General features: G+C 40.0%; 1 protein-coding gene and 2 long non-coding RNA genes across 3 annotated transcripts; all 3 read right to left on the reverse strand.

Moving 5' to 3' along the window:
• Positions 1-10,193: 10,193 nt before the first annotated feature.
• On the reverse strand, positions 10,194-16,028 carry LOC122974027. The gene is made up of 4 exons (XR_006400203.1): positions 15,867-16,028; positions 13,916-13,984; positions 12,846-12,961; positions 10,194-10,445 (listed from the first exon to the last, which is right to left on the reverse strand). It is a non-coding gene; the product is annotated as an uncharacterized LOC122974027 (long non-coding RNA).
• Positions 16,029-25,334: 9,306 nt separating this feature from the next.
• On the reverse strand, positions 25,335-27,586 carry LOC122974010. The gene is made up of 3 exons (XM_044341844.1): positions 27,157-27,586; positions 26,756-26,782; positions 25,335-26,393 (listed from the first exon to the last, which is right to left on the reverse strand). The coding sequence occupies exons 1-3, from the start codon at positions 27,294-27,296 to the stop codon at positions 25,709-25,711; spliced, it is 852 nt and encodes a 283-aa protein (XP_044197779.1). The 5' UTR covers positions 27,297-27,586; the 3' UTR covers positions 25,335-25,708.
• A 14,840-nt stretch (positions 27,587-42,426) lies between these two features.
• Positions 42,427-48,291, reverse strand: LOC122974033. Its single transcript, XR_006400222.1, has 4 exons — positions 48,218-48,291; positions 46,266-46,334; positions 45,215-45,330; positions 42,427-42,769 (listed from the first exon to the last, which is right to left on the reverse strand). It is a non-coding gene; the product is annotated as an uncharacterized LOC122974033 (long non-coding RNA).
• Positions 48,292-72,089: the final 23,798 nt, after the last annotated feature.

Raw genomic sequence — 72,089 nt, forward strand, 5'->3', positions numbered from 1 at the left:
CACTCTCATTTTAGCTCTAATTTTGTCTTCATGAAGACGCATTGCATTCACCAAAGAAAGAAAAAACTGGAGGCCTCATCTTGTAATTATGAAAAGATCTGATAGTTATGAGAAAATATCCGGAGCTTGTAATTATGAGACAAAGTTAAGGTGGTTATGAATCATTGCTGTTTGAGAAGTCAGAGGCATTACAATAATTAACTCATGACACCAAGACTGACACAATTAACTCAATCCTAAACCCTGCTGCTACTGGCCCTGTGCCCTTTTTCATCAGTAAAATTAATAACATCTGATCTGTTATTTCACCTCCATCATTTTCTGTCAAAACTGGAAACCTCTCCTCCTCCTCTGCTCCCATCACCTGTGGAGAACCTCAAGGCTCCATTTTAGGGCCCATTTTATTCACCTTATACATGCTCCCTTTAGGCTTTATCTTCAAAATATACAATATTTTCTAACATTGCTATGCAGATGACACTCAGCTATACCCCCCATTAGATTCTGGCGATAACAATAATAACACAGTTAGGTCCCTCCTTGACTGCGTCCAGGATGTAAAAAATTGGATGGCACAAAACTGTCTTCAGTTAAATGATAGTAAGACAGAAGTGGTTTTATTTTGTCCCTCCAACTCTACTGGGGGTATAGCCAATCACTTAGGGCCCCTGTCATGTCATCTCTACTCCTTTTTTTGCTGCTACCTTGTTATGTTGTTTTAATTTACTTTTGTTATTTTATTGTACAGCACTTTGGTCAACTCTGCTTGTTTTTAAATGTGCTTTATAAATAAACTTGATTTGATGATTTGATTTGATGACACTATACTTGATTTTATTTACTTTTATTTTCCTCCTTGGTTGGAAAGAATGTGAGATATTAATGTTGCTGAATAATGTGGATGGTAGAATTAGTATGTCAACATTGCACAGGCATCTGAAGTCCTTGGGATCATTCAGATTGTGCAATGTGCTTCAGTAGTTCTCCACCAACTCCTGAGACTTTGTCTGTCTGCTGTTTTGATGCTGCAGGCAGGTAGTGAACAGTTGGTTTGTCAGAGCTTGTTTGCTGAAAACAGCTGCCTGCTGCTGCTTGAAAAGGTTTGAACCACACAGTAAATGTGGCTTAAAACTAAGACTATGAGCTATAAGGGGCTAAAAAACTCTGCAGAGTTGGTGATCATTCTGAAGATTTACATAAATACACAAAATAAGACAATAGGTGGTAATAATGTGAACACATTTTATTGTACTTAAATGTTTTTTTGCCTACTTGAATATATATGGTCAAAGTAACTTTATTTTTTTGACACTGTATGTTGTTTACTGCAGCTGACTTCTCAGAACTGATCTCAGAAAAGTCTTTCAAAGAACTTGTGCTGTTTGTTGAGGAAATGTTTTGTATTTCAGTAAAACCAAACTGCCTGTTCATCCTGACTTGCATATTGAACTTGGTGATATAGAAATACAGAAGGAAGTGCAGGTCAGTTTACTCCCTTCTACACTTCTGCTGTGAAATGGAGGGTCAATGGGGTAGAAAGAGCAGAGAGATGTAGTTCGAAGCAAAAACATTTTGTAGTTGTACAGAATTTCATTAATGGTGCAGGGGCATTGCATACACTTTGTTAAATGTGCAGACAGGTGACAAATTAAAGGAAAACTGGTACAGGTCTGAATACTTGACCCCTACAGTGAGGGGATCTGGTGACTCTGTTATGCTGTGGGGGGCATTTTGCTAGCATGGTTTTGGTCCACTTGTCCCCTTAGAGAGAAGGGTCACTGCAAATCAATACAAAGTTGTTGGGAGTGATCAGCTTTATCCTATGATGAAACATTTCTATCCTGATGGGAGTGGTCTCTACCAGGATGACAATGCCCTCATCCATAGGGCACGAAGGGTCACTGAATGGTTTGATGAGTATGAAAATGATGTGAATCATATGCTACGGCCTTCACAGTCACCAGATCTCAACCCAGTTGAACACCTATGGGACATTTTGGACTGACATGTTAGACAGCGTTCTCCACCACCATCATCAAAACACCAGATGAGAGAATATCTTTTTGAAGAATGGTGTTCATCAACCTTGGCATTGATTCTACAGTCTCTTGAACTCTTCTGGAGGGATGAACACCATATATGTACATAAACATATGTGAAATAACAATTATTTAGCTTTTTGCTTTTAATAACTGGATGATTTGTTTTACCTTGTGACAATTCATTTTCCATACCACAGTACAATCAAATCACAACACAGAAAATAAAGCACTGGAGGCAACATTGTGAGCTTTGGAAGAAAGTCAAAGAGGGGGCAGACCTTTCCCTGACTGCAATAGTAAACTCATCCAGCAGTTCCTAGGAGGGCTTAATGACGAGGAGGTGTATGCAAAGATTTCACCAATGAAGTCCAGGCTTTTAAGCTTCCGAGAGCTGCAAGCGGAGCTCAGAATCTAGCAAAAGAAACTAAGAAGTTCCAGTCACAACACAAGCCAAAGAAAGTATATGCCAGGGTGCATGTCACATCAGAGTGAGGTACAAATGTGAAGACAGAAAGGACAAAACATACTGCAGAGTGGTCAAAGTTGACAGAGATGGTCAAGAAATTGGCTATTAGCTAAGAGGAAATCACGGACAAGTTGTCTCACCTGAATCAAAAATTGCTGCTCCACCCCCTGTTCCCCCACCAAGAGTCCTGCCATACTACAAACCAGAGCTCAAGTGTTACATGCTACCAGTGTGGGAAGTAAGGACGTATAGCCCAGGTCTGCAGAGCAATGTTCCCAGATCCCAATCTGGCCTGGGCTCACCAACCCCAGACCCCACACATCACTCAGCTCAGCCTTTAAACGTCTAGAGCTCATGGTAACTGGGGCAACCATAGGCAAGCAGCAAGACCCACTGCAGGTGAACACAACTGGTGACAGAGGAGGGGACACCCCTTTAGTGGGTCCTAGGAATGAGAGGGAGGTGGAAGTCAACGGAATAAAGTGCAGAGCTCTCATTGATTCTGGCTCTCAGATAACCAGTATTACTCACTGATACTGGCACAACCACCATGTCCTTCAGAAACAAAAGCTACAGTCCTCTAAAATACCCATAGAGGCAGGTCAGAGTGTACCCTACTGTGTTATCTTGGACATTAACTTGAAAGTGCTGGGGAAAGAGTACTGACTGACTGATGTAACATCTGCCTCTAGCATGTTACATTAAATACATAATTTGAGCTTTAAATGGTCACTATGTCTAATAGCAAAATCTTGTAATATAGAATATAATTTTGTCAGTAATTTTACCCTTATTTAATAGTTGTAAGGTGTACATATTGTGTTATTTTCATATTTTTATGCTGTTATCTTATATCTTCTTATCTTATCTTATATTTCATATTTAATATTAGGCTACACAGTATCCAAGGTAACGATGCAGCTATAAAGCATCACCGGGGAACAAGTCAGACCGGGCTTGTATCCCTCAGGTGAGTGTGTGACTGTTAAATTGAAACCTGTAAATATTAATGTATAGCTGATCTGAGAGAGACTTTATTACTAATTATAACTATATTGACAATCAGAGTGATTATCTGTTTGAACTGAATCATCTCTTATCAACAGTGTCTTTGTGTAATTTGTGATACAGTAAGTCTTTGATCCTGGTCAAGGTTCGACCGTTGGCCTTGTAATTTGTTATTTAACGGTTATTAAGCTTCACCACAGAAATCATTCATTAGTACAGTAAGTTTCCTTTGATTATGATTTTATTTATATGAAATAGTTTTACTGAGACCGGGCTTGTATCCCCCAGATCCCGAAGTGTTTGTAAAGCAATAAACAGTCATCATTGAATCGACATCGGACCGTCTGTGTGTCTTCGTTGGAGTCAACTAACATTACTGTCAGCCGTTAGTCCACCACCATCATCATCATCACCACAACAGAACGCAGAGACTGTAGGCTGTCACTATTATCAGCAATATAAAGGAGATTAAACAAGGGCGTTATAAACTGTGAAGTTAATATAATCCCCATATAATCCACACTGACTCATTCATTCATTCATCACATGTTTATTTTAACTGTTCTAATTATCTGTGTTTAATGGGTGGTCTTTGTTTTATTTTGTTTGGTCTGATGGCTGGGATGCCGAATTAAAGAAGGGGTAGATGTAAGGCAGTAGCCTGAATAAGCCACAGGACACCGTAGTTCTAAAATTCATTCTGTGCAGGCAACTACTCTCAGCTAAGAAACAGTCCAGTGTGTAAGAGCCATTTTTGTTAATGTTTTGTTTGGTAAACCTCCCGCCACTTGTGAGAGAAGGGCCGCTGTCAATTAGGCAGAATATAATGAGGCAGTAGCCTGAATAAGCCACTGGGTGTCACTGTTGCCCTGTCTATTCCCCTGAGAATTTAGCAATTATCACTGTTTGTCCCTTACAGGACACTGTAGCTCAAAAATTTATTGTGTGTGGGATGCCATGTTTTTTTAGTGTTTACTTTCACTACTTCGTAAGGTAAGCAGTGTTAGTGGTGGCCTACATCATCCTAAAATATCTGAACTAAAAACACTCATCCAGTCAATCTGTTCAACTAATGTGTTAATTAAGATGTTAACTCACATTTTGGTGTGAGATTGAGAAGTGAGCGCTTGTGTCTTGTATGTAAATATTGGCTGTAATGTTGGCTAGCTTGCTGTGTATGAGTAGAGGACCCGTTCAGTGGAAATAGTGCAGGGTGAAAAATTAGCTCTTCAGTTATTGTCTGCCGTCCGTCTTGTTACCCATCCTACCTTGTTTGTCTAAGATTTCTCGACCCACCCTCCCTTTCCCTTCCCTTCATCCCTTCATCCTCCTACCTCATCCCTCCCTCTGCTCATCCCTACCCTCATCCCTTCATCTCCTAATCCCTTCATCCTCCTACCTCATCCCTCCCTCTGCTCATCCCTACCCTCATCTCTTCATCCCCTCATCCCTTCATCCTCCTACCTCATCCCCCCCTCTGCTCATCCCTACCCTCATCCCTTCATCCTCCTACCTCATCCCTCCCTCTGCTCATCCCTACCCTCATCTCTTCATCCCCTCATCCCTTCATCCTCCTACCTCATCCCTCCCTCTGTTCATCCCTACCGTCATCCCTTCATCCTCCTACCTCATCCCTCCCTCTGCTCATCCCTACCCTCATCCCTTCATCCTCCTACCTAATCCCTCCCTCTGCTCATCCCTACCCTCATCCCTTCATCCCCTCATCCCTTCATCCTCCTACCTCATCCCCCCCTCTGCTCATCCCTACCCTCATCCCTTCATCCCCTCATCCCTTCATCCTCCTACCTCATCCCTCCCTCTGCTCATCCCTACCCTCATCCCTTCATCCCCTCATCCCTTCATCCTCCTACCTCATCCCTCCCTCCGTTCATCCCTACCCTCATCCCTTCATCCCCTCATCCCTTCATCCTCCTACCTCATCCCTCCCTCTGCTCATCCCTACCCTCATCCCTCCCTCCGTTCATCCCTTCATCCCTTCATCCTTCTACCTCATCCCTCCCTCTGCTCATCCCTACCCTCATCCCTCCCTCCGTTCATCCCTTCCCTTCATCCCTTCATCCTTCTACCTCATCCCTCCCTCTGCTCATCCCTACCCTCATCCCTTCATCCCCTCATCCCTTCATCCTCCTACCTCATCCCTCCCTCTGCTCATCCCTACCCTCATCCCTTCATCCCCTCATCCCTTCATCCTCCTACCTCATCCCTCCCTCTGCTCATCCCTACCCTCATCCCTTCATCCCCTCATCCCTTCATCCTTCTACCTCATCCCTCCCTCTGCTCATCCCTACCCTCATCCCTCCCTCCGTTCATCCCTTCCCTTCATCCCTTCATCCTTCTACCTCATCCCTCCCTCTGCTCATCCCTACCCTCATCCCTTCATCCTTCTACCTCATCCCTCCCTCTGCTCATCCCTACCCTCATCCCTTCATCCTCCTACCTCATCCCTCCCTCTGCTCATCCCTACCCTCATCCCTTCATCCCCTCATCCCTTCATCCTCCTACCTCATCCCTCCCTCTGCTCATCCCTACCCTCATCCCTTCATCCTCCTACCTCATCCATCCCTCTGCTCATCCCTACCCTCATCTCTTCATCCCCTCATCCCTTCATCCTCCTACCTCATCCCCCCCTCTGCTCATCCCTACCCTCATCTCTTCATCTCCTAATCCCTTCATCCTCCTACCTCATCCCTCCCTCTGCTCATCCCTACCCTCATCTCTTCATCCCCTCATCCCTTCATCCTCCTACCTCATCCCCCCCTCTGCTCATCCCTACCCTCATCCCTTCATCCCCTCATCCCTTCATCCTCCTACCTCATCCCTCCCTCCGTTCATCCATACCCTCATCCCTTCATCCTTCTACCTCATCCCTCCCTCTGCTCATCCCTACCCTCATCCCTTCATCCCCTCATCCCTTCATCCTCCTACCTCATCCCTCCCTCTGCTCATCCCTACCCTCATCCCTTCATCCCCTCATCCCTTCATCCTCCTACCTCATCCCTCCCTCTGCTCATCCCTACCCTCATCCCTTCATCCCCTCATCCCTTCATCCTCCTACCTCATACCTCCCTCTGCTCATCCCTACCCTCATCCCTTCATCCCCTAATCCCTTCATCCTCCTACCTAATCCCTCCCTCTGATCATCCCTACCCTCATCCCTTCATCCCCTCATCCCTTCATCCTCCTACCTCATCCCTCCCCCTGCTCATCCCTAACTCTAACCCCTTTTTTTAATATATGTGTAAATTAATGAGTTAAGCTGGTTGTCCATTAATTATAAGGGTGTTATCAATCTGCTCATCTAACTTTTCTGGCCGAAAGCAAATAATCTAAGTCCCAAAATGTCAAATTATTCCCTAAGTAGAAAAGTCTTATGCTCTATTTTTTACTCCAATGCCACGGCTTGGCATAATAAACAAATTTCTTCCATCCTTTGCGCTTTTTGGTCTTTTTCTCGTCGCCAGAACCTTCACCCTGGAGGCTGTCACCGTTCTCTTCCCTTAACTCAGATGTGGCTGTGAGCTCTGGGTGAGCCGCTTTCTCATAGCAGGAGATTTTTTCCTTCCTCCAACTGTGTTGCAGCATTTCATTCTTTGACGTTTATTACAACTACAGCTATCTGGGCCTCCAGAGTCCTTCAGGTGTCAAAAGCTTCTGTAAATGAACATGAACATGACTCGATGAACATGAATAAACCTATCTGGAACAATTCTAAGGTAATTTTAAGTTATTTCACTGCCAGTGTGTGAAAATACAGGTCCCGGCATCGTGGGCTCTTTGCACACACAACATCACTGCTGCTGAAATAAATCCTAGGAGATTTGTTTGATAGGGGAAAACGCTGCGCTATATGTATAAAAACTGTGAACTGTTGACTTTTTAGAGAAAGTGGAACCCTGACCAAACCCTGTTTAATCTTCTGAGCTCCTCATCCTCATCGGTCCACTCCCTGCAGGCCACGTTCAGACCAACATTAGCTCTGCGTGAAAAAACGCAGCCTGCTTATTCATTCTGGTGAGAAGGTCGTTCAGCAAAAGAGTTGAATCATTCTCAACTACCCTGACTGGTAGATTACTTTATTATATTACTTTATTATAAGTATTTCTGCTATTAATCTCACGTCTGTTGCCATGAAACATAAAATTGTTCCCGCTGTTATAACTTTCCACAGTTGTAAAATCCTGTCTCTGAGTATTATAAACCCCTGATAAGCCTTCAGGTTCATAGATCTTATACTCAAACTGCACGTCCTGGATTTTATTTCATACCTGAAGCAACATGCTATGGAGGATATTTTTGGTCATAATTAAAATTAAAAGACCAAATCGAAAATTAAACGATACAAAAATCAAAAGATGATATTTTACTACACTACTAGGAAATAATCAGACCATAATTAAACTTAAGAAGAAAAAGCTAATTCAAAATGTAAAATTATAATTTGAAAACATAAAGAAATTTAACATGCAAAAGCTCAAATTTAAATGCTCAAACTGAAAGCTTAAATGGTAAAGATGAAATTGAAAATATTCTGTGTTCTGATGTATAAACAGCTGCAGATCTGTGTGTCAGGTGGTGAAGAGGTCGGGTGGTTAGTGATGTTGGACCCTTATGTGGGAGACTTCAAGATCTGATATGATAAACTTCTGTTGCTACAAACGTTTATTCAGGAAAAACCTATTTTAACATCTTTTTATTTATTCTTTTTATTCAAATACAAATACAAGTTATTTTTCTGCCTCAGAGAATTAAATGATTCTTCCAAAGGCAGAAGAATAAATGACTAACTCTACATAATCATAACTGAATTAATGTGATAATAATTAATAAAAACCTGTGGCTGTAAGTCAGCAGCCTAATGAGCCGTCATATCTTTGTAATTTCAGCAGCAGATGTGCCAAAGAAGAAGCAAATAACATAAAGCACAACAAACGTGTAGCTACTGTTACTGTACAGTCATGTAAAGTCTGTTCATCTTCCAGTATCTGTCTCAGCAGTGAGGCTAGCTCTGGCTTTGCCACTGCTAGCAGCCAATGTGGATGTTAGAGCACAGTGTGATTCCTCTTCTAGTTCTCACTGTGCTCTGCAGCAGTCAGCTCCACCTGCTGTCCATAAAGTGCTTCTGCACCCCGGCCGTTTCAAACCCTGCCCTCCAGCGTTTGGGCCACTCCTCCTCATTGACAGACAGCTTGAAAAGCCAAATGTTGAATGCCAAATGGAAAAGATGAAATTTAAAATGCCAAATGGTAAAGTGAAAATAGGCACCACTGTCACATTTCACTGCAGACAGATGCTGTTAATGAAGGGCAGGCTGTTAAATAATGAAATATAAAACAGAGTGAACTGTTGGCTCACAGATTCAACACTTTTTAACAGATAACAGTACTGTTGTTCAGGAGTTCCCAGATGATATAAATAAAGACAGACCAGAATGATGCTGAGCCAAGCTTTAATCAGAAATGCTTTACAGAATGATGGAGTACAATAACATGAGTACATGAAACCTCCTTTTTCCTTATTTCACTTTACTAAAGTAAATACAGAATGTTACTATAAACTGGTAACTGCATGAAAATGATCAATAATCTTCAGTGATAGTTTCCTATCAGCTCAAAGTGACGAGGGGTTCAATTCAATGACTCTCTCAATGGTAAGAGAAGGTACAAACACTGCCGGGGTCAGAGGTCACATCCTCTGTGAGTGCTTGGGTGAACTGTAATTTAGGATTCAAGACAAACATACCAAGATACAAATCTGTAGATTAAACAACCACATATCAAACCAGCCAAACATTTATTTATTCTTTTCACATTGTGGCTTTTTAATTAGAGTTGAGTCAACACATCTACTCACCCAGCACCAAATCTCTAATTTAATATTATTTATTTTTTAATTTAATGGAATAAATTATAATTGTAAAAATACATTAGTGATCTGTGTAACACCTATAAATAGAAAATTGGAAAACTGAGTTCAAATTTCCAAATGTTATTTTTCATCCATCAGATCAATGTATAATTAAGATTTAGGAACTGTTTTTGAATTTATTTTTTAAATTGATGGATTGTTGGATAGAAAAATGTAAATATGAAAATCTGATAATTTCTGAATAATTCAAACCAATGACAGGAAATTACCTCAAAACTGAGTCAGGTTTACCAGTAAAAATGAAAGTAATGAAAATGCTGAAGAGCAGCTTTGCATAGTGCAGATAATCTTGAGGGTGAGGGTGTTCAGGTTCTAACGAATCCATTTGATCTGAATCACTTTGGTCCCCAGAACTTTTCTACCCTCTGACACCTCTACCTCAACCCCTGCTGTGGCTGGGACAAGTTTATGCATCATATTTAATACATTCCCCTGTAACCTTTCCACCACTGGAGCAGCTAACACACCAAAAACCATATTTCGCTTTTGGGTAATAACAGCGAAATACATTCTGAAGACCCCCAATGGAGTTCCCAATATTCTTGAGGGCTTTTTCTGTTTTTCTGGGAATTGTTTTATCATATTTTCCACCAGGCAGGAATACTTTTTCAAACACAAATGCATAATTCGTCCATTTCTTCATGTTAATGATGTTTCTAATCTTGTCAAGGATATTGTATTTGCCCCCTTCCTTTGCACAATTTTGATCACATGGAGAGGCATAAGAGAAGATGACCAACAAATCACCACCATCAAATTGATTTTCTTTTTTTTTAAGTTCTTCCAAAACACGCCGCTCTGCATGTTGTCCATCATTTGGTATTGCAGCAACTAGTCTGTTATTACTGTACACTTGACCACCATTAATTTTGTTTATGTCGTCTGGGCAGGGCAGAAATGTTTCCTCTATTTTATATTTAGCATTTTTCTCCGTAGGAGTGTGGATGCTTACAGCCACACTGTACATTCCATGTATCTGGTTCCTGTCAAAAAAACAACACAACAGAAAATGTTAAGTAAGATTAAAAATAAGAAAATAAATAAATAATAAAAATACATTTGTGATCTGTGTAATCAATAGAAATTGAAGAATTGAATTCATGATTTGATTTAGGAACTGTTTTTTTAATTTATTTTTAAAATTGATGGATTGTTGGATAGAAAAATGTAAATATGAAAATCTGTTCATTTCTGAATAATTCAAACCAATTACAGGAAATTATCTCTAAACTGAGTCAGGTTTACCAGTAAAAATGAAAGTAATGAAAATGCTGAAGAGCAGCTTTGCATGGTGCAGATAATCTTGAGGGTGAGGGTGTTCAGGTTCTAACGAATCCATTTGATCTGAATCACTTTGGTCCCCAGAACTTTTCTACCCTCTGACACCTCTACCTCAACCCCTGCTGTGGCTGGGACAAGTTTATGCATCATATTTAACACAATCTTCTGTAACCTCTCCACCGCTGGAGCAGCTAAAACACTTAAAACCAGTGTTCGCTTTTGGGTCATAACAGCAAAATATGTTTGCAAGACCACCAATAGAATCTCCAATATTCTTGAGGGCTTTTTCTGTTTTTGTGGGAATTGTTTTATCATATTGTCCACCAGGCAGGAATACTTTTTCAAACACAAATGCATAATTTGTCCATTTGTTGGTTTTAATGATGTTGCCAATCTTGTCAAGGATACTATGATCACCCCCTAGCTTTGCACAGTTTCACATGGAGAGGCATAAGAGAAGATGACCAACAAATGACCACCCTCGAGTTGATTTTTTTCAAGTTCCTCCAAAATGACCCACTTTTGTTTTACATTTTGTTCATGTTTTATGGCGACCACTAGTCTCTTATTATTGTACATTTTACCATTATTAACATCATTTATTTGGGAAATTTGGGGTTGATACTCTTCCTTTATTTTATATGTGTCCTTGGGCGTGCTTACAGCCACACTGTACATAACGTTTATGCCTTCCCTGTCAAAGAAAAACAATACAACAACAGAAAATGTTGAGTAGAGGGTCATCCTGATGGCCTAACAGTTAAAACCTATTCCTCATAACTGCAACGTCCCTGGTTCGATTCAAGCCAGGGACCTTTGTTGTTTTAATAGTTGTGTGCAGAGCTAAATATGTTCTGATGCCCAAATAATAGAACAGCATCAAGGAACTTACATTTGCTGTTCATATCATGTTAACAAAGGTTTTAAGTCCAGATCACAGACACTTCAAATAGACACAATATCTATGGTGGAAAGTAACTAAGTACATTTATTCAAGTACTGTACTTAAGTACAATTATGAGGTACTTGTACTTTACTTGAGTATTTCCATTATTGTTATTGTACTTTTTGCTGGACCACATTTATCTTTACTTTTCAAATTATAATTATACATTAAAAACACACATGCTAAACTTTTAAAATACAACACATTGTTAAAGATGAAACCAGTGGTTTCCAACCTTTTTGTCTTTTGACGTCTTACAAAAAGCAGTGTGTAGTCGGGGTCACATTTCACATGTCTATGAGTTGTTAACAGCTCCACCAAATAGTGATTTTTCCCTCTAAACTTCTCACATGCTTTCATTTCAATAAATGTTCAAATGATCCAATATTTCAGCAAAAATCAAAGATTAGACAAAAAGTCCAAAAACTGAAAACAGATTTGTGTATCAGAACTTTGTTTTTTCTTCTTTCCTCTCCCATTAATCATCTCACCACCCCTCAGATTTATCTGCTGACCCTTTGGAGGGGCCCGACCCCTAGGTTGGGAACCACTGGACTAAACTAGCTAACTGTATATAAAGTAGTGTAAACTAGCTCCACCTCCAGCAGCTACAACAGTAACATGCTGCTCTAACACTGATGCTTCACTATTAATAATCTAATGATGTCATATATAATAATATATCAGTCAGAGGGACCAAACCACTACTTTTACTGCAATACTTTAACTACATCAAGCTCATAATACTTATGTACTTTTACTGCAATACTTTAACTACATCAAGCTCATAATACTTATGTACTTTTACTGCAATACTTCAACTACATTTTGTTGCTAATACTTATGTAGGATTTCTATGCAGGAAATATATATATATTGTAGTGCTGCTTACACATTGATGCAACAGTATAATGTTTTCATAATATTTAGTATATATATGTCATGGGGCAGATTTTCTGCTAAATAATTACTTTTACTTTTAATACTTTAAGTAAACTTAACGGATAATACTTCTGTACTTTTACTTAAGTTGTATTTTTTAACGTTGTGTATTAGTACTTGTACTCAAGTAATGGATCTGAGTTCTTCTTCCACGATTGCACGACATAATAATATCAGAAACATTTTTCTGAAACTTAAAAGGATGTTGACTCACCCGAGTGCCCTTATCTGTTGTATAAGAGGAGCCAGCTGGTTCTGGTTCACTGCAGCCAAACATCCAGCAGACAGAAAGAAGGTCAGTGTCACAGTGATCCACCACAGGTTGGCCATCTGCAAACAAACATTAATAATAGAGCACATTATCATTACTAAGATCCCATTTAGCCACTTCATGCATCTCAGGCTCACATGATAACAGCATCTAAAGTCACATTTAAATTCCCCTAAAATTAGCCCTTGTTCTCTCTTCTCTCTTTCAACAGGGAGAAAAACAGCTGCAGCATTTTCTAAACATACTGTCAAACAAGTTGGGAAGCAGTGGGGTGGGAAACCTGTCGTTGCCCTGTGTCACATCATGAAGTTTATAGACTTATAAACAAAGTTTGGGAACCAAAGACCACGCCTTGTACGCAACCTATTTCCGCACCACAGGGTATTTAAACACACCATATCCGCTCCTCTTCCCTTTGTCTCAGCTTGCAAGTCCCTCCCACCCGACCCCTCCGCTAACTTTCCTCTCTTCTCCGCTCGAACACAGGAACAGGGGGCCTCGTACAGATTCCGGATCATCGAGACAGCACCCCCACCATGAGTCTCAACCCCCTGTTCCCACTTACCTCCCCGACGTCGACGCCTCTCCTCCTTTCATCTATCACTCTCCTATCCACTCCCTCCTTCCCCTCTTTCCCGCCTGCTCTTCTTTCTCCCCATCCCTCGACCCTCATCCCCTCGACCCCTACCCCCTCATCCCGCATCCCATGACTTCGACCCTCACCCCTGCATCCTCACACCCCCGACCCTCTCCCTTCCCCCATCCATCCTTCCCTCTCCAACCATCCCTCTAACTATCCTTCCTCCTTTTCACCCTGCCTTCCATCACACTCCTGATAAACCATTAAATCCATATTCTAGAAGGAGTGGTCTTGGTTAATGAACTGCCCTTAAAACCAGAACACAAACATTTACATTCTCACCTTGCTTGCTACTGTTTCATGCTATAATACACACACATTCACATTTTTATACTAAAATCCAATCTGTTATCCTCCAGCGTTTGTCTTTTACCTTTGAGATTGATGTCTGACGGATGCTCTAAAGTCGTCCACTTCTTCTGTGTTTGAAGGTAAAGTGTTGCTGCAGTGAATACAGACAGAGAGAACAGACACTTTTAAAGAGAAGAGAAGGACTATGGTCAAACCCTTTAGAGTGGTACTATTCCATTATTTGAACATTCAAATTCTTGCTCTTGAATTTATTCAAAACTGAAGATTAAGAACAAGAGACGATAGGATGCTATCAGTGAAGGGAGCTTTGAAGTTAGACTGACATGATAACCCACAACACCCCTCTCTTTGTAGGTTTCTGGAGATGTAATGTGTATCCTCGGAGCCTGAGATCCTTAGAGGCTGTTTTTAATGCACTGCATGGGAACATACATCACCTTCTGTGCAGGATGACAGCCTCCAACCACTGGTGGGGCAAAAATGTAAAGTTTGGCCTGAGGGTGTTGACAGAGGAAAGGCCATAATCAGCTAATCTAATTGACTGCACTTAAAGGACATCTTCACAATTTTTCAAGTCTGTTTTAAAACAACAGTCAGGTGTCCATATGAACAGTGAAAGAGGTTTTCCTCGCTGTAATCATTCCTCCTGTTCATACTGGATATTAAAAGATCCTTCAAATGTGCTTTCAATGGAAGTGATGGAGGCCAAAATCCACAGTGTGTCCACACAGTCATTTAAAAGTTGATGTGAAGCTTATATGAGGCTTCAGCAGTGTGAGTTAGTCATATCAAGTGGATATCTGACACATTTACAGTCTTTTTAACATCAAATTCCCTCTTTGTGTTTCCTCGGACAGTGTTTCCCTGTTGAGCTGCAGGTGGAAGTATAGTAACAAAAAGAGGGACTTTGGCACTAAAAAGACTGTAACGTTGAAAGATATCTACTTGATTTGACTCATTTGGACACTGAAGCTTCATATTAGCTTCAGATAAATTTTTAAATACATTTTTGCACAGAAGGAGGACTGTGGATTTTGTCCTCCATCACTTACATTGTAAGTGCATTATGAAGGGATCTTCTAATGGTCAGTATGAACACGAGGAATGATTACAGCAAGAAAAACATGTTTCAATGTTCATTTGGGCTCCTGACTGTTGTTTTAAGACACACTTGAAAAACTGTGAACCCGTCCTTTAAAGATCAGCTGCACTTAATGCTCAGCTGAGGTTGTCACGTTATGGTATCAGCACATTAAAACGCTTACAGTTAACCTTTCAGCATGCTGCTTTCAGTGTATAATGTTTGACATGCTAACACGATAGAAGGGCTGTAATTATGCGTACTTCACGTAGTTGTAGGGCTGTTAAAGGTCAGCACCAATAGAAAGAGAGTGACGCCCGCACACTTACTCCAAAGCCAGTTATTATTAAAAATTTGAAAAATAAATTAAAAATGTTAACATGATAACGTGCTAAAGTAGATTTATCTGTCTTTGGAGTTTGTAGTTTGCTCCTTTGTGAAGGATGGCAGCTGTTGTCAGTTTGGATCACAACAATTACAATGACTTCAAACCCAGAGTCCAAAAATGTCAGAATGTGCCAATATATCCAAACCATATAAACATCTCAAACCATTCCCACAGCATAACCCATTTCTCTGCCATTAAATATAGTATGTTACCCACACTCATACTCTCATATACTGCTTCCTTGTCATGCTGTCGCCTCCTCATAGAGCCCTGTTGGGTACCCACAGTGTTTATGGATAACATCAAGATCTCCAGATGACAGGATTTTTAAAAATAATAGCAACCATGGCCAGTCTGGACTTCCATACCGTTTAATGTGACTTGATAAATTTTTCTTAAAAAATCATTTGAAATTTTTGCAAGGTGTCAGGAGACGTTAGACTCAATTAAAGTTGCATAATTTGAGTTCTAATTTGCACTTGAGCTTGTTGCTACCATCCACTTTGGAGTTAAGATAAATACAGTAAAGTGAAAATTTTTTACCTCCTTTGCTGGAGAAAGATGTCTGATGGAAGTTGTTCGCTCTGTTTTCTTCTCAGTGTTAGGAGGGACGGTGCTGCAGTGAACACAATAAAGAGGAAGGGGCTTTTTTATAGAGGAGAGGTTGACCGTGGCCAAACACTCAGAGTGGCACCATGCCCTTATTTGAACATATTTTTCAAATATTAGAAAGAAGGAAGAAGACAGAGAGACACCATGCCCTTATTTGAACATATTTTTCAAATATTAGAAAGAAGGAAGAAGACAGAGAGACATTCTGCAGTTTGATTTAGGAAGTTAAATGACAGAAAAACCTCAATACTCACAAACAGTTAACAGCTACCACCATGTCCTCTCCTCATTAAGTTGTAATGGCTAACGTTCTACATGCAAACAGTTACCTACTTATGCAACCAGCAGAAATGCAGCAACATTAGCATTCATTTGGAGTCCAATATTCACTCTCATTTTAGCTCTAATTTAGTCTCCATGAAGGCGCGTTGCATTCACCAAAGAAAGAAAAACCTGGAGGCCTCATCTTGTAATTATGAAAAGATCTGATAGTTACGAGAAAATATCCGGATCTCTAATTATGAGACAAAGTTAAGGTGGTTATCAATCATTGCTGTTTGAGAAGTAAGAGGCATGACAATAATTAACTCATGACACCAAGACTGACACAATTAACTCAATCTTAAACCCTGCTGCTACTGGCCCTGTGCCTTTTTTCATCAGTAAAATTAATAACATCCGATCTGTTATTTCACTTCCATCATTTTCTGTCAAAACTGGAAACCTCTCCTCCTCGTCTGCTCCCATCACCTGCGGAGTACCTCAAGGCTCCATTTTAGGGCCCATTTTAATCACCTTATACATGCTCCCTTTAGGCTTTATCTTCAATCTAACATTGCTATGCAGATGACACTCAGCTATGACAATAACAATAATAACACAGTAAGGTCCCTCCTTGACTGCATCCAGGATGTAAAAAATTGGATGGCACAAAACTGTCTTCAGTTAAATGATAGTATGACAGAAGTGGTTTTATTTGGTCCCTCCAACTCTACTGGGGGTATAGCCAATCACTTAGGGCCCCTGGTCCCTAACCTTCATACCCATGCCAGAAATCTCGGTGTCATTTTCAATCCAGCTGTAAAATTTGACAAACAAATCAACTCTGTTGTCAAAGGTTGTTTTTTCCGGCTAAGATACATCGCCAGACTTAAACAGTTCCTCTCATTTCATGACTTGAAGACTGTCACAAATGCTTTGATTTCCTCTTGACTGGATTGCTGCAATGCTCTTTATTTGGGTATTAGCCAGTCATCCTTGTCTCGCTTACAGCTGGTGCAGAATGCTGCTGCAAGGCTACTAACTGGTACCGGGAAGAGAGACAGCATCACAACTGTACTGGCGTCTCTGCATTGGCTACCAGTCAAGTATAGGACTGACTTTAAGGTCCTTTTATTTGTTTTTGAAGCTTTACACAGCCTGGTACCACAGTACATCTCTGAGCTCATCTGCCCCCTCTCCAACCCCAGATCTCTCAGATCCTCAGACCAGCTGCTACTGACTGTCCCTCGATCGAGACTAAGGAGTAACAGCGACCAGTTTACATTTTGAAATTAAGTGTTCCCCTTCTGTAGATACTTTTAAGGCTAAACTTAAGACCCACATGTTCTCTCGGGCCTTTGAGTGTCCTTAAAGCTTTATGTTTTAATATGATTTGTTTATTTTTGTATGCATATGGGATAGTAATTTTATGTCATCTCTACTCCTTTTTGTTGCTCCTACCTTGTTATGTTGTTTTCATTTACTTTTGTTATTTTATTGTACAGCACTTTGGTCAACTCTGGTTGTTTTTAAATGTGCTTTATAAATAAACTTGATTTGATGATTTGATTTGATGACACTATACTTGATTTAATTTACTTTTATTTTCCTCCTTGGTTGGAAACAATGTTAGATATTAATGTCGCTGAATAATGTGGATGGTAGAATTAGTATATCAACATTGCACATAGCATCTGAAGTCCTTGGGATCATTCAGGTTGTGCAATGTGCTTCCGTAGTTCTCCACCAACTCCTGAGACTTTGTCTGTCTGCTGTTTAGATGCTGCAGGCAGGTAGTGAACAGTTGGTTTGTCAGAGCTTGTTTGCTGAAAACAGCTGCCTGCTGCTGCTTGAAAAGGTTTGAACCACACAGTAAATGTGGCTTAAAACTAAGACTATGAGCTATAAGAGGCTAAAAAGCTCTGCAGAGTTGGTGATAATTCTGCAGGTTTACATAAATGCACAAAATAAGGTAATAGGTGGTAATAATGTGAAAACATTTTATTGTACTTAAATGTTTGTTTTTTGCCTACTTGTATATATATGGTCAAAGTAACTGTATTTTTGACACTTTATGTTGTTTACTGCAGCTGACTTCTCAGAAAAGTCTTTCGGAGAACTTGTGCTGTTTGTTGAGGAAATGTTTTGTATCTCAGTAAAACCAAACTGCCTGTTCATCTTGACTTGCAGATTGAACTTGATGATATAGAAATACAGAAGGAAGTGCAGGTCAGTTTACTCCCTTCTACACTTCTGCTGTGAAATGGAGGGTAAATGGGGTAGAAAGAGCAGAGAGATGTAGTTAAAAGCACAAACATTTTATAGTTTTACAGAATTTATGTCATTAATGGTGCAGGGAGATTGGATCTTATGAAAGTCAAATCAATCAGAGAATACAATACACTTTGTTTAATGTACAGACAGGTGACAAATTAAAGGAAAACAGGTCCAGGTCTGAATACTTGACCCCTACAGTGAGGGGATCTGGTGACTCTGTTATACTGTGGGGGGCATTTTGCTGGCATGGTTTTGGTCCACTTGTCCCCTTAGAGAGAAGGGCCCCAATTCACAGGTCACGAAGGGTCACTGAATGGTTTGATGAGTATGAAAATGATGTGAATCATATGCTACGACCTTCACAGTCACCAGATCTCAACCCAGTTGAACACCTATGGGACATTTTGGACTGATGTGTTAGACAGCGCTCTCCATCACCATCATCAAAGCATTGAATGAGGGAATATCTTTTTGAAGAATGGTGTTCATCAGCCTTGGCATTGATTCTACAGTCTCTGGAACTCTTCTGGAGGGATGAACACCATATATGTACATAAACATATGTGAAATAACTATTATTTAGCTTTTTGTTTTTAATAACTGGATGATTTGTTTTACCTTATGACAATTCATTTTCCATACCACAGTACAATGAAATCACATCACAGAAAATAAAGAGGAAAAAGCATTTTTTATTTCAGTGCTGTCCAGCGTAAATGGTTCAACATGAAAGGCTGTCCACCATGGCTGCCATCAGCTTGTGTCAGAGATGCTAAGCTCCACACATGTTTCTGCGCCCCAGGTTTTGATTGGACAGTTGATTGTTTTCATTTTGGCTTGGACAAAGGGCCTGTTTCAGATAGCAGGTTCAACAAACTCTGAGTCAAACTCTGAATTCTGAGTTGATGAACCCCAAGATGGGAAACTCAGAGTTTTCGGTTTCACAACAGCTGATCAGAGTCAGTTCAATCAACTCTGAGTATGTTCACTCTGAGTTACACTCGTGCGTGATGAATAAAACAAGCCATCATCAATGGAGCTCCGATACTATGAGTCACCATGGCAACAGGTAAATAAAAGGCAGAGCCTCCATTTTAATCCAGTGGACGTAGAGATATTAATGCATGTGTATGTGGACACTGCACATGTCTTTAAAAAAAAAGAGCTTGAGTCAGAGCAGGAAAAGTTAACACACTAAAGTTTTATTGAGTGTTGTCCATAAATCCATCATTTACCAGACTTACATTTCCTTAATGATGATAAAGTGGAATCTGACTGTGTATCAGGCTGCAGCTAAATACAGAATATTTTAAACTGTTAGACGTCTATTTGTATTTCAGCTCAACAGCATTCAGTGACTTTATTTCAGCTACTTCAACAAATGTAGTACATTTAAAAATTTTCACTGAAATGCTGTTAAAACACATTAAGATTATGCTCCCTATTTAAAAATCTCACTTTCAAACTACGTTATGCAGCTGCACCACAATCCCGCTCACTCAGCATATTAATATATAATCTCCAATATTATAGGAGTGATGGTCCACATCATGAGTGATAGAGATAATTATTCATTGATTCTATGTGTCTAAAGCTTCATACTGATTGTTTAAATTTAAACTGAGATTACACATGTGCATTAAATCTTTCAGTGCAGGAGCTGCTCTAACAAACTCAGTCACAGTGTTATAACAGAAGGACATGCAGAGGTTTTATTCTGAGCTGAGGCCGAATTCACGCTGTGTAATATGTGAATGTGAGAGCAAAAACCGCTGTTCAAATGACTGATGTGCACTGAAAACCCAGATTTTCCCTCATTTCAGGGTGAACCAAACTCAGAGTTTTTACCCTCCAGTGGTTCGCCTCCTACAGAGCAGATAAATAATTTTCTGTCAAAACTGGAAACCTCTCCTTCTCCTCTGCTCTCATCACCTGTGGAGTACTTCAAGGCTCCATTTTAGGGCCCATTTTATTCACCTTATACATGCTCCTTTTAGGCTTTATCTTCCAAATATACAATATTTTCTAACATTTCTACGCAGATGACACTCAGCTATGGCGATAACAATAATAACAGAGTTAGGTCCCTCCTTGACTGTGTCCAGGATGTAAAAAATTGGATGGCACAAAACTGTCTTCAGTTAAATGATAGTAAGACAGAAGTGGTTTCACTTTGTCCCTCCAACTCTACTGGGGGTAAAGCAAATCACTTAAGGCCCCTGTCATGTCATCTCTACTCCTTTTTTTGCTGCTACCTTGTTATGTTGTTTTAATTAACTTTCGTTATTTTATTGTACAGCACTTTGGTTAACTCTGGTTGTTTTTAAATGTGCTTTATAAATAAACTTGATGTGATTATTTGATTTGATGACACTATACTTGATTTAATTTATTTTTATTTTCCTCCTTGTTTTGAAACAATGTTAGATATTAATGTCACTGAATAACATGGATGGTAGTATTAGTATGTCAACATTGCACAGGCATCTGAAGTCCTTGGGATCATTCAGGTTGTGCAATGTGCTTCTGTAGTTCTCCACCAACTCCTGAGACTTTGTCTGTCTGCTGTTTAGATGCTGCAGGCAGGTAGTGAACAGTTGGTTTGTCAGAGCTTGTTTGCTGAAAACAGCTGCCTGCTGCTGCTTGAAAAGGTTTGAACCACACAGTAAATGTGGCTTAAAACTAAGACTATGAGGCTAAAAAAAACTCTGCAGAGTTTACGATAATTCTGCAGGTTTACATAAATGCACAAAATAAGGCAATAGGTGGTAATAATGTGAACACATTTTATTTTACTTAAATGTTTTTTTGCCTACTTGCATATATATGGTCAAAATAACTTCTTTTTTTTTGACGCTTTATGTTGTTTACTGCAGCTGACTTCTCAGAACTGATCTCAGAAAAGTCTTTCAAAGAACTTGTGCTGTTTGTTGAGGAAATGTTTTGTATCTCAGTAAAACCAAACTGCCTGTTCATCCTGACTTGCATATTGAACTTGATGATATAGAAATACAGAAGGAAGTGTAGGTCAGTTTACTCCCTTCTACACTTCTGCTGTGAAATGGAGGGTAAATGGGGTAGAAAGAGCAGAGAGATGTAGTTAAAAGCACAAACATTTTATAGATATACAGAATTTATGTCATTAATGGTGCAGGAGCATTGGATCATATAAAAGTCAAATCAATCAAAGAATACAATACACTTTGTTAAATGTACAGACAGGTGACAAATTAAAGGAAAACAGGTCCAGGTCTGAATACTTGACCCCTACAGTGAGGGGATCTGGTGACTCTGTTATACTGTGGGGGGCATTTTGCTGGCATGATTTGGGTCCACTTGTCCCCTTAGAGAGAAGGGTCACTGCAAATCAATGCAAAGGAGTGATCAGCTTTATCCTATGATGAAACATTTCTATCCTGATGGGAGTGGTCTCTTCCAGGATGACAATGCCCCAATTCACAGGTCACGAAGGGTCACTGAATGGTTTGATGAGTATGAAAATGATGTGAATCATATGCTATGGCCTTCACAGTCACCAGATCTCAACCCAGTTGAACACCTATGGGAGATTTAGGACTGACATGTTAGACAGCGTTCTCCACCACCATCATCAAAGCACTAAATGAGAGAATATCTTTTTGAAGAATGGTGTTCATCAGCCTTGGCATTGATTCTACAGTCTCTTGAACTCTTCTGGAGGGATGAACACCATATATGTACATAAACATATGTGAAATAACTATTATTTAGCTTTTTGTTTTTAATAACTGGATGATTTGTTTTACCTTATGACAATTCATTTTCCATACCACAGTACAATGAAATCACATCACAGAAAATAAAATGAAAAAGCATTTTTTATTTCAGTGCTGTCCAGCGTAAATGGTTCAACATAAAAGGCTGTCCACCATGGCTGCCATCAGCTTGTGTCAGATATGTTAAGCTCCACACATGTTTTTGCGCCCCAGGTTTTGATTGGACAGTTGATTATTTTCATTTTGGCTTGGACAAAGGGCCTGTTTCAGATAGCAGGTTCAACAAACTCTGAGTCAAACTCTGAATTCTGAGTTGATGAACCCCGAGATGGGAAACTCAGAGTTTTCGGTTTCACAACAGCTGATCAGAGTCAGTTCAATCAACTCTGAGTATGTTCACTCTGAGTTACGCTCATGTGTGATGAATGAAAAAAGCCATCATCAATGGAGCTCCGATACTATGAGTCACCATGGCAACAGGTAAATAAAAGGCAGAGCCTCATTTCAGGGTGAAACAAACTCAGAGTTTTTACCCTCCGGTGGTTCGCCTCCTACAGAGCAGATAGATAATTTTCTGTCAAAACTGGAAACCTCTCCTTCTCCTCTGCTCCCATCACCTGTGGTACTTCAAGGCTCCATTTTAGGGCCCATTTTATTTTACACAATATTTTCTAACATTTCTACACGGATGACACTCAGCTATGGCGATAACAATAATAACACAGTTAGGTCCCTCCTTGACTGTGTCCAGGATGTAAAAACTTTTAGCAATTTCTTGCTGCCTCTGTGAGAAAATGTTTTGTGTTTTAGGCAGAAAAAACAAGTCTTTCTGTTCATCATGACTTGCAGATTAAAGATGGAGATTTTTGGCCCAAATGCAGAAGAAATAGCAGCCTGCTGTCTGGGAGAAGAGGAAGACATTTTTAGAGCGTGGGAACAGAAGTAAATACACAAACACCTCCATGAAAAAATATATATATATATTGTAGGAACGGGTAAAAAGTAAAAATGGTGTTTTGGGAAACAGGTCCCTTATTTTTAAACTAATTTCCCAGAAATTTTCTGGGTAATTTGCAGCTATTTATTTGGATATTTTACAGAGACGATGGTGCAATTTCATACAAATTATCAGAAAAAAATGAAAAAGTCTTAAGTTGGTTTAATTAGTAAGTACCCACTCACTGTTTTTGTGTTCATACATTGATATTATTTTGCAAAAAAACTCAAAAAATTAGACTCTTAACAATTCACATATATATATGCATAATATATTAACATATTAGCGTACATGGAACGCCATAACCATGTGGCTGGCATAGTGCACAGGAACATCTGCACTGAATATGGGCTGGAAGTCCCAAGTTCAGAGTGGAAGACACCTCCTAAGGTGGTTGAGAATGACCAAGCTAAGATGCTAAGGGCTGAAAGAGGAGCTAGAAAAGATGTGGGGATTAAAGGCAACAGTGGTGCCAGTGGTAATGGGAGCACTGGGGGCTGTGACCCACAAACTGGGAGAGTGGCTCCAGCAGATTCCAGATACAACATCTGAGGTCTGTCCAGAAGAGCACAGTCCTAGGAACAGCTAAGATACTGCACAGAACCCTCAAACTCCCAGCAGGCCTCTGGTAGAGGACCCAAGCTTGAGGAAGACATACCACCACCACCACCACCATATATATATATATATATAGATATTAATCTTTTACTTAAAACTGAACTATCCACAGTTACTGATGTTGTTGTAAAGCATAATATACAGTGTTGTAGGATGTTACATTATCTTGGCCACACAGACACTGTTAATGACACTTCACCTGCTGAAGAAAAATAAAGACTCTGAGTTTAAACTTTGGCTCCCTGCAGTGGTTGCATTCAAAAAGATCCTCTGGCAGACAGACAGCAGTGTGAAATGATGATTATCATACTGAGATTTGAAAATTATTGACATACATACACACCAAAATGGATGCTGAGCCAAGCTTTACTGAGAACAAGACAGAACATAAAAAGCTTTAGTCATAATTGTACAGTAATTGTTGCACTCGTTGTCTCTTCTAACTCCACTATTAGTAATTAGCAGAAACACCCTCATGTACAGTAAATACAAAAAGACATTTATGCACAGTTACAGACTTTTGGCACATTTTCTTAAATAAAAAAACAGTGTACTGTTGTATTTTTGCTGGTATTGACCATTTTCAAACAATTCAATAAATCAGTAGAAACTGTAGAGATTAGATAATAATCACATGAAAAGAATATTTTGAGGGGGGAAATATTAGTATAATATTATTATGTCATAATGATTGAAATACCCAGTAAACTATTCTTTCTGTTTCTGCTTCTGTCACTTGTTTTCAGACTGGATTGTCCCCAGTCTGGTTTACAAAAAAGACCATTTTCTACCTGTTCAATATCAGTTTAACATACAGAAGCTAACTTCATATCAGAGAGACTGGAAACTCCCTTTTGGAAACCAAACAGTTCAAAATAATTTTCTAGTTGGACAAGTTTTTCACATTTAAAGGACAGGTCCACAATTTTTCAAGTGTGTCTTAAAACAACAGTCAGGAGCCCAAATGAACAGTGAAACATGTTTTTCTTGCTGTAATCATTCCTCCTGTTCGTACTGATCATTAGAAGATCCCTTCATAATGCACTTACAATGGAAGTGATGAGGGACAAAATCCACAGTCCTCCTTCTGTGCAAAAATGTATTTAAAAGTTTATCTGAAGCTAATATGAAGCTTCAGCGTCCAAATGAGTCAAATCAAGTAGATATCTTTCAATGTTACAGTCTTTTTAGTGCCAAAGTCCCTCTTTTTGTTACTATACTTCCACCGTAGCTCAACAGGGAAACACTGTCCGAGGAAACACAAAGAGGGAATTTGATGCTAAAAAGACTGTAAATGTGTCAGATATCCACTTGATATGACTAACTCAGACTGATGAAGCTGAATATAAGCTTCACATCAACTTTTAAACACATTTTTTAACTAAACGACTGTGTGGACACACAATTGTGAACCTATCCTTTACGGCCACTACCAACAAAGTTTTTCCCAACCTAATCAGTCTACAGATGTACTTTTGTTGTAAATGTACTAGTTGTCAAGCAAGTAGGCTAACCTAAATGGCAGGTTAGTATTAACTGACTCTCTGGTGGCCATGATCTTTGGAGAATACCTCAATGTTAGTATATTAGGGCACTGCAAGGATGAATTGTGCAACATTTTAAAACCAGAGTCAGACTCATGACAGCTGAGTTATGGCCATTTAAATGTATCATGTTGCACAAGGCCACTCTGTGAGGAGGAAACACCTGCATCTTTACTATTATTTTCCCTTTTTTAGCCTCTGCCATGCCCTCATCTGCCCTCGCCCCCTCGGCTGCCACTGTTTGCCTCGGTCACCCTGACCACTTCTGCCTTGTTGAGGCTGTATGAATGAAGTGGATGGCAAGTTGTGGCTGGGGCCAAGTTATGGATGATTTGAAAAACAAAACCGTGCAACTTCATTATTGCTGGAGCAGCTCCTGCACTGTTGTTTGTTACAACGGAATATATTATTCAGACCGACTGACCCTAAGTGACCCCTGTATCTCCCAAGTCGCTCAAGGGATCCACGTAGATCATCCTCAGGTATGAGTCCATCACGGGGTTTGAATACATCAGAAAACACAACAGCATAATTATTCCAATTCAGAATCTGATTTATGCTTTCAAGGATGTTAAAATGACTTGATTCACTTGTACATCTTTTATCACATGGGGAAGCAAGAACATAGAAAAGCAGCAAATCCTGCTTGTTATCTTTGCGGTTGACCAAGGTGTTAAAGCGCTGTAGAGTACGATACTCTGCATGATCAGCTCTTTTGTCCTTAACTGCCCCAGAGCACCAACTCTCAACATCAGCCCAGGTCTTAACTGTTCTCGGACACTTATCCAGAACATCAGGCCATTGCACACGTCCTCCAGGACACTGCCTCAAAACATTGGGCCATCTAAGAACTGTGGCTGCAACCATCCTCTCGCTGGTATACACCTCACAATCTACAATTGTCTTCCTCACTTGGTCACCATCGTCAGTGACTTTACTGATATCATACATTTTGGTGTCACTATTGTATGGGATGCTTACAGCCAGACTAAACATGGGGAAGTTTCTGTGAAAGGAAACAGACACACAAAATGTTAACCAGGTGTCCATTTAAAACTGCACATCAATAAAGTATAGAAAGTTAGATGGATGGAAGTATCGGTTTATCAATCAAACCAAACTCAAGTGTCATTATGTCATTTTGAACATCAAATGTAAGAAACTGAAATTTTGAAACATTGAATATCACAGTTAATCTTGTAGCTGGCATATGGAGAATCATAGTGGGCATATACTCTGTAATGTCAGTCTGTGTGCTTGTACATGTTATTATCTTCGTCTTATCTGTTAGTTTCTTCTTCTGTCTCTTTGCTATAAGGCATGTTGTAACTCTTGTTTTCAAAAAGTGCTATTTCATTATTTACTGACCTCCCATTCCCGTAGCTTGGTGTGAACCTGCCAAAGGAAACAGATAGAAAATGTTACTGAGTATGTTTGATCATTTGATACAGAACAAAAGTTCAGAAAGTTTGATAGATGGAAGGATGCACTGATCATTGAATTTGTCAGAAACAGGTAAAATATTAAAATGAAATGATCAACACTTTACAGCCCAGTGCAATATAAAAAGTTATACTACTATCCCAATTCAGTTTTCTCAGGATAAAAAATGTTGTATCTGCCAACTCATTTTATTCAAAGTTTCTTATTTTTAAAAATTCTTTATCCAAAGGTGTTGCAAAAAAGGACGGTCATCATATTCTCAGGATCATCCTGTGTTCAAGCCTACAAAGTCGTCCCTCTATATATTCTACAGAAAGTCGATTCACCTGTTCAGGATCTCATTTACAATTCTTCGAAGTTGGTTCTGGTCCACAGCAGCCAAACTGTTTCCAGCAGACAGCAACACGGCCAGTGTTACAGCCATCCAGTGCACGCCAGCCATCTGAGTGTATTTAACAAACAGCATCAGTACAGAAGATTAAAATAATAAAAATGACAAGACTAAGTACATTACAATCTCAAAATGTATTTAATGTGCATCAGGTTGTCTGTACTGATCTTTTATGTCATTAAACACAGGATTCACCACCATATGTCACCTGCCAACTATAGTTCTTAAGTAGACCTAAAGACATTTGTGACATTTGCGGTCTTAGTTTTCTTTAAGTCTTAAACCTGCCATCAAGCCTGGAAAAGCTGCACTGAATATATTATATCAAACATGGAACATTTTCACTGTTACCTCAGTCCCCCAGTTTTTTTTGATTACTGTGGCCAAATTTGCTTGATTTTGCAGCAGCTTATTGAAAAAATTGCAATACAATTTGTAATGATTTTTGTGCTTTTTTAGCAGTAAAATGGTGAAAATTGGAAAAAAAATGCAAGCAAATGACAATAAATTTTTACTATTACTACCAATGAAGAGTCACATGTAATCACTGACTTCCATAAAGGCATGGTGTATATCACAGAAACAACTATATTTCAGTGCTTATTTTTAAATTTATTCTCGGAACATGAGAACCATGGGCTCAGAGTTATATAAAAGAAAATACTGTACTTGAGTTGCCTTTATTGTGCATTCATCACACTGTGATGACATAAGTTACCACGACACAATTGGTCTAAATCAAACAGTCTGCTGATTTGGCCATTTCATGTGGAAAAGTTGCGATAATTTAGCAAAATGGCAAGCTTTCTTGACTCTGCATTAATTATTGTGAACACAAAATCACAATTTCCTGGAGGGACTGATTACCACTCAGACATAAATTAATTGTAAACTTAGATGTTTTTCATTGTTGCCAAGTCATCTGACTCTGTGACCATAATGTCTTAGACAGTTGGATGAAGAGAAAGTCCCGTTGGGGACATAAACAATTGTTTGAAAAAGGTAAATTAAGTCTTCAAAGCATTTCCACGTACTCAGATCCTTTACTTAAGTAAAAGTACTGATACAGCAATGTAAAAATATTCCATTACAATTAAAATTCCTGCATGAAAAATCCTACTTAAGTATTATGAGCTTGATGTAGTTAAAGTGTTGCAGTAAAAGTACATAAGTATTATGAGCTTGATGTAGTTAAAGTATTGCAGTAAAAGTAGTGGTTTGGTCCCTCTGACTGATATATTATTATATATGACATCATTAGATTATTAACAGTGAAGCATCAGTGTTAGAGCAGCATGTTGCTGTTGTAGCTATTGGAGGTGGAGCTAGTTTCAACTACATTCATCAAATTTCTTGTACTTAAAGGACTAGTGTGTAGGATTTAGTGGCAGTGAGGTGAGGTTGCAGATTGCAACAACTGAATACCCCCTTACGGTGGCCGCAAAACTCGCAAAAACCACGAAAGTCCCTCTTTGGAGCCAATGTTCGGTTTGTCTGTAGAAACATGGCAGTGCAACATGGCGGCCTCCGTGGAAGAGGATCCGCTCCCTATGTAGATATAAAGGGCTCATTCTAAGGTGACGAAAACACAACGGTTCTTATTTTCAGGTGATTATACACTAATTACAAAGTACTTATGAATATTATATTCAATTTCTACCAATATTTGGATCCCCCTAAATCTTACCGACTGGTCCTTTAGGGCCTATGAAAAGAATGTGGATATCCTCCCTTGTAAACAGTAGAAAATACATTAGAGTTATCTGAAGACTGTGTACCATAGATTGTTTGTCTCCACCCAGTGGTTAAAATACACTGGTACTGACCCGGACCACCAGCAGCACTTGACAGGACCTGATAGTATCTGACAGTAAATGATAAGAAAAGCCTTAACAACAGAAATTAAAGCGCAAATATTTTTGTTGAAAATTTTGTGGGAGGAAACTGGAGAACCCCAGAGAAAACCACGCAAGTACGGGGAGAACATTTAGGGGCGAATTCACAAAGAATGGATGGAGGCAGCTGATAGCACTGTGAATTGTGCATCTTTGCAGCCGCTATCTACCCCGCCTCGAGGTTCGATTCACAAAGATATTGCACTACTGATATGATGACACAAACATGCCCATAAAGATTATTTAGTTTATTATTTCTTTTGTTTAGTGGCCGCAAAAGCTGCGCAATCCTTTTATGAATTCGCCCCTTAGTGTCCACTCAGAAAGAAACTGCAATCTTCTTGCTGTGAATCCACAGTGCTAACCTGTGCCTTTCGTTTGACATGATGGGAAACACACTTATTTGCTGCTGGACTATTTCTTGGCTGGGAGCAGTCACTTAGGTCTCCTCTGGCAACTACTCTCAGATCATTCCAGCATGTAAGAGCCATTTTTGTTCATGTTTTGTTTGATAAACCTCCCGCCACTTGTGAGAGAAGGGCCGCTGTCAAATAGGCAGAGTATAATAAGGCAGTAGCCTAAATGAGCCACTGGGTGTCACTGTTGCGCTGTCTATTCCCCTGAGAATTTAGCAATTATCACTGTTTGTCCCTTACAGGACACTGTAGTTCTAAAATTCATTTCGTTTGGGATGCCATGTTTTTTTAAAGTTTACTTTCACTACTTCGGAAGGTAAGTAGTGTTAATGGCGGCCTACAGCATCCTAAAATATATGAACTGTTCAACTAATGTGTTAATTAAGATGTTAACTTACACTCTGGCGTGAGTTTGAGAAGTGAGCGCTTGTGTTTTGTATGTAAATATTGGCTGTAATGTTGGTTAGCTTGCTGTGTATGAGTAGAGGACCCATTTAGTGGAAATAGTGCAGGGTGAAAAATTAGTTTTTCAGTTAATGTCTGCTAATTGTCTTATGTCATTTAATTTATTTTCACACTAAATCATATGTTAAGAGTGCCTTATTTAATTTAAATATGCAGTAATTTGTTATTGTCAGAGTTAGATTATTCCTTTTGCACTGTTTATTTTGGCATTAGGACATATTTTCTAAAAAAAAGTTAACTTTCACTACTCCGTACTGTTACGGAACCAGCAGCCAGTGTTGTGAACCAGCAACAGAGATGAAAGCTGTCGTTGTGAGTTAATAAAGTGCTGCCAGGTCTCAACCACAATCCAGAACTCCTGTGTCGCGTGCTTCCTTCTCTCCACTCATCACCCCATCACACACTAAGATACACAACACAGAGTCCCAGGGTGTATAGAGAGGCTACAGCACGCTTGGGTTACATCTTTGGTGCTGTGACCCGGATTGTGGTACTCTGAGACCGAAGAGATAAGAGAGACTGACAGCAGCATCCCCAACTATACTGCTGTATTGACCTGTATTACCATCTGTGAGTGGACGGTGTGTTGGACTGAGCTACTATCAGCTGCAAAGCTGTGGCGGCAGGATACTCACCTTCTCCAACATATCCTTTGAAGACTGTTGTGAAACTTGTGTTTTCATTTGAGGACTTTTCATGGTATCCTATAAACCGAACTGCTACTCGAATGGTAAATGAGTATAATCTGTGTGAGACCCTTCTATATGAAAACTCTGAGACCAATATTAAGCGAGTCTTGCTCATTTATTTCATTCCTATTCTCAGTTAGGCATAGAGCTGTGTACTGACAGTCTGGATTTAATTAATGTTTAATGTAAATTTTAGTTTTGAGTTGATAGTTGTTTTACACATTTCATTACAATAGATACTAGAAATAACAGTCCTACATGCTCACAAACAAACATATAACATCAAGACACACAATCATCTATTTTGCTGCTTTAGTCTTTACCATCAGTTACCATATATTTAAAAGTCAAATCAAAATGTTGAGTGACTATGCATATTCTCCATTAAGGCGGGAGGGTCCCTCTGCGGTGGCACCAGGCATCCAACCCTGCCCCAGGCCTGCAGCAATCCACAACTATGACTCTCTAAAAAGGACACAAATCCACCTTTTGAGTGAGGGGGCCATGGCCGACATCCACACAGTGAACCAGCAGCAACCAGTGAGGCTGAAGCTTACCAACCAGTTCACTACGCTCATGATCCTCAACTGCAGCACCACACTCAAGACCACCAAACCTGCTGTCAGCCCACAGACACAGGACTAAGCTCACAGCTTACCCCACAATCCTCAATGCTGTCACCTTATACTGATCACCATATCATTCCAGCTCATGCATGTACATTACCAGGCTCTGGAGTGCAGGCATCCTTGCTGTTTTGATAGTAGCCCAACTATGAGACCAAGCCACCGAACAAACAGATCAGATAACAGCCTGCCAAGTGCAACCTTTCTAGTGCCACAGCCGGCTGTGCAGACAACAATGGCCTCTGCCCTCCCACCCCACGCCAGCGTGCACGGGCCCACAGCAACCCTGTCATTTCAAAGCCTCCCAGAAATGTAAACTGTAGTGTAGCCCACCATGAACCAGGTTCCTGTGCCCCAGGTTCCCATGCCAAGTTTTCAAACACTACAGACAATGAACATTACGAATAACCCCCTTCTGCTGGGCAGACCCTCCAAGCTTCAGAGTATGGACCAACCCCCCAGTTGCACACGTTGTAAGCTGCTGCCCACTGCTCTCAGGACTTGGCCCGTGGTGAAGTAGCCCCCAAGGTCCCATCTGTTACCGGTGCATGGGGCCCCAACACAACTGCGCCCACCCCTCTGAATGTGACCTATGCAGCTTTTATCACACAGTGCCCGCACATGCCCCTGCCCCAGTACATTTACTGACACCTGTTTCCAACCCTCAAGTCAGCATGTACCCCAATGCACTCCCACAACCTACACTTCTACCTCCATCCTCCACCCCACACCTGTCCGAGTCACCATTAAAGACTCCTGTCAGAGCCATAACCAACCCAGTCCTTCCATTGGCTGCCGATGGTGGTTTCATGCAGACTCATCAGATGAAGAAGGTCCAAGTCTTCACTGGTAATTCCGATAGCAAGATACCTGTAGAGGACTGGATTCATGACATGCAGTATCTTCTGGAGGCAATAGAGCTCCCAACGCACCTCCACTTTTCCACTGTTGTGCGACACCTTAGTGGTGAGGCCAGGAAGCTGCTTCTGAATCTACCTCCCCATGACCAAACCCATGAGAGGGCATTTGAGGAACTGAGGGCAGAGAACAGTGACACACAAGGCACCCTAGATCCATAGCCAGAGGTCAGGAAACTCATCCAGCAGTTCCTAAGAGGGCTTAATGACGAGGAGGTGTATGCAAAGATTTCACCAATGAAGTCCAGGCTTTTGAGCTTCCGAGAGCTGCAAGTGGAGCTCAGAAATCTAGCAAAAGAAACTAAGAAGTTCCAGTCACAACACAAGCCAAAGAAAACATATGCCAGGGTGCATGTCACATCAGGGTGTGATACAAATGTGAAGACAGAAAGGACAAAACATACTGCAGAGTGGTCAAAGTTGACAGAGATGGTCAAGAAATTGGCTCTTAGCTAAGAGGAAATCACGGCCAAGTTGTCTCACCTGAATCGAAAATTGCTGCTCCACCCCCTGTTCCCCCACCAAGAGTCCTGCCATCTCCTGGAACTACAAACCAGAGCTCAAGTGTTACATGCTACCAGTGTGGGAAGTAAGGACGTATAGCCCAGGTCTGCAGAGCAATGTTCCCAGATCCCAATCTGGCCTGGGCTCACCAACCCCAGAGCCCACACATCACTCAGCTCAGCCTTTAAACGTCTAGAGCTCATGGTAACTGGGGCAACCATAGGCAAGCAGCAAGACCCACTGCAGGTGAACACAACTGGTGACAGAGGAGGGGACACCCCTTTAGTGTGGCCCAGAAATGAGGGGGAGGTGGAAGTCAACGGAATAAAGTGCAGAGCTCTCATTGATTCTGGCTCTCAGATAACCAGTATTACTCACTGATACTGGCACAACCACCATGTCCTTCAGAAACAAAAGCTACAGTCCTCTAAAATACCCATAGAGGCAGGTCAGAGTGTGCCCTACTATGGTATCCTGGACATTAACTTGAAAGTGCTGGGGAAAGAGTACTGACTGACTGATGTAACATCTGCCTCTAGCATGTTACATTAAATACATCATTTGAGCTTTAAATGGTCACTATGTCTAATAGCAAAATCTTGTAATATAGAATATAATTTTGTCAGTAATTTTACCCTTATTTAATAGTTGTAAGGTGTACATATTGTGTTATTTTCATATTTTTATGCTGTTATCTTATATCTTCTTATCTTATCTTATATTTCATATTTAATATTAGGCTACACAGTATCCAAGGTAACGATGCAGCTATAAAGCATCACCGGGGAACAAGTCAGACCGGACTTGTATCCCTCAGGTGAGTGTGTGACTGTTAAATTGAAACCTGTAAATATTAATGTATAGCTGATCTGAGAGAGACTTTATTACTAATTATAACTATATTGACAATCAGAGTGATTATCTGTTTGAACTGAATCATCTCTTATCAACAGTGTCTTTGTGTAATTTGTGATACAGTTGGTCTTTGATCCTGGTCAAGGTTCGACTGTTGGCCTTGTAATTTGTTATTTAACGGTTAGTAAGCTTCACCACAGAAATCATTCATTTGTACAGTAAGTTTCCTTTGATTATGATTTTATTTATATGAAATAGTTTTACTGAGACCGGGCTTGTATCCCCCAGATCCCGAAGTGTTTGTAAAGCAATAAACAGTCATCATTGAATCGACATCGGACCGTCTGTGTGTCTTCGTTGGAGTCAACTAACATTACTGTCAACCGTTAGTCCACCACCATCATCATCATCACAACACAACGCAGAGACTGTAGGCTGTCACTATTATCAGCAATATAAAGGAGATTAAACGAGGGCGTTATAAACTGTGAAGTTAATATAATCCCCATATAATCCACACTGACTCATTCATTCATTCATCACTTGTTTATTTTAACTGTTCTAATTATCTGTGTTTAATGGGTGGTCTTTGTTTTATTTTGTTTGGTCTGATGGCTGGGATGCCGAATTAAAGAAGGGGTAGATGTAAGGCAGTAGCCTGAATAAGCGACAGGACACCGTAGTTCTGAAATTCATTCTGTGCAGGCAACTACTCTCAGCTAAGAAACAGTCCAGTGTGTAAGAGCCATTTTTGTTAATGTTTTGTTTGGTAAACCTCCCGCCACTTGTGAGAGAAGGGCCGCTGTCAATTAGGCAGAATATAATGAGGCAGTAGCCTAAATGAGCCACTGGGTGTCACTGTTGCCCTGTCTATTCCCCTGAGAATTTAGCAATTATCACTGTTTGTCCCTTACAGGACACTGTAGCTCAAAAATTTATTGTGTGTGGGATGCCATGTTTTTTTAGTGTTTACTTTCACTACTTCATAAGGTAAGCAGTGTTAGTGGTGGCCTACATCATCCTAAAATATCTGAACTAAAAACACTCATCCAGTCAATCTGTTCAACTAATGTGTTAATTAAGATGTTAACTCACATTTTGGTGTGAGATTGAGAAGTGAGCGCTTGTGTCTTGTATGTAAATATTGGCTGTAATGTTGGCTAGCTTGCTGTGTATGAGTAGAGGACCCGTTCAGTGGAAATAGTGCAGGGTGAAAAATTAGCTCTTCAGTTATTGTCTACTGTCCGTCTTGTTACCCATCCTACCTTGTTTGTCTGAGATTTCTCGACCCACCCTCCCTTTCCCATCCCTTCATCCCTTCATCCTCCTACCTCATCCCTCCCTCTGCTCATCCCTACCCTCATCCCTTCATCCCCTCATCCCTTCATCCTCCTACCTCATCCCTCCCTCTGCTCATCCCTACCCTCATCCCTTCCTACCCTCATCCCTTCATCCTCCTACCTAATCCCTCCCTCTGCTCATCCCTACCCTCATCCCTTCATCCTCCTACCTAATCCCTCCCTCTGCTCATCCCTACCCTCATCCCTTCATCCTCCTACCTCATCCCTCCCTCCGTTCATCCATACCCTCATCCCTTCATCCTCCTACCTCATCCCTCCCTCCGTTCATCCATACCCTCATCCTTCATCCCCTCATCCCTTCATCCTCCTACCTAATCCCTCCCTCTGCTCATCCCTACCCTCATCCCTTCATCCTCCTACCTCATCCCTCCCTCTGTTCATCCATACCCTCATCCCTTCATCCCCTCATCCCTTCATCCTCCTACCTCATCCCTCCCTCTGCTCATCCCTACCCTCATCCCTTCATCCCCTCATCCCTTCATCCTCCTACCTCATCCCTCCCTCTGCTCATCCCTACCCTCATCCCTTCATCCTCCTACCTAATCCCTCCCTCTGCTCATCCCTACCCTCATCCCTTCATCCTCCTACCTAATCCCTCCCTCTGCTCATCCCTACCCTCATCCCTTCATCCCCTCATCCCTTCATCCTCCTACCTAATCCCTCCCTCTGCTCATCCCTACCCTCATCCCTTCATCCCCTCATCCCTTCATCCCCTCATCCCTTCATCCCCCTACCTCATCCCTCCCTCTGCTCATCCCTACCCTCATCCCTCCCTCCGTTCATCCCTTCCCCTCATCCCTTCATCCCCCTACCTAATCCCTCCCTCTGCTCATCCCTACCCTCATCCCTCCCTCCGTTCATCCCTTCCCTTCATCCCTTCATCCTCCTACCTCATCCCTCCCTCTGCTCATCCCTACCCTCATCCCTTCATCCTCCTACCTAATCCCTCCCTATGCTCATCCCTACCCTCATCCCTTCATCCCCTAATCCCTTCATCCTCCTACCTAATCCCTCCCTCTGCTCATCCCTACCCTCATCCCTTCATCCCCTAATCCCTTCATCCCCCTACCTCATCCCTCCCCCTGCTCATCCCTAACCCTAACCCTTTTTTTTGATAGGCAAAGTGGTCACTACACGGCACATACAGTTCAGATTAAGCAAATAATATATGTGTAAATTAATGAGTTAAGCTGGTTGTCCATTAATTATAAGGGTGTTATCAATCTGCTCATCTAATTTTTTCGGCCGAAAGCAAATAAGTCTAAGTCCCAAAATGTAAAATTATTCCCTAAGTAGAAAAGTCTTATGCTCTATTTTTTACCCCAATGCCACGGCTTGGCATAATAAACAAATTTCTTCCATCCTTTACGCTTTTTGGTCTTTTTCTCGTCCCCAGAACCTTCACCCTGGAGGCTGTCACCATTCTCTTCCCTTAACTCGGATGTGGCTGTGAGCTCTGGGTGAGCTGCTTTCTCATAGCAGGAGATTTTTTCCTTCAACTCCTCCAGTTTCAGGGAAAACACGTTCTCCCTCTCAGAGGCCTTCAGTTTCTCCTGGGTGCATAAATCCTGCTGCTTAATGGCCTCTTTATGGTCTTTTTCTGCCTTTAACTTCTCAAGCATTTCATTGAATCTCAAGGTTTTTCCTTCGTAACATAATTTTAAGTCTGCTATCTCTTGAGTGTAAGCCTTTCTCTCCTTCTCCCAGGCTTGGAGTTTACTGTCATCCTCACGCTCTTTTTGGAGCGTCTCTCGCAGGTTATCTATTTCTTGGCAGAGGACTTTCTCCCTCTCAGAGGCTCTCTGCTGCTGTGTACAAAAATCCATTTCTCTTTGGAGCTTGGTGTTAAGCTCCTGAATATTAATTTGGAGGGCCTCTTTTTCAGTCTTCTCTGCCATGTACTTTTCAGTCATATGTTCAAAACTCATTTTATGCTGCTCTACCTCATTGCTCAAGACCTTGTTATGACTCTCCAAAGCCTTGAGTTTTGACTCAAGCATACCCACATACTCTGAACCCTCGGACTGGAGCTTATCTTCCAAGTCACATGTATCTTTGTTGGGAACGTTGTCCCCCTCAGAGAGCTCCTCCTGGCTGCAGACATAATGTTCTTTTTCTACCAATGAATCAGGCTCCTGAGCGCCGTCCTCATGCTGCGTCACAACAACTTCTCCTTTTCAGACAAATCTTTTAAAGTCAAATTCATATCTTTGCAGCTCATTTTAAGATGTTCTACCTGACTTACCAAGGCTGCGTTTTCCCTCTCTAAGGCTTTGAGTTTTGGCACAAATGAATCTGCACACCCATTGTGCTCTGTGCGGATCTGCTCTTTGAGTTCACAGATTTGTTTGCGGAGGGCCTTTTCCCTCTCAGAGTCCCTCTGCTGCCTCTCAACATGCAGATCCTTTTCCTCATGAAGCTGCAATTTAAGGTGTTCAAGTTGTTTTTGCAGATCATCCATTTGCTCTCTGATGGACTCTTTTTCTGCCTTCTCAGCATTGTACTTATCCTTGATATGAATGAAGGCCGAATCTCTCCTTTTAAGGTGCTCTACCTCTGTAAGCAAAATGTCCCTTTCCCTCTCCAGGGCCTTGTACTTAATGGTCTCCTGGTTGGTTATTGTTTCTCTCATCTTCTCCATCTCTGCACGAAGCACCTTCTCCCTCTCAGTGGCCTTCAGCTGCTCCATGGCTCGTAAGTCTTTTTCAGTTTGGAGCAGTTTGGAGAGCTCGCTAATTGTTTTATGCATGTTGCACTCGGTTGCCATCTCTATCCTGAACTTTGGTTCTCTAACTTGCTGTACGTGTCTCACAGAGTAGTGATCTTCTCTCGTCCCTCTTAGCGTTTGGTTAGTTTAATTCTGTGTGTGTGTGGTCGATCCTGACACAAATGTGTTTCTGAGAAGCTGACATGAAGCAACAAGTTAATGTTCCATATGAATGTTTGTGTGATGTCATGTTCTATGATCCTTTTATCTGACAGTGATGATGTCACATCCTGTCCTTTGTGACATCATCAATAGAATGTTGTATGATTGGTGGTTTTTTTCTTTTTTTCCTTTTTTTTAATAAATCTTTATTAGTGCTATACAACTGTTCATAATAAAATACATACAATACAACAATATAATTAAGTAATTAAATAATAAACATTATAATTAATCTGCAGGGGGTATCTGGCACAGTCTATATAAATTGACTGTTCTTTTATAATGCCTTTTTAGTCTTCTGACAACTCAAAGTGCTTTTACAGTACTAGTCATTCACACACATTCATATAATTTGGGGTTCAGTATCTTGCCCAAGGACACTTTGACACACAGACTGGAGGAGCCGTGAATCGAACCACCGATCTTCTGATTAGTGGACGACCCGCTCTACCTCCTGAGCCACAGCCAGTGTGGAAGATGTTCACAGCTCTGGGAATAGAGGGAAGGGAGAGGAAGACAGCTGCTTTCAGGTTGGGAAAAGAGCCCCTTGTTGGCTCTGGAACAGGCAGGAAGAGTTGAGCTGGAAGCCAGGAGAAGATGGGCAGTGACTGCCGACTCATCAACTGGAGGATGTTGTGGTTCAGAGTCGAAACACCTGAGGAAAGTTGGATGCCACCTGACAACATCTCCTGACTGAAAGATACAGTCATAAGGAAGTGACTGAAGGTGTTAGCAGCTAGATGTATTTAACAGTGTCTCCGTTACTAGTGGAGTCAGATCCGAATCTAAACAGAACAAATCCAGTTGGCTTGTTGAGTCCCGTTTTCTGACACAAGGTGCCACACAAACAGGCTTTTGTTTTACATAATTTTATACATATAATAACAATATTTTAATGTCCAACTGGAAATAAATTGAACGTTTGATTTGACAAAAAAAAAAAGTTTTAAAGCTGATGAGTAAAGCTCAGTAATCAGTGCAGTCGTCTATGATCTGGGAGACTCCAGCTCAAGACCCAATGTGGGGACCTCCTTTGTAAGGTAGTTTATTCATGAACTTATTGTACTTATGTACATGTACTTATTGTAACACTTTAATTTTCTAAAATTAAAAGTGTCTCAAAAACAAAAACAGGATTTTTAAGCCTCTTTCCACTTGAAGCACGATAAACCTCTGGAGCTGTTCTGTAAGACTGACCAGACATGTGTCTGCATACTCTGCTCTGTTTTAAACCACAAGACACATGAGTTTGTTCCTCTGAAAGAAGAATATGAAGGAAAGAAGGCAGAGCTGGGGAGGACAGAAGCTGAAATTCAGATACAAATAATTTTGCTGCCTCAACAAATACAGATACAAATACTGGGATCTCTGCACATCCCTAATAACTAATCCTGTAGGATTACTTCAGTATTACTTCTTGCTTATGTCTGATTGTACTGTGAAAAACTACAACCAGTATTGTTGTTTTTTTTAATAAATATTGTAAGGTCCAAAATGATGTGAAAATATAGTTTTCAGTCAAATAACATCAAATGTTCTTGGGGAGGACCCCCAAACCCTCCAACTGTGATTAGAAATTTCATTCTTTGACGTTTATTACAACTACAGCTATCTGGGCCTCCAGAGTCCTTCAGGTGTCAAAAGCTTCTGTAAATGAACATGAAAATGACTCGATGAACATGAATAAACCTATCTGGAACAATTCTAAGGTAATTTTAAGTTATTTCACTGCCAGTGAGTGAAAATACAGGTCCCGGCATCGTGGGCTCTGTGCATACACAACATCACTGCTGCTGAAATAAATCCTAGAAGATTTGTTTGATAGGGGGAAACGCTGCGCTATATGTATAAAAACTGTGAACTGTTGACTTTTTAGAGAAAGTGGAACCCTGACCAAACCCTGTTTAATCTTCTGAGCTCCTCATCCCCATCGGTCCACTCCCTGCAGGCCACGTTCAGACCAACATTAGCTCTGCGTGAAAAAACGCAGCCTGCTTATTCATTCTGGTGAGAAGGTCATTCAGCAAAAGAGTTGAATCATTCTCAACTACCGTGACTGGTAGATTACTTTATTATATTACTTTATTATAAGTATTTCTGCTATTAATCTCACGTCTGTTGCCATGAAACATAAAATTGTTCCCGCTGTTATAACTTTCCAGAGTTGTAAAATCCTGTCTCTGAGTATTATAAACCCCTGATAAGCCTTCAAGTTCATAGATCTTATACTCAAACTGCACGTCCTGGATTTTATTTCATACCTGAAGCAACATGCTATGGAGGATATTTTTGGTCATAATTAAAATTAAAAGACCAAATAGAAAATTAAACGATACAAAAATCAAAAGATGATATTTTACTACACTACTAGGAATAATCAGGCCATAATTAAACTTAAGAAGAAAAAGCTAATTCAAAATGTAAAATTATAATTTGAAAAGAAATTTAACATGCAAAAGCTCAAATTTAAATGCTCAAACTGAAAGCTTAAATGGTAAAGATGAAATTGAAAATATTCTGTGTTCTGATGTACAAACAGCTGCAGATCTGTGTGTCAGGTGGTGAAGAGGTCGGGTGGTTAGTGATGTTGGACCCTTATGTGGGAGACTTCAAGATCTGATATGATAAACTTCTGTTGCTACAAACGTTTATTCAGGAAAAACCTATTTTAACATCTTTTTATTCAAATACAAATACAAGTTATTTTGCTGCCTCAGAGAATTAAACGATTCTTCCAAAGACAGCAGAATAAATGACTAACTCTACATAATCATAACTGAATTAATGTGATAATAATTAATAAAAACCTGTGGCTGTAAGTCAGCAGCCTGATGAGCCGTTATATCTTTGTAATTTCAGCAGCAGATCTGCCAAAGAAGAAGCAAATAACATAAAGCACAACAAATGTGTAGCTACTGTTACTGTACAGTCATGTAAAGTCTGTTCATCTTCCAGCATCTGTCTCAGCAGTGAGGCTAGCTCTGGCTTTGCCACTGCTAGCAGCCAATGTGGATGTTAGAGCACAGTGTGCTTCTTCTTCTATCCTCACTGTGCTCTGCAGCAGTCAGCTCCACCTGCTGTCCATAAAGAGCTTCTGCACCCCGGCTGTTTCAAACCCTGCCCTCCAGCCTTTGGGCCACTCCTCCTCATTGACATACAGCTTGAAAAGCCAAATGTTGAATGCCAAATGGAAAAGATGAAATTTAAAATGCCAAATGGTAAAGTGAAAATAGGCACCACTGTCACATTTCACTGCAGACAGATGCTGTTAATGAAGGGCAGGCTGTTAAATAATGAAATATAAAACAGAGTGAACTGTTGGCTCACAGATTCAACACTTTTTAACAGATAACAGTACTGTTGTTCAGGAGTTCCCAGATGATATAAAAAAAGACAGACCAGAATGATGCTGAGCCAAGCTTTAATCAGAAATGCTTCACAGAATGATGGAGTACAATGACATGAGTACATGAAACCTCCTTTTTCCTTATTTCACTTTACTAAAGTAAATACAGAATGTTACTATAAACTACATGAAAATGATCAATAACCTTCAGTGATAGTTTCCTATCAGCTCAAAGTGACATGAGGGGTTCAATTCAATGACTCTCTCAATGGTAAGAGAAGGTACAAACACTGCCGGGGTCAGAGGTCACATCCTCTGTGAGTGGTTGGGTGAACTGTAATTTAGGATTCAAGACAAACATACCAAGATACAAATCTGTAGATTAAACAACCACATATCAAACCAGCCAAACATTTATTTATTCTTTTCAGTCTGGCTTTTTAATTAGAGTTGAGTCAACACATCTACTCACCCAGCACCAAATCTCTAATTTAATATTATTTATTTTTTAATTTAATGGAATAAATTATAATTGTAAAAATACATTAGTGATCTGTGTAACACCTATAAATAGAAAATTGGAAAACTGAGTTCAAATTTCCAAATGTTATTTTTCATCCATCAGATCAATGTATAATTAAGATTTAGGAACTGTTTTTGAATTTATTTTTTAAATTGATGGATTGTTGGATAGAAAAATGTAAATATGAAAATCTGATAATTTCTGAATAATTCAAACCAATTACAGGAAATTATCTCTAAACTGAGTCAGGTTTACCAGTAAAAATGAAAGTAATGAAAATGCTGAAGAGCAGCTTTGCATAGTGCAGATAATCTTGAGGGCGAGGGTGTTCAGGTTCTAATGAATCCATTTGATCTGAATCACTTTGGTCCCCAGAACTTTTCTACCCTCTGACACCTCTACCTCAACCCCTGCTGTGGCTGGGACAAGTTTATGCATTGTAATCAACGCATTTCTTGTTAACCTTTTTTTTGTTGATGCACCTAATACACTTAAAACCAGCGCTCGCTTTTGGGTCATAACAGCGAAATACGTTCCAAAGACCCCCAATAGAGTCCCCAATTTTCTTGAGGGCTTCTTTTAATTTACTTTCATCAATCTTGTTCGACTCTACTTTTTTTTTACCAGGCCAGAATACATTTTCAAACACAAATGCATAATTCTTCCATTTGTTCTTTTCCTTGATGTCGTCAATCTTTTTAAGGATATTATAGCCCTTATCTTGGTTTACACAATGTTCATCACATGGAGAGGCAGAAGAGAAGATGACCAACAAATCACCACCATAAAATTGATTTTTGTTAAGTTTTTTTTTAAGTTCTTCCAAAACACGCTGCTCTGCATGTTGTCCACCATGTGGTATTGCAGCAACTAGTCTGTTATTACTGTACACTTGACCACCATTAATTTTGTTTATGTCGTCTGGGCTGGGCAGAAATGTTTCCTCTATTTTATATTCAGCATTTTCCTCCTTAGTAGTGTGGATGCTTACAGCCACACTGTAGATTCTGCCTTCGTGTATCCTGTCAAAAAAAAACAACACAACAGAAAATGTTAAGTAAGATTAAAAATAAGAAAATAAATAAATAATAAAAATACATTTGTGATCTGTGTAATCAATAGAAATTGAAGAATTGAATTCAGTTTTCTAAAATGTTATTTTTCATCCATCAGATCAATGTATAATTAAGATTTAGGAACTGTTTTTGAATTTATTTTTAAAATTGATGGATTGTTGGATAGAAAAATGTAAATATGAAAATCTGATAATTTCTGAATAATTCAAACCAATTACAGGAAATTATCTCTAAACTGAGTCAGGTTTACCAGTAAAAATGAAAGTAATGAAAATGCTGAAGAGCAGCTTTGCATAGTGCAGATAATCTTGAGGGTGAGGGTGTTCAGGTTCTAATGAATCCATTTGATCTGAATCACTTTGGTCCCCAGAACTTTTCTACCCTCTGACACCTCTACCTCAACCCCTGCTGTGGCTGGGACAAGTTTATGCATCATATTTAACACAATCTTCTGTAACCTCTCCACCGCTGGAGCAGCTAAAACACTTAAAACCAGTGTTCGCTTTTGGGTCATAACAGCAAAATATGTTTGCAAGACCACCAATAGAATCTCCAATATTCTTGAGGGCTTTTTCTGTTTTTGTGGGAATTGTTTCATCATATTTTCCACCAGGCAGGAATACTTTTTCAAACACAAATGCATAATTTGTCCATTTGTTCGTTTTAATGATGTTGTCAATCTTGTCAAGGATACTATGATCACCCCCTAGCTTTGCACAATTTTGATCACATGGAGAGGCATAAGAGAAGATGACCAACAAATGACCACCCTCGAGTTGATTTTTTTCAAGTTCCTCCAAAAGAAGCCACTTTTGTTTTACATTTTGTTCATGTTTATGGCGACAACTAGTCTCTTATTGTTGTACATTTTACCATTATTAATATCATTTATTTGGGAAATTTGGGGTTGATACTCTTCCTTTATTTTATATGTGTCCTTGGGCGTGCTTACAGCCACACTGTACATAACGTTTATGCCTTCCCTGTCAAAAAAAACCAACACAACAACAGAAAATGTTGAGTAGAGGGGCATCCTGATGGCCTAACAGTTAAAACCTATTCCTCATAACTGCAACGTCCCTGGTTCGATTCAAGCCAGGGACCTTTGTTGTTTTAATACTTGTGTGCAGAGCTAAATATGTTCTGATGCCCAAATAATAGAACAGCATCAAGGAACTTACATTTGCTGTTCATATCATGTTAACAAAGGTTTTAAGTCCAGATCACAGACACTTCAAATAGACACAATATCTATGGTGGAAAGTAACTAAGTACATTTATTCAAGTACTGTGCTTAAGTACAATTATGAGGTACTTGTACTTTACTTGAGTATTTCCATTATTGTTATTGTACTTTTTGCTGGACCACATTTATCTTTACTTTTCAAATTATAATTATACATTAAAAACACACATGCTAAACTTTTAAAATACAACACATTGTTAAAGATGAAACTAGTGGTTTCCAACCTTTTTGGCTTTTGACGTCTTACAAAAAGCAGTGTGTAGTCGGGGTCACATTTCACATGTCTATGAGTTGTTAACAGCTTCACCAAATAGTGATTTTTCCCTCTAAACTTCTCACATGCTTTCATTTCAATAAATGTTCAAATGATCCAATATTTCAGCAAAAATCAAAGATTAGAGAAAAAGTCCAAAAACTGAAAACAGATTTGTGTATCAGAACTTTGTTTTTTCTTCTTTCCTCTCCCATTAATCATCTCACCACCCCTCAGATTTATCTGCTGACCCTTTGGAGGGGCCCGACCCCTAGGTAGGGAACCACTGGACTAAACTAGCTAACTGTATATAAAGTAGTGTAAACTAGCTCCACCTCCAGCAGCTACAACAGTAACATGCTGCTCTAACACTGATGCTTCACTATTAATAATCTAATGATGTCATATATAATAATATATCAGTCAGAGGGACCAAACCACTACTTTTACTGCAATACTTTAACTACATCAAGCTCATAATACTTATGTACTTTTACTGCAATACTTTAACTACATCAAGCTCATAATACTTATGTACTTTTACTGCAATACTTCAACTACATTTTGTTGCTAATAGTTTTGTAGGATTTCTATGCAGGAAATATATATATATTATAGTGCTGCTTACACATTGATGCAACAGTATAATGTTTTCATAATATTTAGTATATATATGTCATGGGGCAGATTTTCTGCTAAATAATTACTTTTACTTTTAATACTTTAAGTAAACTTAACTGATAATACTTCTGTACTTTTACTTAAGTTGTATTTTTTAACATTGTGTATTAATACTTGTACTCAAATAATGGATCTGAGTTCTTCTTCCACGATTGCACGACATAATAATATCAGAAACATTTTTATGAAGCTTAAAAGGATGTTGACTCACTTGAGTGCCCTTATCTTGTCTATAAGAGTAGCCAGCTTAGTGTTGTTCACCTCAGCCAAACATCCAGCAGACAGAAAGAAGGTCAGTGTCACAGTGATCCACCACAGGTTGGCCATCTGCAAACAAACATTAATAATAGAGCACATTATCATTACTAAGATCCCATTTAGCCACTTCATGCATCTCAGGCTCACATGATAACAGCATCTAAAGTCACATTTAAATTCCCCTAAAATTAGCCCTTGTTCTCTCTTCTCTCTTTCAACAGGGAGAAAAACAGCTGCAGCATTTTCTAAACATACTGTCATACAAGTTGGGAAGCAGTGGGGTGGGAAACCTGTCGTTGCCCTGTGTCACATCATGAAGTTTATAGACTTATAAACAAAGTTCAGGAACCAAAGACCACGCCTTGTACACAACCCATTTCTGCACCACAGGGTATTTAAACACACCATATCCGCTCCTCCTTTGTCTCAGCTTGCAAGTCCCTCCCACCCGACCCCTCCGCTAACTTTCCTCTCTTCTCCGCTCGAACACAGGAACAGGGGGCCTCGTACAGATGCCGGATCATCGAGACAGCACCCCCACCATGAGTCTCAACCCCCTGTTCCCACTTACCTCCCCGACGTCGACGCCTCTCCTCCTTTCATCTATCACTCTCCTATCCACTCCCTCCTTCCCCTCTTTCCCACCTGCTCTTCTTTCTCCCCATCCCTCGACCCTCATCCCCTCGACCCCTACCCCCTCATCCCGCATCCCACGACTTCGACCCTCACCCCCGCATCCTCACACCCCCGACCCTCTCCCTTCCCCCATCCAACCATCCCTCTAACTATCCTTCCTCCTTTTCACCCTGCCTTCCATCACACTCCCGATAAACCATTAAATCCATATTCTAGAAGGAGTGGTCTTGGTTAATGAACTGCCCTTAAAACCAGAACACAAACATTTACATTCTCACCTTGCTTACTACTGTTTCATGCTATATACACACACATTGTCATTTTTATACTAAAATCCAATCTGTTATCCTCCAGCGTTTGTCTTTTACCTTTGAGATTGATGTCTGACGGATGCTCTAAAGTCGTCCACTTCTTCTGTGTTTGAAGGTAAAGTGTTGCTGCAGTGAATACAGACAGAGAGAACAGACACTTTTAAAGAGAAGAGAAGGACTATGGTCAAACCCTTTAGAGTGGTACTATTCCATTATTTGAACATTCAAATTCTTGCTCTTGAATTTATTCAAAACTGAAGATTAAGAACAAGAGACGATAGGATGCTATCAGTGAAGGGAGTTTTGAAGTTAGACTGACATGATAACCCACAACACCCCTCTCTTTGTAGGTTTCTGGAGATGTAATGTGTATCCTCGGAGCCTGAGATCCTTAGAGGCTGTTTTTAATGCACTGCATGGGAACATACATCACCTTCTGTGCAGGATGACAGCCTCCAACCACTGGTGGGGCAAAAATGTAAAGTTTGGCCTGAGGGTGTTGACAGAGGAAAGGCCATAATCAGCTAATCTAATTGACTGCACTTAAAGGACATCTTCACAATTTTTCAAGTCTGTTTTAAAACAGCAGTCAGGTGTCCATATGAACAGTGAAAGAGGTTTTCCTCGCTGTAATCATTCCTCCTGTTCATACTGGATATTAAAAGATCCTTCAAATGTGCTTTCAATGGAAGTGATGGAGGCCAAAATCCACAGTGTGTCCACACAGTCATTTAAAAGTTGATGTGAAGCTTATATGAGGCTTCAGCAGTCTGAGTTAGTCATATCAAGTGGATATCTGACACATTTACAGTCTTTTTAACATCAAATTCCCTCTTTGTGTTTCCTCGGACAGTGTTTCCCTGTTGAGCTGCAGGTGGAAGTATAGTAACAAAAAGAGGGACTTTGGCACTAAAAAGACTGTAACGTTGAAAGATATCTACTTGATTTGACTCATTTGGACACTGAAGCTTCATATTAGCTTCAGATAAATTTTTGAATACATTTTTGCACAGAAGGAGGACTGTGGATTTTGTCCTCCATCACTTACATTGTAAGTGCATTATGAAGGGATCTTCTAATGGTCAGTATGAACAGGAAGAATGATTACAGCAAGAAAAACAGGTTTAATGTTCATTTTGGCTCCAGACTGTTTTTCTTTAAGACACACTTGAAAAACTGTGAACCCGTCCTTTAAAGATCAGCTGCACTTAATGCTCAGCTGAGGTTGTCACATTATGGTATCAGCACATTAAAACGCTTACAGTTAACCTTTCAGCATGCTGCTTTCAGTGTATAATGTTTGACATGCTAACACGATAGAAGGGCTGTAATTATGCGTACTTCACGTAGTTGTAGGGCTGTTAAAGGTCAGCACCAATAGAAAGAGAGTGACGCCCGCACACTTACTCCAAAGCCAGTTATTATTAAAAATTTGAAAAATAAATTAAAAATGTTAACATGATAAGGTGCTAAAGTAGATTTATCTGTCTTTGGAGTTTGTAGTTTGCTCCTTTGTGAAGGATGGCAGCTGTTGTCAGTTTGGATCACAACAATTACAATGACTTCAAACCCAGAGTCCAAAAATGTCAGAATGTGCCAATATATCCAAACCATATAAACATCTCAAACCATTCCCACAGCATAACCCATTTCTCCGCCATTAAATATAGTATGTTACACACACTCATACTCTCATTGACTGCTTCCTTGTCATGCTGTCACCTCCTCATAGAGCCCTGTTGGGTACCCACGGTGTTTATGGATAACATCAAGATCTCCAGATGACAGGATTTTTAAAAATAATAGCAACCATGGCCAGTCTGGACTTCCATACCGTTTAATGTGACTTGATACATTTTTCTTAAAAAATCATTTGAAATTTTTGCAAGGTGTCAGGAGACGTTAGACTCAATTAAAGTTGCATAATTTGAGTTCTAATTTGCACTTGAGCTTGTTGCTACCATCCACTTTGGAGTTAAGATAAATACAGTAAAGTGAAAATTTTTTACCTCCTTTGCTGGAGAAAGATGTCTGATGGAAGCTGTTCGCTCTGTTTTCTTCTCAGTGTTAGGAGGGACGGTGCTGCAGTGAACACAATAAAGAGGAAGGGGCTTTTTTATACAGGAGAGGTTGACCGTGGCCAAACACTCAGAGTGGCACCATGCCCTTATTTGAACATATTTTTCAAATATTAGAAAGAAGGAAGAAGACAGAGAGACACCATGCCCTTATTTGAACATATTTTTCAAATATTAGAAAGAAGGAAGAAGACAAGAGAGACATTCCGCAGTTTGATTTAGGAAGTTAAATGACAGAAAAACCTCAATACTCACTAACAGTAAACAGCTACCACCATGTCCTCTCCTCATTAAGTTGTAATGGCTAACGTTCTACATGGAAACAGTTACCTACTTATGCAACCAGCAGAAATGCAGCAACATTAGCATTCATTTGGAGTCCAATATTCACTCTCATTTTAGCTCTAATTTAGTCTCCATGAAGGCGCGTTGCATTCACCAAAGAAAGAAAAAATTGGAGGCCAATTTTAAATTATGAAAAGATCTGATAGTTATGAGAAAATATCCGTATCTTGTAATTATGAGACAAGGTTAAGGTGGTTATCAATCATTGCTGTTTGAGAAGTCAGAGGCATGACAATAACTAACTCATGACACCAAGACTGACACAATTAACTCAATCCTAAACCCTGCTGCTACTGGCCCTGTGCCCTTTTTCATCAGTAAAATTAATAACATCCGATCTGTTATTTCACTTCCATCATTTTCTGTCAAAACTGGAAACCTCTCCTACTCCTCTGCTCCCATCACCTGTGGACAACCTCAAGGCTCCATTTTGGGCCCATTTTATTCACCTTATACATGCTCCCTTTAGGCTTTATCTTCAATCTAACATTGCTATGCAGATGACACTCAGCTATACCCCCCATTAGATTCTGGCAATAACAATAATAACACAGTAAGGTCCCTCCTTGACTGCGTCCAGGATGTAAAAAATTGGATGGCACAAAACTGTCTTCAGTTAAATGATAGTAAGGCAGAAGTGGTTTTATTTGGTCCCTCCAACTCTACTGGGGGTATAGCCAATCACTTAGGGCCCTTGGTCCTTAACCTTCAAACTCAAGCCAGAAATCTTGGTGTCATTTTCAATCCAGCTGTAAAATTTGACAAACAAATCAACTCTGTTGTCAAAGGTTGTTTTTTCCGGCTAAGATACATCACCAAACTTAAACCATTCCTCTCATTTCATGACTTGAAGACTGTCACAAATTCTTTGATTTCCTCTTGACTGGATTGCTGCAATGCTCTTTATTTGGGTACTAGCCAATCATCCTTGTCTGGCTTACAGCTGGTGCAGAATGCTGCTGCAAGGCTACTAACTGGTACTGTGAAGAGAGACAGCATCACATCTGTACTGGTGTCTCTGCATTGGCTACCAGTCAAGTATAGGACTGAGTTTAAGGTCCTTTTATTTGTTTTTGAAGCTTTACATGGCCTGGTGCCACAGTACTTCTCTGAGCTCATCTGCCCCCTCTCCAACCCCAGATCTCTCAGATCCTCAGACGGGCTGCTCCTGGCTGTCCCTCGATCGAGACTAAGGGGTAATGGCGACCAGTTTACCTTTTGAAATTAAGTGTTCCCCTTCTGTAGAGACTTTTAAGGCTAAACTTAAAGCCCACATGTTCTCTCGGGCCTTTGAGTGTCCTTAAAGCTTTATGTTTTAATATGATTTGTTTATTTTTGTATGTATATGGGATAGTAATTTTATGTCATCTCTACTCCTTTTTGTTGCTGCTACCTTGTTATGTTGTTTTCATTTACTTTTGTTATTTTATTGTGCAGCACTTTGGTCAACTCTGGTTGTTTTTAAATGTGCTTTATAAATAAACTTGATTTAAAGATTTGATTTGATGACACTATACTTGATTTTATTTACTTTTATTTTCCTCCTTGGTTGGAAACAATGTGAGATATTAATGTCACTGAATAATGTGGATGGTAGAATTAGTATGTCAACATTGCACAGGCATCTGAAGTCCTTGGGATCATTCAGGTTGTGCAATGTGCTTCTGTAGTTCTCCACCAACTCCTGAGACTTTGTCTGACTGCTGTTTTGATGCTGCAGGCAGGTAGTGAACAGTTGGTTTGTTTGAGCTTGTTTGCTGAAAACAGCTGCCTGCTGCTGCTTGAAAAGGTTTGAACCACACAGTAAATGTGGCTTAAAACTAAGACTATGAGCTATAAGGGGCTAAAAAGCTCTGCAGAGTTGGTGATAATTCTGCAGGTTTACATAAATGCACAAAATAAGGTAATAGGTGGTAATAATGTGAACACATTTTATTGTACTTAAATGTTTGTTTTTTGCCTACTTGTATATATATGGTCAAAGTAACTGTATTTTTGATGCTTCATGTTGTTTACTGCAGCTGACTTCTCAGAAAAGTCTTTCAAAGAACTTGTGCTGTTTGTTGAGGAAATGTTTTGTATCTCAGTAAAACCAAACTGCCTGTTCATCCTGACTTGCAGATTGAACTTGATGATATAGAAATACAGAAGGAAGTGCAGGTCAGTTTACTCCCTTCTACACTTCTGCTGTGAAATGGAGGGTAAATGGGGTAGAAAGAGCAGAGAGATGTAGTTAAAAGCACAAACATTTTATAGTTTTACAGAATTTATGTCATTAATGGTGCAGGGAGATTGGATCTTATGAAAGTCAAATCAATCAGAGAATACAATACACTTTGTTTAATGTACAGACAGGTGACAAATTAAAGGAAAACGGGACCAGGTCTGAATACTTGACCCCTACAGTGAGGGGATCTGGTGACTCTGTTATACTGTGGGGGGCATTTTGCTGGCATGGTTTTGGTCCACTTGTCCCCTTAGAGAGAAGGGCCCCAATTCACAGGTCACGAAGGGTCACTGAATGGTTTGATGAGTATGAAAATGATATGAATCATATGCTACGGCCTTCACAGTCACCAGATCTCAACCCAGTTGAACACCTATGGGACATTTTGGACTGATGTGTTAGACAGCGCTCTCCATCACCATCATCAAAGCACTGAATGAGGGAATATCTTTTTGAAGAATGGTGTTCATCAGTCTTGGCATTGATTCTACAGTCTCTGGAACTCTTCTGGAGGGATGAACATAAACATAAACATATGTGAAATAACTATTATTTAGCTTTTTGTTTTTAATAACTGGATGATTTGTTTTACCTTATGACAATTCATTTTCCATACCACAGTACAATCAAATCACATCACAGAAAATAAAATGAAAAAGCATTTTTTATTTCAGTGCTGTCCAGCGTAAATGGTTCAACATGAAAGGCTGTCCACCATGGCTGCCATCAGAGATGCTAAGCTCCACACATGTTTCTGCGCCCCAGGTTTTGATTGGACAGTTGATTGTTTTCATTTTGGCTTGGACAAAGGGCCTGTTTCAGATAGCAGGTTCAACAAACTCTGAGTCAAACTCTGAATTCTGAGTTGATGAACCCCGAGATGGGAAACTCAGAGTTTTTGGGCTCACAACAGCTGATCAGAGTCAGTTCAATCAACTCTGAGTATGTTCACTCTGAGTTACGCTCGTGCGTGATGAATAAAACAAGCCATCATCAATGGAGCTCCGATACTATGAGTCACCATGGCAACAGGTAAATGAAAGGCAGAGCCTCCATTTTAATCCAGTGGACGTAGAGATATTAATGCACGTGTATGCGGACACTGCACATGTCTTTAAAAAAAAAAGAGCTTGAGTCAGAGCAGGAAAAGTTAACACACTAAAGTTTTATTGAGTGTTGTCCATAAATCCATCATTTACCAGACTTACATTTCCTTAATGATGATAAAGTGGAATCTGACTGTGTATCAGGCTGCAGCTAAATACAGAATATTTTAAACTGTTAGACGTCTATTTGTATTTCAGCTCAACAGCATTCAGTGACTTTATTTCAGCTACTTCAACAAATGTAGTACATTTAAAAATTTTCACTGAAATGCTGTTAAAACACATTAAGATTATGCTCCCTATTTAAAAATCTCACTTTCAAACTACGTTATGCAGCTGCACCACAATCCCGCTCACTCAGCATATTAAGATATAATCTCCAATATTATAGGAGTGATGGTCCACATCATGAGTGATAGAGATAATTATTCATTGATTCTATGTGTCTAAAGCTTCATACTGATTGTTTAAATTTAAACTGAGATTACACATTATGTGCATTAAATCTTTCAGTGCAGGAGCTGCTCTAACAAACTCAGTCACAGTGTTATAACAGAAGGACATGCAGAGGTTTTATTCTGAGCTGAGGCCGAATTCACGCTGTGTAATATGTGAATGTGAGAGCAAAAACCGCTGTTCAAATGACTGATGTGCACTGAAAACCCAGATTTTCCCTCATTTCAGGGTGAACCAAACTCAGAGTTTTTACCCTCCAGTGGTTCGCCTCCTACAGAGCAGATAAATAATTTTCTGTCAAAACTGGAAACCTCTCCTTCTCCTCTGCTCTCATCACCTGTGGAGTACTTCAAGGCTCCATTTTAGGGCCCATTTTATTCACCTTATACATGCTCCTTTTAGGCTTTATCTTCCAAATATACAATATTTTCTAACATTTCTACGCAGATGACACTCAGCTATGGCGATAACAATAATAACAGAGTTAGGTCCCTCCTTGACTGTGTCCAGGATGTAAAAAATTGGATGGCACAAAACTGTCTTCAGTTAAATGATAGTAAGACAGAAGTGGTTTCACTTTGTCCCTCCAACTCTACTGGGGGTAAAGCAAATCACTTAAGGCCCCTGTCATGTCATCTCTACTCCTTTTTTTGCTGCTACCTTGTTATGTTGTTTTAATTAACTTTTGTTATTTTATTGTACAGCACTTTGGTTAACTCTGGTTGTTTTTAAATGTGCTTTATAAATAAACTTGATGTGATTATTTGATTTGATGACACTATACTTGATTTAATTTATTTTTATTTTCCTCCTTGTTTTGAAACAATGTTAGATATTAATGTCACTGAATAACATGGATGGTAGTATTAGTATGTCAACATTTCACAGGCATCTGAAGTCCTTGGGATCATTCAGGTTGTGCAATGTGCTTCCGTAGTTCTCCACCAACTCCTGAGACTTTGTCTGTCTGCTGTTTAGATGCTGCAGGCAGGTAGTGAACAGTTGGTTTGTTTGAGCTTGTTTGCTGAAAACAGCTGCCTGCTGCTGCTTGAAAAGGTTTGAACCACACAGTAAATGTGGCTTAAAACTAAGACTATGAGGCTAAAAAACTCTGCAGAGTTTACGATAATTCTGCAGGTTTACATAAATGCACAAAATAAGGCAATAGGTGGTAATAATGTGAACACATTTTATTTTACTTAAATGTTTTTTTGCCTACTTGCATATATATGGTCAAAATAACTTCTTTTTTTTTGACGCTTTATGTTGTTTACTGCAGCTGACTTCTCAGAACTGATCTCAGAAAAGTCTTTCAAAGAACTTGTGCTGTTTGTTGAGGAAATGTTTTGTATCTCAGTAAAACCAAACTGCCTGTTCATCCTGACTTGCATATTGAACTTGATGATATAGAAATACAGAAGGAAGTGTAGGTCAGTTTACTCCCTTCTACACTTCTGCTGTGAAATGGAGGGTAAATGGGGTAGAAAGAGCAGAGAGATGTAGTTAAAAGCACAAACATTTTATAGATATACAGAATTTATGTCATTAATGGTGCAGGAGCATTGGATCATATAAAAGTCAAATCAATCAAAGAATACAATACACTTTGTTAAATGTACAGACAGGTGACAAATTAAAGGAAAACAGGTCCAGGTCTGAATACTTGACCCCTACAGTGAGGGGATCTGGTGACTCTGTTATACTGTGGGGGGCATTTTGCTGGCATGATTTGGGTCCACTTGTCCCCTTAGAGAGAAGGGTCACTGCAAATCAATGCAAAGTTGTTGTGAGTGATCAGCTTTATCCTATGATGAAACATTTCTATCCTGATGGGAGTGGTCTCTTCCAGGATGACAATGCCCCAATTCACAGGTCACGAAGGGTCACTGAATGGTTTGATGAGTATGAAAATGATGTGAATCATATGCTATGGCCTTCACAGTCACCAGATCTCAACCCAGTTGAACACCTATGGGAGATTTAGGACTGACATGTTAGACAGCGTTCTCCACCACCATCATCAAAGCACTAAATGAGAGAATATCTTTTTGAAGAATGGTGTTCATCAGCCTTGGCATTGATTCTACAGTCTCTGGAACTCTTCTGGAGGGATGAACACCATATATGTACATAAACATATGTGAAATAACTATTATTTAGCTTTTTGTTTTTAATAACTGGATGATTTGTTTTACCTTATGACAATTCATTTTCCATACCACAGTACAATCAAATCACATCACAGAAAATAAAATGAAAAAGCATTTTTTATTTCAGTGCTGTCCAGCGTAAATGGTTCAACATGAAAGGCTGTCCACCATGGCTGCCATCAGCTTGTGTCAGATATGTTAAGCTCCACACATGTTTTTGCGCCCCAGGTTTTGATTGGACAGTTGATTATTTTCATTTTGGCTTGGACAAAGGGCCTGTTTCAGATAGCAGGTTCAACAAACTCTGAGTCAAACTCTGAATTCTGAGTTGATGAACCCCGAGATGGGAAACTCAGAGTTTTCGGTTTCACAACAGCTGATCAGAGTCAGTTCAATCAACTCTGAGTATGTTCACTCTGAGTTACGCTCATGTGTGATGAATGAAAAAAGCCATCATCAATGGAGCTCCGATACTATGAGTCACCATGGCAACAGGTAAATAAAAGGCAGAGCCTCATTTCAGGGTGAAACAAACTCTGGTTCGCCTCCTACAGAGCAGATAGATAATTTTCTGTCAAAACTGGAAACCTCTCCTTCTCCTCTGCTCCCATCACCTGTGGTACTTCAAGGCTCCATTTTAGGGCCCATTTTATTCACCTTATATATGCTCCCTTTAGGCTTTATCTTCAAAATACACAATATTTTCTAACATTTCTACACGGATGACACTCAGCTATGGCGATAACAATAATAACACAGTTAGGTCCCTCCTTGACTGTGTCCAGGATGTAAAAACTTTTAGCAATTTCTTGCTACCTCTGTGAGAAAATGTTTTGTGTTTTAGGCAGAAAAAACAAGTCTTTCTGTTCATCATGACTTGCAGATTAAAGATGGAGATTTTTGGCCCAAATGCAGAAGAAATAGCAGCCTGCTGTCTGGGAGAAGAGGAAGACATTTTTAGAGCGTGGGAACAGAAGTAAATACACAAACACCTCCATGAAAAAAAATATATATATATTGTAGGAACGGGTAAAAAGTAAAAATGGTGTTTTGGGAAACAGGTCCCTTATTTTTAAACTAATTTCCCAGAAATTTTCTGGGTAATTTGCAGCTATTTATTTGGATATTTTACAGAGACGATGGTGCAATTTCATACAAATTATCAGAAAAAAATGAAAAGTCTTAAGTTGGTTTAATTAGTAAGTACCCACTCACTGTTTTTGTGTTCATACATTGATATTATTTTGCAAAAAAACTCAAAAAATTAGACTCTTAACAATTCACATATATATATGCATAATATATTAACATATTAGCGTACATGGAACGCCATAACCAAGTGGCTGGCATAGTGCACAGGAACATCTGCACTGAGTATGGGCTGGAAGTCCCAAGTTCAGAGTGGAAGACACCTCCTAAGGTGGTTGAGAATGACCAAGCTAAGATGCTAAGGGCTGAAAGAGGAGCTAGAAAAGATGTGGGGATTTAAGGCAACAGTGGTGCCAGTGGTAATGGGAGCACTGGGGGCTGTGACCCACAAACTGGGAGAGTGGCTCCAGCAGATTCCAGATACAACATCTGAGGTCTGTCCAGAAGAGCACAGTCCTAGGAACAGCTAAGATACTGCACAGAACCCTCAAACTCCCAGCAGGCCTCTGGTAGAGGACCCAAGCTTGAGGAAGACACACCACCACCACCACCACCATATATATATATAGATAGATATTAATCTTTTACTTAAAACTGAACTATCCACAGTTACCGATGTTGTTGTAAAGCATAATATACAGTGTTGTAGGATGTTACATTATCTTGGCCACACAGACACTGTTAATGACACTTCACCTGCTGAAGAAAAATAAAGACTCTGAGTTTAAACTTTGGCTCCCTGCAGTGGTTGCATTCAATAAGATCCTCTGGCAGACAGACAGCAGTGTGAAATGATGATTATCATACTGAGATTTGAAAATTATTGACATACATACACACCAAAATGGATGCTGAGCCAAGCCTTACTGAGAACAAGACAGAACATAAAAAGCTTTAGTCATAATTGTACAGTAATTGTTGCACTCGTTGTCTCTTCTAACTCCACTATTAGTAATTAGCAGAAACACCCTCATGTACAGTAAATACAAAAAGACATTTATGCACAGTTACAGACTTTTGGCACATTTTCTTAAATAAAAAAACAGTGGTACTGTTGTATTTTTGCTGGTATTGACCATTTTCAAACAATTCAATAAATCAGTAGAAACTGTAGAGATTAGATAATAATCATATGAAAAGAATATTTTGAGGGGGGAAATATTAGTATAATATTATTATGTCATAATGATTGAAATACCCAGTAAACTATTCTTTCTGTTTCTGCTTCTGTCACTTGTTTTCAGACTGGATTGTCCCCAGTCTGGTTTACAAAAAAGACCATTTTCTACCTGTTCAATATCAATTTAACATACAGAAGCTAACTTCATATTAGAGAGACTGGAAACTCCCTTTTGGAAACCAAACAGTTCAAAATAATTTTCTAGTTGGACAAGTTTTTCACATTTAAAGGACAGGTCCACAATTTTTCAAGTGTGTCTTAAAACAACAGTCAGGAGCCCAAATGAACAGTGAAACATGTTTTTCTTGCTGTAATCATTCCTCCTGTTCGTACTGATCATTAGAAGATCCCTTCATAATGCACTTACAATGGAAGTGATGAGGGACAAAATCCACAGTCCTCCTTCTGTGCAAAAATGTATTTAAAAGTTTATCTGAAGCTAATATGAAGCTTCAGCGTCCAAATGAGTCAAATCAAGTAGATATCTTTCAATGTTACAGTCTTTTTAGTGCCAAAGTTCCTCTTTTTGTTACTATACTTCCACCGTAGCTCAACAGGGAAACACTGTCCGAGGAAACACAAAGAGGGAATTTGATGCTAAAAAGACTGTAAATGTGTCAGATATCCACTTGATATGACTAACTCAGACTGCTGAAGCTGAATATAAGCTTCACATCAACTTTTAAACACATTTTTTAACTAAACGACTGTGTGGACACACAATTGTGAACCTATCCTTTACGGCCACTACCAACAAAGTTTTTCCCAACCTAATCAGTCTACAGATGTACTTTTGTTGTAAATGTACTAGTTGTCAAGCGAGTAGGCTAACCTAAATGGCAGGCTGGTATTAACTGACTCTCTGGTGGCCATGATCTTTGGAGAATACCTCAATGTTAGTATATTAGGGCACTGCAAGGATGAATTGTGCAACATTTTAAAACCAGAGTCAGACTCATGACAGCTGAGTTATGGCCATTTAAATGTATCATGTTGTGCAAGACTGCTCTGTGAGGAGGAAACACCTGCATCTTCACTATTATTTTCCCTTTTTTAGCCTCTGCCATGCCCTCGTCTGCCCTCGCCCCCTCGGCTGCCACTGTTTGCTTCAGTCACCCTGACCACTTCCGTCTTGATGAGGCTGTATGAATGAAGTGGATGGCAAGTTGTGGCTGGGGCTAAGTTATGGATGATTTGAAAAACAAAACCGTGCAACTTCATTATTGCTGGAGCAGCTCCTGCACTGTTGTTTGTTAAAACGGAATATATTATTCAGACCGACTGACCCTAAGTGACCCCTGTATCTCCCAAGTCGCTCAAGGGATCCACGTAGATCATCCTCAGGTATGAGTCCATCACGGGGTTTGAATACATCAGAAAACACAACAGCATAATTATTCCAATTCAGAATCTGATTTATGCTTTCGAGGATGTTAAAATGACTTGATTCACTTGTACATCTTTTATCACATGGGGAAGCAAGAACATAGAAAAGCAGCAAATCCTGCTTGTTATCTTTGCGGTTGACCAAGGTGTTAAAGCGCTGTAGAGTACGATACTCTGCATGATCAGCTCTTTTGTCCTTAACTGCCCCAGAGCACCAACTCTCAACATCAGCCCAGGTCTTAACTGTTCTCGGACACTTATCCAGAACATCAGGCCATTGCACACGTCCTCCAGGACACTGCCTCAAAACACTGGGCCATCTAAGAACTGTGGCTGCAACCATCCTCTCGCTGGTATACACCTCACAATCTACAATTGTCTTCCTTACTTGGTCACCATCGTCAGTGACTTTACTGATATCATACATTTTGGTGTCACTATTGTATGGGATGCTTACAGCCAGACTAAACATGGGGAAGTTTCTGTGAAAGGAAACAGACACACAAAATGTTAACCAGGTGTCCATTTAAAACTGCACATCAATAAAGTATAGAAAGTTAGATGGATGGAAGTATCGGTTTATCAATCAAACCAAACTCAAGTGTCATTATGTCATTTTGAACATCAAATGTAAGAAACTGAAATTTTGAAACATTGAATATCACAGTTAATCTTGTAGCTGGCATATGGAGAATCATAGAGGGCATACACTCTGTAATGTCAGTCTCTGTGCTTGTACATGTTATTATCTTCGTCTTATCTGTTAGTTTCTTCTTCTGTCTCTTTGCTATAAGGCATGTTGTAACTCTTGTTTTCAAAAAGTGCTATTTCATTATTTACTGACCTCCCATTCCCGTAGCTTGGTGTGAACCTGCCAAAGGAAACAGATAGAAAATGTTACTGAGTATGTTTGATCATTTGATACAGAACAAAAGTTCAGAAAGTTTGATAGATGGAAGGATGCACTGATCATTGAATTTGTCATAAACAGGTAAAATATTAAAATGAAATGATCAACACTTTACAGCCCAGTGCAATATAAAAAGTTATACTACTAGCCCAATTCAGTTTTCTCAGGATAAAAAATGTTGTATCTGCCAACTCATTTTATTCAAAGTTTCTTATTTTTAAAAATTCTTTATCCAAAGGTGTTGCAAAAAAGGACGGTCATCATATTCTCAGGATCATCCTGTGTTCAAGCCTACAAAGTCGTCCCTCTATATATTCTACAGAAAGTCGATTCACCTGTTCAGGATCTCATTTACAATTCTTCGAAGTTGGTTCTGGTCCACAGCAGCCAAACTGTTTCCAGCAGACAGCAACACGGCCAGTGTTACAGCCATCCAGTGCACGCCAGCCATCTGAGTGTATTTAACAAACAGCATCAGTACAGAAGATTAAAATAATAAAAATGACAAGACTAAGTACATTACAATCTCAAAATATATTTAATGTGCATCAGGTTGTCTGTACTGATCTTTTATGTCATTAAACACAGGATTCACCACCATATGTCACCTGCCAACTATAGTTCTTAAGTAGACCTAAAGACATTTGTGACATTTGCGGTCTTAGTTTTCTTTAAGTCTTAAACCTGCCATCAAGCCTGGAAAAGCTGCACTGAATATATTATATCAAACATGGAACATTTTCACTGTTACCTCAGTCCCCCAGTTATTTTTGATTACTGTGGCCAAATTTGCTTGATTTTGCAGCAGCTTATTGAAAAAATTGCAATACAATTTGTAATGATTTTTGTGCTTTTTTAGCAGTAAAATGGTGAAAATTGGAAAAAAAATGCAAGCAAATGACAATAATTTTTTACTATTACGACCAATGAAGAGTCACATGTAATCACTGACTTCCATAAAGGCATGGTGTATATCACAGAAACAACTATATTTCAGTGCTTATTTTTAAATTTATTCTCGGAACATGAGAACCATGGGCTCAGAGTTATATAAAAGAAAATACTGTACTTGAGTTGCCTTTATTGTGCATTCATCACACTGTGATGACATAAGTTACCACGACACAATTGGTCTAAATCAAACAGTCTGCTGATTTGGCCATTTCATGTGGAAAAGTTGCGATAATTTAGCAAAATGGCAAGCTTTCTTGACTCTGCATTAATTATTGTGAACACAAAATCACAATTTCCTGGAGGGACTGATTACCACTCAGACATAAATTAATTGTAAACTTAGATGTTTTTCATTGTTGCCAAGTCATCTGACTCTGTGACCATAATGTCTTAGACAGTTGGATGAAGAGAAAGTCCCGTTGGGGACATAAACAATTGTTTGAAAAAGGTAAATTAAGTCTTCAAAGCATTTCCACGTACTCAGATCCTTTACTTAAGTAAAAGTACTGATACAGCAATGTAAAAATATTCCATTACAATTAAAATTCCTGCATGAAAAATCCTACTTAAGTATTATGAGCTTGATGTAGTTAAAGTGTTGCAGTAAAAGTACATAAGTATTATGAGCTTGATGTAGTTAAAGTATTGCAGTAAAAGTAGTGGTTTGGTCCCTCTGACTGATATATTATTATATATGACATCATTAGATTATTAACAGTGAAGCATCAGTGTTAGAGCAGCATGTTGCTGTTGTAGCTATTGGAGGTGGAGCTAGTTTCAACTACATTCATCAAATTTCTTGTACTTAAAGGACTAGTGTGTAGGATTTAGTGGCAGTGAGGTGAGGTTGCAGATTGCAACAACTGAATACCCCCTTACGGTGGCCGCAAAACTCGCAAAAACCACGAAAGTCCCTCTTTGGAGCCAATGTTCGGTTTGTCTGTAGAAACATGGCAGTGCAACATGGCTCATTCTAAGGTGACGAAAACACAACGGTTCTTATTTTCAGGTGATTATACACTAATTACAAAGTACTTATGAATATTATATTCAATTTCTACCAATATTTGGATCCCCCTAAATCTTACCGACTGGTCCTTTAGGGCCTATGAAAAGAATGTGGATATTCTCCCTGGTAAACAGTAGAAAATACATTAGAGTTATCTGAAGACTGTGTACCATAGATTGTTTGTCTCCACCCAGTGGTTAAAATACACTGGTACTGACCCGGACCACCAGCAGCACTTGACAGGACCTGATAGTATCTGACAGTAAATGATAAGAAAAGCCTTAACAACAGAAATTAAAGCGCAAATATTTTTGTTGAAAATTTTGTGGGAGGAAACTGGAGAACCCCAGAGAAAACCACGCAAGTACGGGGAGAACATTTAGGGGCGAATTCACAAAGAACGGATGGAGGCAGCTGATAGCACTGTGAATTGTGCATCTTTGCAGCCGCTATCTACCCCACCTCAAGGTTCGATTCACAAAGATATTGCACTACTGATATGATGACACAAACATGCCCATAAAGATTATTTAGTTTATTATTTCTTTTGTTTAGTGGCCGCAAAAGCTGCGCAATCCTTTTATGAATTCGCCCCTTAGTGTCCACTCAGAAAGAAACTGCAATCTTCTTGCTGTGAATCCACAGTGCTAACCTGTTAGCCACTGTGCTGCCTTTCGTTCGACATGATGGGAAATACACTTATTTGCTGCTGGACTATTTCTTGGCTGGGAGCAGTCACTTAGGTCTCCTCTGGCAACTACTCTCAGATCATTCCAGCATGTAAGAGCCATTTTTGTTCATGTTTTGTTTGATAAACCTCCCGCCACTTGTGAGAGAAGGGCCGCTGTCAAATAGGCAGAGTATAATAAGGCAGTAGCCAAAATAAGCCACTGGGTGTCACTGTTGCGCTGTCTATTCCCCTGAGAATTTCGCAATTATCACTGTTTGTCCCTTACAGGACACTGTAGTTCTAAAATTCATTTCGTTTGGGATGCCATGTTTTTTTAAAGTTTACTTTCACTACTTCGGAAGGTAAGTAGTGTTAATGGCGGCCTACAGCATCCTAAAATATATGAACTGTTCAACTAATGTGTTAATTAAGATGTTAACTTACGCTTTGGCGTGAGTTTGAGAAGTGAGCGCTTGTGTTTTGTATGTAAATATTGGCTGTAATGTTGGTTAGCTTGCTGTGTATGAGTAGAGGACCCATTTAGTGGAAATAGTGCAGGGTGAAAAATTAGTTTTTCAGTTAATGTCTGCTAATTGTCTTATGTCATTTAATTTATTTTCACACTAAATCATATGTTAAGAGTGCCTTATTTAATTTAAATATGCAGTAATTTGTTATTGTCAGAGTTAGATTATTCCTTTTGCACTGTTTATTTTGGCATTAGGACATATTTTCTAAAAAAAGTTAACTTTCACTACTCCGTACTGTTACGGAACCAGTGGCCAGTGTTGTGAACCAGCAACAGAGATGAAAGCTGTCGTTGTGAGTTAATAAAGTGCTGCCAGGTCTCAACCACAATCCAGAACTCCTGTGTCGCGTGCTTCCTTCTCTCCACTCATCACCCCATCACACACTAAGATACACAACACAGAGTCCCAGGGTGTATAGAGAGGCAACAGCACGCTTGGGTTACATCTTTGGTGCTGTGACCCGGATTGTGGTACTCTGAGACCGAAGAGATAAGAGAGACTGACAGCAGCATCCCCAACTATGCTGCTATATTGACCTGTATCTGATCTGTGAGTGGACGGTGTGTTGGACTGAGCTACTATCAGCTGCAAAGCTGTGTTGGCAGGATACTCACCTTCTCCAACATATCCTTTGAAGACTGTTGTGAAACTTGTGTTTTCATTTGAGGACTTTTCATGGTATCCTATAAACCGAACTGCTACTCGAATGGTAAATGAGTATAGTCTGTGTGAGACCCTTCTATATGAAAACTCTGAGACCAATATTAAGCTAGTCTTGCTCATTTATTTCATTCCTATTCTCAGTTAGGCATAGAGCTGTGTACTGACAGTCTGGATTTAATTAATGTTTAATGTAAATTTTAGTTTTGAGTTGATAGTTGTTTTACACATTTCATTACAATAGATACTAGAAATAACAGTCCTACATGCTCACAACCAAACATATAACATCAAGACACACAATCATCTATTTTGCTGCTTTAGTCTTTACCATCAGTTACCATAAATTTAAAAGTCAAATCAAAATGTTGAGTGACTATGCATATTCTCCATTAAGGCGGGAGGGTCCCTCTGCGGTGGCACCAGGCATCCAACCCTCCCCCAGGCCTGCAGCAATCCACAACTATGACTCTCTAAAAAGGACACAAATCCATCTTTTGAGTGAGGGGGCCATGGCCAACATCCACACAGTGAACCAGCAGCAACCAGTGAGTCTGAAGCTTACCAACCAGTTCACTACGCTCATGATCCTCAACTGCAGCACCACACTCAAGACCACCAAACCTGCTGTCAGCCCACAGACATAGGACTAAGCTCACAGCTTACCCCACAATCCTCAATGCTGTCACCTTATACTGATCACCATATCATTCCAGCTCATGCATGTACATTACCAGGCTCTGGAGCTCCAGTGCAGGCATCCTTGCTCTGTTTTGATAGTAGCCCAACTATGAGACCAAGCCACCGAACAAACAGATCAGATAACAGCCTGCCAAGTGCAACCTTTCTAGTGCCACAGCCGGCTGTGCAGACAACAATGGCCTCTGCCCTCCCACCCCACGCCAGCGTGCACGGGCCCACAGCAACCCTGTCATTTCAAAGCTTCCCAGAAATGTAAACTGTAGTGTAGCCCACCATGAACCATCCAGCCACCTCCCATTATCAAACTGTCAAGCCTAGCCCCTAGGTCTACACCAGTTATTCATGTACCTCTCCTGTGCCCCAGGTTCCCATGCCAAGTTTTCAAACACTACAGACAATGAACATTACGAATAACCCCCTTCTGCTGGGCAGACCCTCCAAGCTTCAGAGTATGGACCAACCCCCCAGTTGCACACGTTGTAAGCTGCTGCCCACTACTCTCAGGACCTGGCCCGTGGTGAAGTAGCCCCCAAGGTCCCATCTGTTACCGGTGCATGGGGCCCCAACACAACTGCGCCCACCCCTCTGAATGTGACCTATGCAGCTTTTATCACACAGTGCCCGCACATGCCCCTGCCCCAGTACATTTACTGACACCTGTTTCCAACCCTCAAGTCAGCATGTACCCCAATGCACTCCCACAACCTACACTTCTACCTCCATCCTCCACCCCACACCTGTCCGAGTCACCATTAAAGACTCCTGTCAGAGCCATAACCAACCCAGTCCTTCCATTGGCTGCCGATGGTGGTTTCATGCAGACTCATCAGATGAAGAAGGTCCAAGTCTTCACTGGTAATTCTGATAGCAAGATACCTGTAGAGGACTGGATTCATGACATGCAGTATCTTCTGGAGGCAATAGAGCTCCCAACGCACCTCCACTTTTCCACTGTTGTGCGACACCTTAGTGGTGAGGCCAGGAAGCTGCTTCTGAATCTACCTCCCCATGACCAAACCCATGAGAGGGCATTTGAGGAACTGAGGGCAGAGAACAGTGACACACAAGGCACCCTAGATCCATAGCCAGAGGTCAGGAAACTCATCCAGCAGTTCCTAAGAGGGCTTAATGACGAGGAGGTGTATGCAAAGATTTCACCAATGAAGTCCAGGCTTTTGAGCTTCCGAGAGCTGCAAGTGGAGCTCAGAAATCTAGCAAAAGAAACTAAGAAGTTCCAGTCACAACACAAGCCAAAGAAAACATATGCCAGGGTGCATGTCACATCAGGGTGTGATACAAATGTGAAGACAGAAAGGACAAAACATACTGCAGAGTGGTCAAAGTTGACAGAGATGGTCAAGAAATTGGCTCTTAGCTAAGAGGAAATCACGGCCAAGTTGTCTCACCTGAATCGAAAATTGCTGCTCCACCCCCTGTTCCCCCACCAAGAGTCCTGCCATCTCCTGGAACTACAAACCAGAGCTCAAGTGTTACATGCTACCAGTGTGGGAAGTAAGGACGTATAGCCCAGGTCTGCAGAGCAATGTTCCCAGATCCCAATCTGGCCTGGGCTCACCAACCCCAGACTCCACACATCACTCAGCTCAGCCTTTAAACGTCTAGAGCTCATGGTAGCTGGGGCAACCATAGGCAAGCAGCAAGACCCACTGCAGGTGAACAAAACTGGTGACGGAAGAGGGGACACCCCTTTAGTGGGTCCCAGGAATGAGGGGGAGGTGGAAGTCAACGGAATAAAGTGCAGAGCTCTCATTGACTCTGGCTCTCAGATAACCAGTATTACTCACTGATACTGGCACAACCACCATGTCCTTCAGAAACAAAAGCTACAGTCCTCTAAAATACCCATAGAGGCAGGTCAGAGTGTGCCCTACTGTGTTATCCTGGACATTAACTTGAAAGTGCTGGGGAAAGAGTACTGACTGACTGATGTAACATCTGCCTCTAGCATGTTACATTAAATACATCATTTGAGCTTTAAATGGTCACTATGTCTAATAGCAAAATCTTGTAATATAGAATATAATTTTGTCAGTAATTTTACCCTTATTTAATACTTGTAAGGTGTACATATTGTGTTATTTTCATATTTTTATGCTGTTATCTTATATCTTCTTATCTTATCTTATATTTCATATTTAATATTAGGCTACACAGTATCCAAGGTAACGATGCAGCTATAAAGCATCACCGGGGGAACAAGTCAGACCGGGCTTGTATCCCTCAGGTGAGTGTGTGACTGTTAAATTGAAACCTGTAAATATTAATGTATAGCTGATCTGAGAGAGACTTTATTACTAATTATAACTATATTGACAATCAGAGTGATTATCTATGTGAACTGAATCATCTCTATCAATAGTGTCTTTTATATAATTTGTGATACAGTAAGTCTTTGATCCTGGTCAAGGTTCGACCGTTGGCCTTGTAATTTGTTATTTAACGGTTGTTAGGCTTCACCACAGAAATCATTCATTAGTACAGTAAGTTTCCTTTAATTATGATTTTATTTATATGAAATAGTTTTACTGAGACCGGGCTTGTATCCCCCAGATCCCGAAGTGTTTGTAAAGCAATAAACAGTCATCATTGAATCGGCATCGGAGCATCTGTGTGTCTTCGTTGGAGTCAACTAACATTACTGTCAGCCGTTAGTCCACCATCATCATCATCATCACAACACAACGCAGAGACTGTAGGCTGTCACTATTATCAGCAATATAAAGGAGATTAAACAAGGGCGTTATAAACTGTGAAGTTAATATAATCCCCATATAATCCACACTGACTCATTCATTCATTCATCACATGTTTATTTTAACTGTTCTAATTATCTGTGTTTAATGGGTGGTCTTTGTTTTATTTTGTTTGGTCTGATGGCTGGGACGCCAAATTAAAGAAGGGGTAGATGTAAGGCAGTAGCCTGAATAAGCCACAGGACACCGTAGTTCTAAAATTCATTCTGTGCAGGCAACTACTCTCAGCTAAGAAACAGTCCAGTGTGTAAGAGCCATTTTTGTTAATGTTTTGTTTGGTAAACCTCCCGCCACTTGTGAGAGAAGGGCCGCTGTCAGTTAGGCAGAATATAATAAGGCAGCAGCCTAAATGAGCCACTGGGTGTCACTGTTGCCCTGTCTATTCCCCTGAGAATTTAGCAATTATCACTGTTTGTCCCTTACAGGACACTGTAGCTCTAAAATTTATTGTGTGTGGGATGCCATGTTTTCTTAGTGTTTACTTTCACTACTTCATAAGGTATGCAGTGTTAGTGGTGGCCTACATCATCCTAAAATATCTGAACTAAAAACACTCATCCAGTCAATCTGTTCAACTAATGTGTTAATTAAGATGTTAACTCACATTTTGGTGTGAGATTGAGAAGTGAGCGCTTGTGTCTTGTATGTAAATATTGGCTGTAATGTTGGCTAGCTTGCTGTGTATGAGTAGAGGACCTGATCAGTGGAAATAGTGCAGGGTGAAAAATTAGCTCTTCAGTTATTGTCTGCTGTCCGTCTTGTTACCCATCCTACCTTGTTTGTCTCAGATTTCTCGACCCACCCTCCCTTTCCCTTCCCTTCATCCCTTCATCCTCCTACCTCATCCCTCCCTCTGCTCATCCCTACCCTCATCCCTTCATCCCCTCATCCTCCTACCTCATCCCTCCCTCTGCTCATCCCTACCCTCATCCCTTCATCTCCTAATCCCTTCATCCTCCTACCTCATCCCTCCCTCTGCTCATCCCTACCCTCATCCCTTCATCTCCTAATCCCTTCATCCTCCTACCTCATCCCTCCCTCTGCTCATCCCTACCCTCATTCCTTCATCCTCCTACCTCATCCCTCCCTCTGCTCATCCCTACCCTCATCTCTTCATCCCCTCATCCCTTCATCCTCCTACCTCATCCCTCCCTCTGCTCATCCCTACCCTCATCCCTTCATCCTCCTACCTCATCCCTCCCTCCGTTCATCCATACCCTCATCCCTTCATCCTCCTACCTCATCCCTCCCTCTGCTCATCCCTACCCTCATCCCTTCATCCCCTCATCCCTTCATCCTCCTACCTAATCCCTCCCTCTGCTCATCCCTACCCTCATCCCTTCATCCCCTCATCCCTTCATCCTCCTACCTCATCCCCCCCTCTGCTCATCCCTACCCTCATCCCTTCATCCCCTCATCCCTTCATCCTCCTACCTAATCCCTCCCTCTGCTCATCCCTACCCTCATCCCTTCATCCCCTAATCCCTTCATCCTCCTACCTCATCCCTCCCCCTGCTCATCCCTAACTCTAACCCCTTTTTTTAATATATGTGTAAATTAATGAGTTAAGCCGGTTGTCCATTAATTATAAGGGTGTTATCAATCTGCTCATCTAACTTTTCTGGCTGAAAGCAAATAAGTCTAAGTCCCAAAATGTCAAATTATTCCCTAAGTAGAAAAGTCTTATGCTCTATTTTTTACCCCAATGCCACGGCTTGGCATAATAAACAAATTTCTTCCATCCTTTACGCTTTTTGGTCTTTTTCTCATCCCCAGAACCTTCACCCTGGAGGCTGTCACCGTTCTCTTCCCTTAACTCAGATGTGGCTGTGAGCTCTGGGTGAGCCGCTTTCTCATAGCAGGAGATTTTTTCCTTCCTCCAACTGTGTTGCAGCATTTCATTCTTTGACGTTTATTACAACTACAGCTATCTGGGTCTCCAGAGTCCTTCTAGTGTCAAAAGCTTCTGTAAATGAACATGAACATGACTCGATGAACATGAATAAACCTATCTGGAACAATTCTAAGGTAATTTTAAGTTATTTCACTGCCAGTGTGTGAAAATACGGGTTCCGGCATCGTGGGCTCTTTGCACACACAACATCACTGCTGCTGAAATAAATCCTAGGAGATTTGTTTGATAGGGGAAAACGCTGCACTATATGTATAAAAACTGTGAACTGTTGACTTTTTAGAGAAAGTGGAACCCTGACCAAACCCTGTTTAATCTTCTGAGCTCCTCATCCCCATCGGTCCACTCCCTGCAGGCCACGTTCAGACCAACATTAGCTCTGCATTAAAAAACGCAGCCTGCTTATTCATTCTGGTGAGAAGGTCGTTCAGCAAAAGAGTTGAATCATTCTCAACTACCCTGACTGGTAGATTACTTTATTATATTACTTTATTATAAGTATTTCTGCTATTAATCTCACGTCTGTTGCCATGAAACATAAAATTGTTCCCGCTGTTATAACTTTCCACAGTTGTAAAATTCTGTCTCTGAGTATTATAAACCCCTGATAAGCCTTCAGGTTCATAGATCTTATACTCAAACTGCACGTCCTGGATTTTATTTCATACCTGAAGCAACATGCTATGGAGGATATTTTTGGTCATAATTAAAATTAAAAGACCAAATCGAAAATTAAACGATACAAAAATCAAAAGATGATATTTTACTACACTACTAGGAAATAATCAGACCATAATTAAACTTAAGAAGAAAAAGCTAATTCAAAATGTAAAATTATAATTTGAAAACGTAAAGAAATTTAACATGCAAAAGCTCAAATTTAAATGCTCAAACTGAAAGCTTAAATGATAAAGATGAAATTGAAAATATTCTGTGTTCTGATGTATAAACAGCTGCAGATCTGTGTGTCAGGTGGTGAAGAGGTCGGGTGGTTAGTGATGTTGGACCCTTATGTGGGAGACTTCAAGATCTGATATGATAAACTTCTTTTGCTACAAATGTTTATTCAGGAAAAACCTATTTTAACATCTTTTTATTTATTCTTTTTATTCAAATACAAATACAAGTTATTTTTCTGCCTCAGAGAATTAAATGATTCTTCCAAAGGCAGAAGAATAAATGACTAACTCTACATAATCATAACTGAATTAATGTGATAATAATTAATAAAAACCTGTGGCTGTAAGTCAGCAGCCTAATGAGCCGTCATATCTTTGTAATTTCAGCAGCAGATGTGCCAAAGAAGAAGCAAATAACATAAAGCACAACAAACGTGTAGCTACTGTTACTGTACAGTCATGTAAAGTCTGTTCATCTTCCAGCATCTGTCTCAGCAGTGAGGCTAGCTCTGGCTTTGCCACTGCTAGCAGCCAATGTGGATGTTAGAGCACAGTGTGATTCCTCTTCTAGTTCTCACTGTGCTCTGCAGCAGTCAGCTCCACCTGCTGTCCATAAAGTGCTTCTGCACCCCGGCCGTTTCAAACCCTGCCCTCCAGCGTTTGGGCCACTCCTCCTCATTGACAGACAGCTTGAAAAGCCAAATGTTGAATGCCAAATGGAAAAGATGAAATTTAAAATGCCAAATGGTAAAGTGAAAATAGGCACCACTGTCACATTTCACTGCAGACAGATGCTGTTAATGAAGGGCAGGCTGTTAAATAATGAAATATAAAACAGAGTGAACTGTTGGCTCACAGATTCAACACTATTTAACAGATAACAGTACTGTTGTTCAGGAGTTCCCGTATGATATAAATAAAGACAGACCAGAATGATGCTGAGCCAAGCTTTAATCAGAAATGCTTTACAGAATGATGGAGTACAATGACATGAGTACATGAAACCTCCTTTTTCCTTATTTCACTTTACTAAAGTAAATACAGAATATTATCATAAACTGGTAACTACATGAAAATGATCAATAACCTTCAGTGATAGTTTCCTATCAGCTCAAAGTGACATGAGGGGTTCAATTCAATGACTCTCTCAATGGTAAGAGAAGGTACAAACACTGCCGGGGTCAGAGGTCACATCCTCTGTGAGTGGTTGGGTGAACTGTAATTTAGGATTCAAGACAAACATGCCAAGATACAAATCTGTAGATTAAACAACCACATATCAAACCAGCCAAACATTTATTTATTCTTTTCAGTCTGTGGCTTTTTAATTAGAGTTGAGTCAACACATCTACTCACCCAGCACCAAATCTCTAATTTAATTTTGTTTTTTTCAATTTAACAGAATAAATTATAATTGTAAAAATACATTTGTGATCTGTGTAACACCTATAAATAGAAAATTGGAAAACTGAGTTCAAATTTTCAAATGTTATTTTTCATCCATCAGATCAATGTATAATTAAGATTTAGGAACTGTTTTTGAATTTATTTTTTAAATTGATGGATTGTTGGATAGAAAAATGTAAATATGAAAATCAGATAATTTCTGAATAATTCAAACCAATGACAGGAAATTACCTCAAAACTGAGTCAGGTTTACCAGTAAAAATGAAAGTAATGAAAATGCTGAAGAGCAGCTTTGCATAGTGCAGATAATCTTGAGGGTGAGGGTGTTCAGGTTCTAACGAATCCATTTGATCTGAATCACTTTGGTCCCCAGAACTTTTCTACCCTCTGGCACCTCTACCTCAACCCCTGCTGTGGCTGGGACAAGTTTATGCATCGTAATCAACGCATTGCTCTGTAACCTCTCCACCACTGGAGCAGCTAACACACTGAAAACCAGCATTTTGGGGTTTATAACAGCGAAATACGTTCGCAAGACCCCCGAAATATTTCCCAATATTCTTGAGGGCTGCTTTTAATTTATCTTCAGCAATGTTCTTCCCTCCTTCGGGCTTGAATACGTTTTCAAACACAAATGCATAATTTGCCCATTTCTTTTGATTTATGTCATTTTGATTAATCTTTTCCTTCTCTCTTAGAGTGAGGGTGTTAATCTTGCCAAGGATACTATAATTGTCCCCTTCCTTTGCACAATGTTCATCACATGGAGAGGCAGAAGAGAAGATGACCAACAAATCACCACCCTCAAATTGAATTTTGTTTATTGCTTTTTTGTTTGGTTGTCTTTCTTCAAGTTTTTCCAAAACACGCCACTCTGCATGTCGTCCACCATATGGTATTGCGGCAATTAGTCTGTTATTACTGTACACTTGACCACCATTAATGTTGTTTATGTCGGCTTGCTTGGGCAGAAACCTTTCCTTTATTTTATATTCAGCATTTTCCTCCTTGTAGATGCTTACAGCCACACTGTAGATTCTGCCTTCGTGTATCCTGTCAAAAAAAACCAACACAACAACAGAAAATGTTGAGTAGAGGGGCATCCTGATGGCCTAACAGCTAAAACCTATACCACATAACTGCAACGTCCCTGGTTCAATTCCAGCCAGGGACCTTCGTTGTCTTTTTCTATCCCCCCACTGCTGCTAAAAGACTTTAACAGTGAGACCATCAGACATTGAGGACGGTAGAAAAGTTACATTCACCTTATGATCCAGTGTGAGGCCATGTAAAGCCTTACTGTAAGTAATTAAAATGATTTTAAAGTGGATTCTAAAAGAAACTGGAAACCACTGCAAAGAAGCTAAAGAAACAGTT

This window comes from Thunnus albacares, chromosome 3, assembly GCF_914725855.1.
Source record: "Thunnus albacares chromosome 3, fThuAlb1.1, whole genome shotgun sequence".
Classification (NCBI taxonomy): domain Eukaryota; kingdom Metazoa; phylum Chordata; class Actinopteri; order Scombriformes; family Scombridae; genus Thunnus; species Thunnus albacares.

Bases quoted from the DNA above. Each gene is read 5' to 3' on its own strand.
- LOC122974010 (XM_044341844.1), bottom strand. From the start codon at position 27,296: ATGCTGTTTGTTAAATACACTCAGATGGCTGGCGTGCACTGGATGGCT. The intron at 26,783-27,156 runs GTGAATCGACTT...TTCCTTTGGCAG, and splicing joins GTAAATGAGATCCTGAACAG to GTTCACACCAAGCTACGGGA. The intron at 26,394-26,755 runs GTCAGTAAATAA...TTCCTTTCACAG, and splicing joins CCAAGCTACGGGAATGGGAG to AAACTTCCCCATGTTTAGTC.